A 72089-nucleotide genomic window follows, 5' to 3' on the forward strand; every position below is an offset into this window, starting at 1 on the left:
TGTTAGAATAGAAATGGGTTAGGCCCATTAAGGTTTAAGAGATAAGCCCAATTGAGTAGAGCTAGTATATAAACTCTAGTTGTTGGTAATACTAGGTTTTACAAACATTATTCATTTCATTTCATTTGGGAAGAGAAGAGATAGAGACTAGAGGCAACAACAACAACAAGGGTTAGAAGGCAAAGAGGGGATTCAACATCTAGGAGCAAAATTGAGGCTTTGGGTTAGAGAATCTTGGTGTTAGAGGTAAGAGGGTTAGATTTCAACCATAATTCACATCTTTTTCTCTTTACCCATTTTTGTGAAATTGATGAATTGAACCTAATTGTTGTTAAATTCGTGCATACTTGTTGCTGTTATGTTTAAGAGCATGTTTTATATGATAATTGCATGTTAGTATGTGAATTAACATGTTTAAATGCATAGTTGTTGGTGCTTTGTGTTCTTGAGCAAAATTGATGAAAAATGAAGTTGTGATGTTGAATTGTGCATGAATTTGTGTTCATTAGTTGTGGTTGATGGTTGTTGAACTGTTAGAATCAAATTGGTGTGACTGGAATCATTATTTATGGATTCATGAGGAGATTTGTGGTTATGTTGGTGTTTTTGAGGAAATTCATGATTTTGATGAAATAAGCCCAATTATTGTTTCTAATGCATGATTCATGTTTGTTTAAGTGTATTGGACCTATTTTGACCCATAAACACTTTTTGGAAGTTGATTTGGGAGTTGGGGGTTTGAAAATTGGGATTTTGGGCAAAAATGGTGTGAAAAACCGAAACTTCTGCAGAATTTCGCAAGAACGGCGCTAATAGCGAAATTGTCTGGACAAGTTTCGCTAATAGCGCAGATTTCGCTAATAGCGAAATTGTCTGGCAATTTCGCTAATAGCGCAGATTTCGCTAATAGCGAAATTGCCCAGAAACAGTTTTCTGTTTTGATTGTTTTGAGCTTTGGGGGACCAATCCAATACTTCTAAAATGTTTCTTTGGACATAATTAACATCTGTTTACACCTTTAATCCTACTGGAACATGATTTGAGTTGGTTTGGACTTGAATTTGTGAAAATCGTCTAACTTTTGTAAAAACGGTCCAAACGTCAATTTTTCCAAAAACTCGTTTTCTCCGAAAATTGAAGTGGGATTAGAGTTGTATACTGTTTATATGATTTTTAAAAATGGATGTGATTGGTTCTATCAAGTTTGAACTTGTTTTGCTTTGAAAATGGGAAATTTTGTGAAAAGTGAAAAAATGAGACGAACTTTGTGATTTTTATGAATTCGTCGGATTTGGCCGATGAAATGCTTACGTATCCTCTACTGCACACACATGTGGACTGTGAGCATACAAGGCATAGGCTATTGAGCTTGTTTACTTGGTTTTGAATTAATTGTTCAATTAATTTTAAGTTATGACTTGGAGAGACGAACTTGACTAAAGATGACTTTTGAGAACCAATTGATTGTTAATCCTTTATGGAGAATTGTAATATGATATGTGAAGATGATTGGTGGTGTAATTATGTGACAACTTTATGTTGTGTGAATTTTGAATGTTGTTGGTGATTGTATATATGATATATTGGTGGTGAATTATTGATGATTGCATATATACATGTATTGGTGATGGTGAGGTGATTATTGTTTGTGTGAACATATGCATTTGTAGTTGAGTCATATGTTCATGCATTCATGACCGATGGTGGTGGATTTTATATCCAAGACTGATGGTGGCGGATTTTATATCCAATTGAGGTGAGTACGATGTTTTTGTTGCATCGAAGGTGACAACCTTGAGGTGATTTGGTACCACATGCATCTAGATGAGTCTAGAATCATTGCATCAATTGTTGGTGGATTGAATTGCATTTGCAAGGTGTTTGATGATAGTTTTGATAACTGTACTTGTGAATTGGATTATTGATTGTTAATTGTTGATTGACAAGGTGAAATGGTATATGTGTATGATACACTTGTGGAGATGAACTTGGAATGATAATATGCATGAGTTGAGATTACTTGTGAATAATATGTATGAATTGCTATTCTTGAATATATCCTTTCATTTCCAATGTTCATAATAAATGTTTTTCGTGGATTATGATGATGTAATGCTAACCCTCAGTGGTTTACCACCTACCTTTATGTATGGACGTGTAGATGGAGTGCAGGATGCTTAGTTGTTGCTTGTTGATGCCGAGGAGTGGAGTTCCTTTTTTTCATGCAACTGTCTAGATTAGGGCTCTGATCTAGGATAGTCTTTGCATGTTGTTTATTTGACTTTGTATTTTGGAGTTGTGGAGATATTCTGTTATTTGAGATTTGGAGAATACATTTGTATTATGTTTGGAGATCCAGAGATTTTTATGAATTTATCTGTTTGTTCCGCTGCTATGTTGTGTAACATGATCTTTATGCATGTATGATTTGTTGTTTATTCGGAGACGTAACATCTATTTCTAGGATATTTCTGATATATTTGCGCGTTTTACCGCTTAATAGAAATAGGGTGTTACAAGTTGGTATCAGAGCCGTGGTCAGTCTTGTCGAGACTAGTAGATTAGTGTTTGTTGATTTACCCTGTTAGTATGCGAATGGTAATGAGTTACCTTCGGTACTTGTTCTTGTGTTGTTGTGCTGTTGTTCTTATCTGTTGGTTGGTTTTGTGTAGAAGTGAGATGGCCGGTGGTAGAGATGATGGAGCGATTGCTCAGGCTTTGACTTCGGTGGCTCAGGTGTTGGCTCTGGTTAATGAGCAGGCGGCAGCTGGTCATCGTGATCCTGGTGAGGCGGAGGAGCGGAGTTTGGATCGTTTCTTGCAAAACAGTCCGCCGACGTTCAATGGTAGGTATGACCCGGATGGAGCTCAGAAGTGGGTGCAAGACATGGAGAGGATCTTTCGTGCTATGGTGACTAGTGAGGACCAGAAGGTCAGGTTGGCTACTCACATGCTTGCTGAGGAGGCTGAGTATTAGTGGACCAATGCTAAGGGAAGACTTGAGGCTGGTGGAGCTATGACTTGGGCTAGGTTCAAGACTAAGTTTTTGAGGAAGTACTTTCCTGAGGATTTGAGGACCAAGAAGGAAGTGGAATTCTTGAACTTGAAGCAAGAGAACCGTTCGGTAGCTGAATATGCGGCGAAGTTTGAGGAGCTTTCGAGGTTTTGTTCGTACATCAATGCGGAGGATGCTATGGTTTCCAAGTGTGTGAAGTTCGAGAGCGGTTTGAGGCCCGACATCTACCAGTATATGTGTGTTCAGGAGATCCGAGAATTTGATACTTTGGTGCATAAGTGTCGCATGTTTGATGATGCTGGAAGAGCTAAGGTTAATCACTACAAGGCTCAGAATGAGAAGAAAGGAAAGTGTCATGGATTCGGGAAGCCGTACAACAAAGACAAAGGCAAGAAGAAGGAATCTGGTGGAGGCTCTAAGGTGAATGTTGCTGAGGTGAGGTGCTACAAGTGTGGAACATTGGGTCATTTTGCTAATGATTCCAAGGGTAGTGAGAAATGCTACAAGTGTGGAGAAGCAAGTCACATGGCTGTTGAGTGCAAGAAGGAGATCACTTGCTACAATTGTGGTTAGGAGGGGCATATCAGTACTAGGTGTACCAAACCGAAGAAGGCTGCGGGCAAGGTGTTTGCATTGAATGCGGAAGAGGTGGAGCATCCGGATAATCTCATCCGAGGTATGTGTTTTATCAATAGTACTCCTTTGATTGCAATTATTGATACTGGTGCTACTCATTCTTTTATCGCGGTTAGTTGTGTTGAGCATTTGGGTTTGGTTGTGACTCCGTTGTCTTGTGGGATGGTTATCGATACCCCAGCTAGTGGTTCAGTGACTACTTCTTTAGTGTGTGCTAAGTGTCCTGTTAGTTTTGGCAATGTTGATTTTGAGTTGGATCTTGTGTGTCTTCCGTTGAAGCATATGGACGTTATTTTTGGTATGGATTGGATGTTGACTTTTGGTGTTAACATTAATTGTTTGACCAAGAGTGTAACATTTTCTAAGCTGGTAGTTGAGGAAGGTGGGAGCTTCTTGACCGCGGAGCAAGTGAAGAAGTCTTTGGACGGTGAAGCTAGTGTGTTCATGATGTTTGCTTCCTTGAAGGAGAGTAGTGAGAAAGGAGTTGGTGATTTGCCGGTAGTGCAAGAGTTTCTAGAAGTTTTTCCGGACGACATTACCGAATTACCGCCGGACAGGGAAGTTGAGTTTGCAATTGATTTGGTGCCTGGAACGAGTCCTATTTCGATTGCACCGCATCAGATGTCTGCATTAGAGTTACGTGAGTTGAAGAAGCAGTTGGAAGAGTTGCTTGAGAAACAGTTTATCAGGCCAAGTGTTTCGCCGTGGGGAGCTCCTGTGTTGTTGGTTAAGAAGAAAGATGGAACCATGAGGTTGTGTGTGGATTATCAGCAGTTGAACAAGGTGACAATCAAGAATCGGTATCCGCTTCCGAGGATTGATGATTTGATGGATCAGTTGGTTGGTGTAGAAGTGTTTAGCAAGATTGATTTGAGGTCAGGATATCATCAGATTAGAGTAAAGGCGGTAGATATATCCAAAACTGCGTTCAGAACGAGGTATGGACACTATGAGTATTCTGTGATGCCATTTGGAGTATCTAATGCGCCAGGTGTCTTCATGGAGTACATGAATAGAATATTTCATCCTTTTCTGGATCGTTTTGTGGTGGTGTTTATAGATGATATTTTGGTGTATTCTAAGTCTGAAGAAGAGCATGCTGAGCATTTGAGGATTGTGTTGGGAGTTTTGAAAGAGAAGAAGCTATTTGCTAAGTTGTCGAAATGTGAGTTTTGGTTGCGGGAAGTGAGTTTCCTTGGTCATGTGATTTCTAAAGGTGGCATTGTCGTGGATCCGTCGAAGGTTGATGCAGTGTTGCAGTGGGAATCACCTAAGTCTGTTTTTGAAGTTAGAAGCTTTCTTGGATTGGCAGGTTATTATCGGAGGTTCATTGAGGGATTCTCTAAGTTGGCGTTGCCATTGACGCAGTTGACTCGGAAAGGACAAGCTTACGTTTGGGATGCTAAGTGCAAGAAGAGTTTCCAAGAGTTGAAGAAGAGGTTGACGTCAGCTCCAGTGTTGATTTTGCCGAATCTGAAGGAATCGTTTGTCGTGTATTGTGATGCTTCTAAGATGGGTCTTGGTGGTGTGCTTATGCCGAATCGTCAGGTTGTGGCTTATGCTTCAAGGCAGTTGAAAGTGCATGGGAAGAACTATCCGACTCATGATTTGGAATTAGCGGCCTTTGTGTTTGTGTTGAAGATTTGGACGCATTATCTGTATGGTTCTAAGTTTGAAGTGTTCAGTGATCATAAGAGTTTGAAGTATCTGTTTGACCAGAAGGAGTTGAATATGAGACAGAGGAGATGGTTGGAATATCTTAAGGATTTTTACTTTCAATTGAGTTATCACCCTGGGAAGGCGAATGTTGTTGCTGATGCTTTGAGCAGGAAGTCGTTGCATATGTCTGCTTTGATCGTGAAAGAGTTGGAGTTGATTGAGCAGTTTCAGGATTTGAGTTTGGTTAGTGAGTTGACACCGGATGGTGTGAGGTTGGGAATGTTGAAGCTGACAAGTAATATTCTGGAGGAGATCAAGAATGGTCAGAAGGAAGATTTGGAACTTGTTGATCGAGTAGTATTGGTTAACCAAGGTAAGGGTGGAGATTTCAGGTTGGATGAGCACGGTGTTTTGATGTTTCGTGATCGTGTTTGTGTGCCAAATGTTCTTGAGCTTAAGAGACAGATTTTGGAAGAGGGTCACAGGAGTAGTTTGAGTATTCATCCAGGAGCGACTAAGATGTATCAGGGTTTGAAGAGGTTGTTTTGATGGCCTGGAATGAAGAAGGATGTTGCAGAGTTTGCGTATGCTTGTTTGGTTTGTCAGAAGTCTAAGATTGAACATCAGAGACCGTCAGGTTTGATGCAACCATTGTTTGTGCCAGAGTGGAAGTGGGATAGTATATCAATGGACTTTGTTGGAGCGTTGCCGAAGACTGCTAACGGTTTTGATTCTATTTGGGTGATCGTTGATCGGTTGACGAAGTCGGCACATTTTGTTCCTTTTAAGACCGGTTTGTCTGTGGCGAAGTTGGCTGAGATCTACATTGAGCAGATTGTTAGATTGCATGGTGTTCCTTCTAGTATTGTGTCGGATCGGGATCCGAGGTTTACTTCTAAGTTTTGGGAGAGTTTGCAATTGAGGTTGAGTTCTGCGTATCATCCCCAGACTGATGGACAGACGGAGAGGACTATTCAGAGTTTGGAAGATTTGTTGAGAGCTTGTGTGTTGGAGCAAGGTGTCAGTTGGATTGAATGTTTACCGTTGATTGAGTTTACTTACAACAACAGTTTTCATTCTAGTATCGGGATGGCACCGTTTGAGGCTTTGCATGGTCGGAGGTGTAGAACTGCTTTGTGTTGGTATGAGTTAGGAGAAAGTGCTTTGTTAGAACCGGAAGTTGTGCAAGAGACGACCAAGAAGGTTAAGATGAATGAGAGCGTCTCAGAGTAGGCAGAAGAGTTATCATGATAAGAGGGGGAAAGACCTTGAGTTTCAGGTTGGCGATCATGTATTTTTTGAGAGTGAATCCTGTAACTGGTGTTGGACGTGCTTTGAAGTGTCGGAAGTTGACTCCTCGTTTTGTTGGACCTTTTGAGATTGTTGAGAAGGTAGGGGTTGTAGTGTATAGGATTGCGTTACCGCCATCCTTGTCTAATCTTTATGATGTGTTTCATGTGTCTCAGTTGAGGAAGTATGTGTATGATGCGTCTCATGTGATTCAAGTGGATGATTTGGAAGTAAGGGATAATTTGACCGTTGAGACTTGGCCAGTTAGGATTGAGGATCGTGAAGTGAAGCGTTTGCTTGGCAAGGAGGTCGTTTTGGTTAAAGTGATTTGGGTTGGACCAACTGGTGAGAGTGCCACTTGGGAATCGGAGAGTAGGATGAGGGTTGCGTATCCAGAGTTGTTTCCTTCAGGTAATTTTCAAGGGCGAAAATTCTTTTTAGTGGGGGAGAGTTGTAACAGCCCGATTTTCGCTAGTTTTTATTTTATTATTTATTTATGTGTGATATATGTGCTCTTATATGATTATTTGCCTCTGTGTGTATTTTTGGTTGGGAATTGTAGAATTCGGTGTAGAAGGGTATTTTAGTCATTTTGGACTTAGGGGCATTTTGGCCAGTTTGAGAGTAGGGGTAATTTTGTAATTTTGGATGAGGATTATTTTTAATGTTTAGTAGGAGTATTATTTTACCAAGTTACTAGAGAGGGTGTAGTAATTATTTTAATTATCATTAAGTGACCGTTAGTGTTATAATTTACCATTAAGTGAGTAGTGACATTTTGGGTGTTAGAATAGAAATGGGTTAGGCCCATTAAGGTTTAAGAGATAAGCCCAATTGAGTAGAGCTAGTATATAAACTCTAGTTGTTGGTAACACTAGGTTTTACAAACATTATTCATTTCATTTCATTTGGGAAGAGAAGAGATAGAGACTTGAGGCAACAACAACAACAAGGGTTAGAAGGCAAAGAGGGGATTCAACATCTAAGAGCAAAATTGAGGCTTGGGTTAGAGAATCTTGGTGTTAGAGGTAAGAGGGTTAGATTTCAACCATAATTCACATCTTTTTCTTTTTACCCATTTTTGTGAAATTGATGAATTGAACCTAATTGTTGTTAAATTCGTGCATACTTGTTGCTGTTATGTTTAAGAGCATGTTTTATATGATAATTGCATGTTAGTATGTGAATTAACATGTTTAAATGCATAGTTGTTGGTGCTTTGTGTTCTTGAGCAAAATTGATGAAAAATGAAGTTGTGATGTTGAATTGTGCATGAATTTGTGTTCATTAGTTGTGGTTGATGGTTGTTGAACTGTTAGAATCAAATTGGTGTGACTGGAATCGTTATTTATGGATTCATGAGGAGATTTGTGGTTATGTTGGTGTTTTTGAGAAAATTCATGATTTTGATGAAATAAGCCCAATTGTTGTTTCTAATGCATGATTCATGTTTGATTAAGTGTATTCGACCTATTTTGACCCATAAACACTTTCTGGAAGTTGATTTGGGAGTTGGGGGTTTGAAAATTGGGATTTTGGGCAAAAATGGTGTGAAAAACCGAAACTTCTGCAGAATTTCGCAAGAACGGCGCTAACAGCGAAACTGTCTGGACAAGTTTCGCTAATAGCGAAATTGCCCAGAAATAGTTTTCTGTTTTGATTGTTTTGAGCTTTGGGGGACCAATCCAATACTTCTAAAATATTTCTTTGGACATAATTAACATCTGTTTACACCTTTAATCCTACTGGAACATGATTTGAGTTGGTTTGGACTTGAATTTGTGAAAATCGTCTAACTTTTGTAAAAACGGTCCAAACGTCAATTTTTCCAAAAACTCGTTTTCTTCGGAAATTGAAGTGGGATTAGAGTTGTATACTGTTTATATGATTTTTAAAAATGGATGTGATTGGTTCTATCAAGTTTGAACTTGTTTTGCTTTGAAAATGGAAAATTTTATGAAAAGTGAAAAAGTGAGACGAACTTTGTGATTTTTATGAATTCGTCGGATTTGGCCGATGAAATGCTTACGTATCCTCTACTGCACACACATGTGGACTGTGAGCATACAAGGCATAGGCTATTGAGCTTGTTTACTTGGTTTTGAATTAATTGTTCAATTAATTTTAAGTTATGACTTGGAGAGACGAACTTGACTAAAGATGACTTTTGAGAACCAATTGATTGTGAATCCTTTATGGAGAATTTTTATATGGTATGTGAAGATGATTGGTGGTGTAATTATGTGACAACTTTATGTTGTGTGATTTTTGAATGTTGTTTGTGATTGTATATATGATATATTGGTGGTGAATTATTGATGATTGCATATATACATGTATTGGTGATGGTGAGGTGATTATTGTTTGTGTGAACATATACATTTGTAGTTGAGTCATATGTTCATGCATTCATGACTGATGGTGGTGGATTTTATATCCAAAACTGATGGTGGCGGATTTTATATCCAATTGAGGTGAGTACGATGTTTTTGTTGCATCGAAGGTGACGACCTTGAGGTGATTTGGTACCACATGCATCTAGATGAGTCTAGAATCATTGCATCAATTGTTGGTGGATTGAATTTCATTTGCAAGGTGTTTGATGATAGTTTTGATAACTGTACTTGTGAATTGGATTATTGATTGTTAATTGATTGACAAGGTGAAATGGTATATGTGTATGATACACTTGTGGAGATGAACTTGGAATGATAATATGCATGAGTTGAGATTACTTGTGAATAATATGTATGAATTGCTATTCTTGAATATATCCTTTCATTTCCAATGTTCATAATAAATGTTTTTCGTGGATTATGATGATGTAATGCTAACCCTCAGTGGTTTACCACCTACCTTTCTGTATGGACGGGTAGATGGAGTGCAGGATGCTTAGTTGTTGCTTGTTGATGTCGAGGAGTGGAGTTCCTCTTTTTCATGCAAGTGTCTAGATTAGGGTTCTGATCTAGGATAGTCTTTGCATGTTGTTTATTTGACTTTGTATTTTGGAGTTGTGGAGATATTCTGTTATTTGAGATTTGGAGAATACATTTGTATTATGTTTGGAGATCCAGAGATTTTTATGAATTTATCTGTTTGTTCCGCTGCTATGATGTGTAACATGATCTTTATGCATGTATGATTTGTGGTTTATTCGGAGACGTAACATCTATTTCTAGAATATTTCTGATATATTCGCGCGTTTTACCGCTTAATAGAAATAGGGTGTTACACACAACATATACACAACATCATTCATACATGGTTGCATCAGTCGCCGAATGTCTTGTTTGGTTGTATCCCTTCGTTTCAGTCCTCAATTGTTTCAAGCTGCCAGTCCTAAACAACGGACCGTTTGAGTTTACCGTTTTTATCTTGTATCAAGCTGCCAGTCCTAAACAACGGACTGCTTGAATTTACCTTTTTATCTTGTTTCAAGCTGCCAGTCCTAAACAACAGACCGCTTTAGTTTACCTTTCATCATGTTTTAAACGGTCAGTTCCAACCAATGAACAGTTTGAGGTCACATTTTATTTTCGCAAAAGTGTCATCCCCTGCTTTGTCAGAAAACGAGATGTCACTCAATCTTTATCTTCTCAAGTATCTCATTCCCCTCCTGGTCGGATTACGGAAGATCAAAATCACTCCTCGGTTTTGTCGGATTACGGAAAATCAAAATATTCCCCGGTTTAACGGATTACGGAATATCAAATCATCATTCCCCGCTTTGTCGGATTACGGAATCTCAAGCGTCTTTCCCCATTAAGTTGGATTGCGGAAGGTCAAATGTGACTTTCCCTGGTTTGTCGGATTACGGAAGATCAAAATCATTCCCCGGTTTAACGGATTACGGAATATCAAGTCATCATTCCCCGTTTTGTCGGATTACGGAATGTCAAGTGTTTCATTCCCTGGTTTAACGGATTACGGAATATCAAATGTGCATTCCCCGGTTCACCGGATTACGGAAGATCAAATTCATCATTCCCCGGTTCATCGGATTACGGAATATCAAATGTATCATTCCCCGCTTTATCGGATTACGGAATATCAGAATTTCATTCCTCGTTTAGTCGGATTACAGAATATCAAGAGTGTCTTCCCCATTTTATCGGATGACGGAATGTCAACAGTGTCATCTCCTGGTATGTCGGATGACGAGACGCCACTCAATTTTTGTTTTCTCAAAGTGTCGTTCCCCGTTTTGTCGGATGACGGAATGCCAAAAGTGTCATCCCCCAGCGTTAACTGTTCTAGTGATGTCATTAATCAATTTCAATTTCAAATGTGTCGTCCCCGGTATATCTGTTCAAGAGGTGTCACCAGTCAAATTTAACTTCAAATGTCAATTTCTACAAACCATCAGTTTACAAATACATTTCAAAATTCCAAGTGTCTATTCAAGATTTTGTTTCCTTTCATTTGACTTCATATCAGTTATCAACACAATACTGGACAATCATTTTCCCTAGTGAAACTACATTCCCCCTAGCGGAGTCGGATCCCTTTTTCTTCAACAAATTTAGGTATCCCGTTGTTGTTTCTCATCTCAGTCAAGTCATATTTTTCGTCCTACATTCATAAGCATTTCACGAGCATTCATAGCATCTTAGGTCCAAAATTGGTGTACTTTGTATTTAAGTCTCTTCGGTCCGATCGAATCAAAGATTCCATCTTCAAATCTCCGAACGAAGAAACTTAAATAGGGGCATCTATCATACCCCAATTTTTGACCTAAGATACCACTGACACGTGTCGGTGGACCTTACCTTCATATGTCATTTAACCCGGACCAGTCTCCGATTTTCAGCGAAAATTCGGTAGAGGTATTTTAAAATACCTCATTTTTAGTTCTGAATCAGTTCACCTTTCTTTTTTTAGTCGTTATTTTCATCTTTTATCTTGTTTAAATTAATTTGATTTTTATTGTTTTATTTCAATTAGTCATTCTTTTATTTTAATTAAGTCATTCACTTTCTTTTTAATCAATTATTTCCTTTTTAGATAGGTCCAGGTCCGTATAACATTTTATTTTATTATTTCGTTTATTATTATTTGATAAAAATCCCAAAAGAGTCCAAAGCCAAACCCAGCCTGTCATGCGCTTGTAAATTTCAGTCCATGTTCAAACCACATCTGCAGCAATTTCATAGGAACAGAAACGCATTCTTCACCAATTCATTCCAATCCAAAGCCAGATTTTCTGCGCCTCTTTAAACAAACCCTAAGCCTAAAATCAACATTATAAATTAAACCTGTACATACACATTGAAAGGGGGCCAAAATTCATCGCAAAATTCATCATAACAGACCCAATTTCAAACACCAGAATTCATCAACATAAACCTGCATCCTTTCGAACAACAGTAACGATTTCACCAAAAAAACAACGCATCAAAGCCAATCACGAATACATTCCACAACACATAGTCACAAACATAAAAACCTGTTTCATACCCAAACATCAACAAGCCAATCGCAACACACATCTTTTTCACGACACAAGTCTCAACCTATTCATCCTCGCAACACAGTTCCACGAGCCAAAAGATTACAAACACAAAATCAACAACCGATTCCAATAATCAAATCCAGCCGTCAAACCTTTAAACCCGTACTCAAACAATCGACCCAATCCTCATAAATCACTCAAACCTGTCAACAATTAAACCGACCGCCGCAAACGCAGACGTCGACAGAAACTACATATACAAAATCGTAGCCGAGACATCAAATTGTACCAGACCAAACACAGCGAGGCCAGCAGGAAATTGTCTCAACCGGAGTCGTACACGAAGCCGCAAACAATCTCACGGATGTCAACACGAAGTCGCAGCAGTACAAAGACCTCGCAATCCAAATCGGCATCAATAGTGGACCGGATCGACAGGGTAGGAGAGGTTTTTCTTTGATTTATTTATTTTTGATCTAGTGCTGTTTTGGGATTTCTGATGGAAGAATCGGGAACAGGGTAGGAATCAAGCAGGAATAATAGAAAATAAAAACAAAACTTTGTTGAGCGGCGGCGCCGCCGTCGATGACGGCTAACCGCCGCGTAGGAACCCCCTACCTTCTCGTCGGAATGAAGAACACAGAGGGAAGAGACCAAAGAAGTGTGTGTGTGAGAGAGAGAGAGAGAGAGAGAAACGAGAAGAAGAAGTAGGAAGAGAGAGAAAGGATGGTTCAAAATGAATGAATGTCTGAAGGGAGATGCTATTTATATAGCCTCCCGTTCCAGTGCTTGCGCGTGCACCCTACTAGTGTGTACCCACGTGCTAATCTCCCTTGATATTAATCCCATGGTCATTGGAGCCTTTCCGCTGGTCAAATCCAGGCCGTCTGATCAATCAGACGGCCCACTTCAAATCTCTCAATCCTATTTCCCATCCTTTAAACCCATGATCCAAACCCGCTCCAGGTACCAAACCGATCCACCCAGGATCCGAAATCAACCCGCCCAGCACCTGTTTCAAGCCCAACTTTTCTATTTTCTGTATACTAATTACGCCCCTTGCTTACTGTTTACACCCCCATTCTGCATTCTTTCATTTTTATTTCTATTCTTTATCATGTTTATTTTTTCTCCATGCATTTTTTTTATTCTAATTGCATTTTATCTTGTTGCATCTTATATTTGTTTTAGGTCGCACTTTTGCATTACTAAGCATTTTTTTCAATTATTAGAATGTAAACTAGGATTTAATGTAAATAATTTATTTATTCTTTTTTTGCCATTTATTTTCCACAGACCTTAGAATGTACAGTAGGTTTAAATGTAATTTATTTATTTATTCTCGTCATTTACTTTCTCGCAGACCATAGCATGTATAATAGGTTTTTTGTAATAGTTTATGTGCATGTGTGCGTGCGTGTGTGTATGCCTTTCTTTTGATGTTGCTAGATTAGGTTAAAGGTCCTCGTGGTGGCCCAACGCCACTATAAAGTACCTACGCTTTATCTTCTCGCTCCGTTAGTGTCAATTTTAGTATAGTCATCATTCAAAAACAACAAAAACATGCAAATATCAAAACACAAAAAATATTTTTCTTAAAATAAACCTTGATCTTAAATCAAGTGACGTCTTTTTTTATTTTCTTTCCTTAATCAAACTTCAATCAATTTAATCATATTTCAAGTCATTTTTTCTTTAATATAAAAAAATACAAACAAATTGATTTTGCCATTTGGCTTTTTCATTTTAAAATCTTTTCAAAAACATTAAAAAACATTCAACCAATCAAACGTCAATTTTTACCACGAACTACGTGATTTTGATCCCTCACGGGTACGTAGGCAGAGGACACTCGTCCTTTCAAATCAATAAAAATGTAGATAAATAGGTCTCCTTTTTCTTTTAATCATCTTTCCTAAGTTCCTTCTTTTTAATAAAAAGCAAGTTTATAGCACATTAATTAAATGAAACCAAGAGGTTCCCGTAGAGTACTACGGACATAAAGGGTGCTAACACCTTCCCTTTATGTAACTAACCCCCGAACCCTAAATCTTTTCAAAATGTGGGGTAGTTTGAACTTTCTTCCCCTTTTCTTAAAAAATAAAAATGTTCGGTCGTGAAATAAATTAGTGAGTCAAAAGCTAATCAAATAGCCTTGATCTCCGAGAAATGACGCGACACTTCACAATGGGAATGGATTTGAAATTGGTTCTTCATAGGACATCAACCATATCAGGAAAAAGATCATTGGTGATTGATCAAAGCTTCAACAACGACTCTTTTTTATGTGCTGGCAATTTCACAACGTCTCTTTCACACCTCTATATAAAGGAGTGAAGACTTAGAGTTTGGTAGTGCAAAACACAAGACTCAACTACAATTTACAAGTGCCAAAACTCTGCTGAAATTGTTCTACTTTCAAAAGTTCACTTAGAATTTCTGCTTTCAAGTTCATATCTTAGAAATTCTAAAGTCTTAAGAGTCTGTATCTGTTTTGTATTGTGAGCACCTCTGATTGTATATCAAGGGTTCAATCTCAAACATTTTTCTGTGTAATTTTGTTTGATTAGAAGTCTCTTGCAGTTGTGCTTGAGCATTGGAAGTTTCTTGCTTGTGTGCTTGAGCATAGGAAGTTTCTTGCTTGTGTGCTTGAGCAATTTGAAGTCTCTTGCTAGTTGTAGCAGTGAGCAGTTGTAATTTGACATTACATTTTAGTGAACTCTCCTTGTAAGTGCAAGGGGGACTGGACTACTTCCGGTTTGTGGAACGAACCAGTATAATTGCTCTGTGTCTTTCTTCTTCTCTCTCTCTGTTTTTATCTGCTGCATCTTAGTTTTGAATCCCACTTCAGAAGCAGTCTCACTTTGCTTCTGATCAGTGTGTTTCAACTTACAAGAAGCATCATATCATTAGAGGAGCACTTGTCACTGCTATTCCTAAAGCAGAGTACATGAAGATGAGTGACAAGTCAACTGCTAAAGCAATGTTTGCTTCTCTTTGTGCTAACTATGAAGGCAGCAAGAAAGTTAGAGAAGCAAAGGTTCTTATGTTGGTTCATCAGTATGAGTTGTTCAAGATGAAGGATGATGAAGCTATTGAGGAGATGTACTCAAGGTTTCAAACCCTAGTCTCTGGACTAGAAAAACTTAAGAAGAGTTATGTTGCTTCTGATCATGTCAGCAAGATACTAAGAAGCTTGCCTGCTAGATGGAGACCTAAGGTTACTGCTATTGAGGAAGCTAAAGATTTAAACACTTTAAGTGTTGAAGATCTTGTCAGCTCTCTCAAAGTTCATGAGATTAGTCTTAATGAACGTGAACCTTCCAAAAAGAGTAAATCTATTGCTCTACCATCTAAAGGGAAGTCATCAAAAGCTCTGAAGGTTGTTGATTCTGAAGAAGAGTCATCTGATGGAGACTCTAGTGAAGATCCTTCAGAGAAAATGGCTATGTTGTCCAACAAGCTTGAGTATCTGGCAAGAAAAAACAGGAAGTTTCTAAGTAAGAGAAGTGGTAGCAGAAGTTCCAAGAAAGAAGATCAAAAGGGATGCTTCAACTTTAAGAAGCCTGGACAGTTCATTGTTGATTGCCCTGATCTTCAGAAGGAGAAATCAAAGGACAAGTCAAAGAAATCAAGCTTCAACACAAGGAAATTCAGAAAGCAGATTAAGAAGAGTTTAACGGCAACCTGGGAAGATTTGGATAGTGAATCTGGTTCTGAAACGGAAGAAGCTGATGAAGATGCTAAGGTAGCTGTTGGGTTAGTGGCTACTGAGACTTCAGAAGTAGATCCTGATTCAGATTCTGAAGATGAAAATGAGGTATGTCTAAGATCAAAGGAAAAGCCAAAATCATGGTACCTAGACAGGGGTTGCTCAAGGCATATGACAGGAGAGAAGTCTATGTTCCTCACCCTCACTATGAACGAAGGAGAAAGTGTGAAGTTTGGAGGCAACCAGTCTGGCAAGATCATTGGTACGGGAACTATTGGTAACTCCTCTATCTCAATTAAGAATGTGTGGTTGGTAGAAGGTCTTGAACATAACCTATTGAGCATTAGTCAATTTTGTGACAATGGTTATGATGTGTTGTTTGAAAAGACCAATTGCACTGTAATCAACAAAGAAAACAAATCCATAGTATTCAAGGGAAAGAGGATGGAGAATGTCTATAAAATTAACTTCTCTGAACTGGTTGATCAGAAGGTAATTTGCCTTCTGTCAGTGAATGATAAGAAATGGTTGTGGCACAGAAGGTTGGGACATGCTAACTGGAGATTAATCTCTAAGCTTAGTAAGTTACAACTTGTCAAAGGCCTACCAGACATTGACTATCATTCAGATGCACTTTGTGGTGCATGCCAGATGATGAGTCATAGATAGTATTATTTATTGCCTTATTTAGTTTAGTTTTATTTTAGATTTGATTTAGTTTTATTGCATTTTATTTTATATTAGAATATTTTACTTCAAATTGTGTTTTATTTTATTTTAGGAATAAATATATGGTGGAAGGTGCCTTGGAGCAAAAGAAAGAGGAATGGAACAAATACAGCGCAAGAATACGAAGATACGGGGCAAAAATATATTCCCCCAAACTCAGAAGCTTGGCACGGCCCGTGCCAACATGTGGCACGGCCGTGCCCGTCCCCAGGATACTCTTTTGCTGCTTTTCTTCAAGCCCAAGTTACCCTGTTGCAGCTTTACCGTTTTATCCTTCTAGTTGCTTAGTTTCTAAGTCAGATGTAAAGCTATAAATAGAGTAGCTCTCCACCATAAACAATCATGCTTTACTTTGTTTATTTCAATAGCTATTTTAATAAAAGTCTTTATTTTCTCTTTTACTTTCTTTGCAATTTATTTTACCGTATTTCTCTCTTCTTCCTCCATGTCTACGATGAACATGAGTGAGTAGACTTCTTAGTCTTAGGATTATTGGGGAGTCTAATGACTAAATCCTAAACAAAACATGTCTAAACCCTAATTTCTATGTAACCCTAATTTCTAATCTAGATTCACCGTCTTAACGTGGATTAACAATTATCAAACTGTGGAAGCGAAAGCGGAGGGTTTGATAATCGTTAATCCATCATCCCAAACATCAATTCATAAAGCGAGAGCGGAGTCTTGATGTTGGAACAAGTGAATCTAGACAATAATTGCAAAACAGTGAAATAGTCTTTGCAATTATTGAGACAAAGAGTAGTTTCAATCCTCTATGCATCTTCTAGTAATCATGTCAGTGAAATAGGCTTGGTTGCTAGAAGTAAACTCTCACCGGACTTTCATCGGAAAGGTGAGGGGCTAAGGGAAACCGGTCTTTAGAAATTAGTGTGTAAATCATGAAATTAGATGTTTAGGTTTTGTCTAGTGAAGGATTAGTTATTAAGATGAACCAATGATCCTAAGGCCCTTTATTATTATTGTTTTTACCTTCAGCAATCAAACTCTTTCTTATCAACTTTCTCTCCTCTAATCATTCATTAAAAGTTAATTAAGTTGAACAACTCCCTAGCGGAACGATACTCTACTTACTACTATTACTTCGATAGGCCGTGCACTTGCGGTTTGGCCCTATCAAGTTTTTGGCGCCGTTGCCGGGGAGTTAACTAATTTAATTAGCTTTTTCTTAGTGATTAGAATTCTCTCTTCTTCTTTCTCTTTTCTTTTTATTTTTAACTTTTTATTTTTCTGTCGTTGTTAACTTCTTGGGTTCTCAATTTTTTTATGCGAAAAACCAGAAATCGAGTTGTAATAGTCAACGAGATCGAAAGGTATTTGCATAGACGAAAGAGAGACGCACGAAATAACACCGCCATGGCCAATCGCACTCTCAAAGAGTATGCAACGCCGTCTACGGCTGAGCCACAAGCTGTTATTGTGTACCCAACGGTTGAGGATGACAACTTTGAAATCAAGCCTGCCCTACTTAACTTGGTGCAGCAAAACCAATTCTCGGGATCCCCCACTGAGGATCCCAATCTTCACATCTCTGTTTTCCTACGAATTAGTGGAACCATGAAGGAGAACCAAGAAGCCGTAAGACTTCATCTCTTTCCCTTTTCCTTAAGGGATAGAGCTAGCGCTTGGTTCCATTCCCTCGAAGTCGGTTCCATTACTTCATGGGATCAGATGAGGCAAGCATTCCTTGCCCGTTTCTTTCCACCATCTAAAACCGCTAAACTTAGAGACCAAATCACGCGGTTCAACCAAAAAGATGGGGAATCTCTCTATGAGGCGTGGGAGCGTTTCAAAGAAATGCTAAGACTTTGTCCCCACCATGGCCTAGAGAAGTGGCTTATAGTCCACACTTTTTATAATGGCTTGTCTTATACCACTAAGATGTCTGTTGATGCAGCTGCAGGTGGAGCACTTATGAACAAGAATTACACGGAGGCGTATGCCTTGATCGAAGACATGGCTCAAAATCACTACAAGTGGACCGACGAAAGAGCCATCACTAGTTCTTCACCCTCCAAAAAGGAGGCAGGTATACACGAAGTCTCTAACTATGACCACCTTGCTTCTAAAATTGATACACTAACTGAAAAACTTGAAAAACTCAATGTTAGTGCTATCAACTCTGCTTCTACTCCTTCTTGTGAAATTTGTGGTATAACTGGTCATGCTGGTGTTGATTGCCAACTAGGTAGTGCTATTAATGGTGTTGAGCAAATGAATTATGCTCAATACAACCAAGGGATGAGACAAAATCAAAATTTTTATAAAAACCAAAATCCCTATGGACAAGTAGCACCACCCGGTTATGCAAACAACCAAAGATTCACTCAGAAATCCAATTTGGAAATTTTGTTGGAAAATTCTATTGCCAACCAAAACAAACAACTTCAAGAACTTAAGAACCAAACTGGATTTCTGAATGATTCTCTTTCCAAGCTCAATACCAAGGTTGATTCTATTGCTACTCACTCTAAAATGCTTGAAACACAAATCGCCCAAATAGCCCAACAAGTGGCTACATCTTCCCAAACACCGGGAGTCTTTCCTGGTCAAACCGAAGCCAATCCCAAAGCCCAAGTTAATGTCATATCTTTTAGGGGTAGTAAGTTAGGTGAAACTTTTGCTAAGGTTAAAAACATTGGGAAAGAGAATGTCAAGCCGTTAGGTGATAAAGTTGTGATAGAAGAAGCAAAACCACTTGAAGAAAACAAAACTCCATCCCCCTTAAATCCTGAAAAGCTTAAACTAGAGGGTAAGTTTGAAAAATTTGTTAACATACTTAGGAAAATTTGCATTAAACTTCCCTTTGCTGAAGCTTTGTCTAGGATGCCTCTATATGCCAAGTTTTTAAAGGAAATTTTTTCAAAGAAAAGGGCTATAGAGCATAATGAGACAATAGCCTTGGCTAAGGAAACTAGTACAATCATCCAAGAAGCACCCCCTAAGCTTAGAGATCCAGGTAGCTTTGCCATACCATGTGAAATTGGGAATGAAACCATAAACAAAGCCTTATGTGACTTAGGAGCTAGTGTTAGTTTGCTGCCTTTGTCTCTTCTTAAAAGGATAGGGATAGGAGAATTGAAACCTACCGAGATGGAATTGAAAATTGCTGATCGTTCTACCATGAAACTTGTAGGATTTGTTGAGGACATACCCGTTAAGATAGAAGGGATATACATCCCAACTGATTTTGTAGTCGTTGACATTGAAGAGGACGATGACGTCCCTATAATCCTAGGTAGACCTTTCCTCGCAACTGCAGGAGCTCTCATCGATGTTAAACTTGGTAGGATAGTCTTTCAAGTGAGTGATAAGATGGTAGGATTTGAGTTGGAAAACGTTATGAAAGGTCCCGCTCTTTACTCTTGTCGCATGCTTAACGATCATGTTGTGAAGGAACGTTTTATGGCGTCATCTACACAATATGATATCTTTGATCCATTCTAAGGACTCTTTCTAACCGTCAAGCTAATGACATTAAAAGAGAGCTTCGTGGGAGGCAACCCACGCATTTAATTGCTTTTGTTTCGTTTTTCTTTTGTTTTAAGTTGTTTTGTAGGTAATTGTCCAAGTGTGATTCGAGAAAAATTAAGAAATTGAAAAATTCTGAAGCCCTCAGGATCAGAGAGGTGGCACGGCCCGTGCTAGAATTGGCACGGCCGTGCCAAGTTTTTAAAAGATAAATTGAAGATTGAAGTCAGAAAGATGGCACGGCCCGTGCCAAGGGTGGCACGGCCGTGCCCGTGTTCTAGCCACTATAAACCTAATTTTTCTTCTTCTTCCCCATTCATTCTCAAACCACAAACCTCTCTCTACCTTCAAACTTCTCTCTAAACCTCCATAACCTTCAAAACTTCAAACCCTCATATCTCCCTCAATTCTTAACCAAATCACTCCATTCTTTCACCAATCAACCACAAACTTCACCCAAAACAAAGACCACCAATCAAAAACATCTTTCATCCATTCAAAACCATAATTCACCAAAACCCTAATCTTTCAAAACCTAACCTAAACACCACAAAACCTTAACCAATCTCCACATCCAAACCAACAAACCTTCCTTAAACATCAACCCTAACCCTAAACCAATCCTTTCCACCAAAAATTCTCCCAAACCCTAAACCTTCAAAACCAATTCCAACAAGGGTCAATGGCTTCAAGAAGAAGTGGTAAAGAACCAGCAAGCTCTCAAGGAGGACCTCCCCCAAAGAAGTAAGCACAAGTGAAGAATCATGGAATAAACTTCAAGAACAACAAGCAACGGGACAGGTATAAAATTCTAATCTCTAAACACTTGCATCCTTCTCGTTATCCTGATCCCAATACTTTAGATGTGCTAGAGCTGTTTGATGATGTTTCTAGGATGATAGGAAAGTTAGGTTGGACTGATTTGCTGAAACCTATGCGGGGTTATGAAAACTTCACTTATGAATTTTTAAGCTCAATTGTTTTCACTAAAGATAAGTTGAATTTTGATAACCCTAACCATAGAGTTGTTTTTCGGTTGATGAATATTGATTATGACATGTCACTTCAGCACTTTTGTGAGGCCTTAGGTTTTGCAAATGAAGGATATAATCATGATCATTGGGATCCTAGCCTAAAACCGGATAACTATGACCCAGCTGCCTTTTGGACACGTATCACCGGCGTTTCCAACTATGTTCCTAGAGCCAACAAAGCTAGCAACATCCACAACCCCGTACTTAGGTACCTCCAAAGGGTAATGACTTGCACTATTTGGGGTAGAACCGAGCTAGGAAACACTAGAACCGATGAATTGTTCATGCTATGGGCAATGCTCCACAACCACCCCGTCAATACTTGTTTTTATTTGATTGATTACCTAGACTTTGTCGGTACTAGACCGGCCGGTAGAGGAGACATAGTGGTGGGTGGCATCATTACATATATAGCTAGGTGTTTTGGAGTGGGTGAAGATGAGGGGATCAAACCAATTGAGGGAAACAATAGGCTTAACATAGAGACCCTTATTGCTATGAATTTCATCAAACATCGTCCACCGCTCCATTACCAACTTAAGCTAAATGTGCCAATCATGTTTTTATTGCCTAACCCATCTCGGACTACCACCGAGGTGGAAGAAAATTGGTTGTATGTTAATGATGTGCAGGTTCTTGGTGAACAAGATGATGATGAGGGAGAAGATGCTAACTTACACCATGATGAAGGAGAAGGTGCTAACTTGCACCAAGAGGGGCACCATGGCCATGCAGCCGGTGAGCTTAATGAAAATCAAAGATGGACATGGATTCATAATGAGATCGAGAGGATGAGCACCGAGCAACAAAGGCAAGGTGTTGAAATCTCCGGCCTTCACAATGAAGTTCAAAGGGGCAACCGTGTCAATAATGAAAATAATGAGATGCTCCGTCGGATGATGCAACACCTCCAACTTCAAGGTCCTCCTTACGGACCTCAATAAACAAATGTGAGCTTTCCTCTTCCTCTCTTCCCTTCTTCTTCTTCCTATCTCTCTCATTCTTCTTCTACTCATCTCTTCCTACTACTCTTCTTCTACTCCATCTTCTTCTTCTTCTCTTTTAATTTCTTTTCTTTTGAATCATTGAGGACAATGCTTCCCCTAAGTGTGGGGGGGGGGGCCTAATAAAGTGTCTAGAGTCGTAGTGTTCCCAAACTCCCTTGAACTTTATTCTTTTGTTTTGTTTTTATAGCAAGAGGCATGACTAGTAGCTTGTTTTTATTGTAAATATGGCATGAAAATTTTTGTTTTGTCTCTTCTTTAGGTCGCCTCTTGTACATGAAAGTAGTTTCTTGTGTTTCTTATGTTCTTGCTATACCCATATCATGTTTTATTGTGAAAATTCTCCAATGAGAAAAGCACCCGGTTGCAATCCTTGAGTAAATGTATGAATAGGTATTTTAAGGAACACGTTCTATCTTTAGTGTTAACTTAGACCCTTTAAAGTCTTAAGAGTAAAAGTAGTATAAGTTTGTGTGGGAAAATTAATCAAATTGTTCTTAATTGTTATATTCTTATTAATTTGTTAATGTTAAATGGGGCGGGAGAATGGCACCAACATGTGGGGGAAAGGACAATCCCTAACTTCCTAATTGTGGTGGTGACTCCCTAATTTGAACCTAAAGTGAAACAAATTCATCAATGCTAGGGGGAAAGGACAATTACATCCAAAAAGACTTCCTACGCGGAGATGAAACAAACAATAATTTTGCAGCACTGCTTAGGGTGATTTTGAATCTAGGGGGAAAGGACAGTTACATCCGAGAAGACTTCCTACGAGGATAGATAGCCCCTAAGCATCTGCAGCCCCTTGTGCTTAATTGTTAAATCTAATTTATTTTTAACTCAAATTCCCATCACTCTTATATGAAATGAAGAAAGGACTTTTCTCGGTTACTTTAGCACTAAGGATAGAACCTATTCCTCATAATATCTGTCTTATACAGGAGCAAGAAAAGGGTTGGACTGCACACACACACTCACTTGAGACTTGATGTTGGGTAGAATAGGTTCATGAGAAGTATTTGAAATTGTAATTAGTATACTTGAGGCAAAGCCTTTCTTTTGAGATATTTGTTCTTAGTATTGCCATAATCAAATCTTTTGTTGCTGCTATGTTTGCTGCCTTTTGCTTGAGGACAAGCAAAGATTCAAGTGTGGGGGAGTTTGATGAGTCATAGATAGTATTATTTATTGCCTTATTTAGTTTAGTTTTATTTTAGATTTGATTTAGTTTTATTGCATTTTATTTTATATTAGAATATTTTACTTCAAATTGTGTTTTATTTTATTTTAGGAATAAATATATGGTGGAAGGTGCCTTGGAACAAAAGAAAGAGGACTGGAACAAATACAGCGCAAGAATACGAAGATACGGGGCAAAAATATATTCCCCCAAACTCAGAAGCTTGGCACGGCCCGTGCCAACATGTGGCACGGCCGTGCCCGTCCCCAGGATACTCTTTTGCTGCTTTTCTTCAAGCCCAAGTTACCCTGTTGCAGCTTTACCGTTTTATCCTTCTAGTTGCTTAGTTTCTAAGTCAGATGTAAAGCTATAAATAGAGTAGCTCTCCACCATAAACAATCATGCTTTACTTTGTTTATTTCAATAGCTATTTTAATAAAAGTCTTTATTTTCTCTTTTACTTTCTTTGCAATTTATTTTACCGTATTTCTCTCTTCTTCCTCCATGTCTACGATGAACATGAGTGAGTAGACTTCTTAGTCTTAGGATTATTGGGGAGTCTAATGACTCAATCCTAAACAAAACATGTCTAAACCCTAATTTCTATGTAACCCTAATTTCTAATCTAGATTCACCGTCTTAACGTGGATTAACAATTATCAAACTGTGGAAGCGAAAGCGGAGGGTTTGATAATCGTTAATCCATCATCCCAAACATCAATTCATAAAGCGAGAGCGGAGTCTTGATGTTGGAACAAGTGAATCTAGACAATAATTGCAAAACAGTGAAATAGTCTTTGCAATTATTGAGACAAAGAGTAGTTTCAATCCTCTATGCATCTTCTAGTAATCATGTCAGTGAAATAGGCTTGGTTGCTAGAAGTAAACTCTCACCGGACTTTCATCGGAAAGGTGAGGGGCTAAGGGAAACCGGTCTTTAGAAATTAGTGTGTAAATCAAGAAATTAGATGTTTAGGTTTTGTCTAGTGAAGGATTAGTTATTAAGATGAACCAATGATCCTAAGGCCCTTTATTATTATTGTTTTTACCTTCAGCAATCAAACTCTTTCTTATCAACTTTCTCTCCTCTAATCATTCATTAAAAGTTAATTAAGTTGAACAACTCCCTAGCGGAACGATACTCTACTTACTACTATTACTTCGATAGGCCGTGCACTTGCGGTTTGGCCCTATCACCAGAAAGGAAAGATTGTGAAATCATATTTTAAAACAAAAGACATTGTCTCAACCTCCAGACCCTTAGAATTACTCCATATTGATTTATTTGGACCAGTTAGCACTGCATCCTTATATGGAAGTAAATATGGATTGGTTATTGTTGATGATTACAGCAGATGGACTTGGGTAAAATTCCTGAAAAGTAAGGATAATGCTTATGATGTATTCAGTAACTTCTCCACTCAAATACAATCTGAAAAAGAAATGAAAATTTTAAAAGTCAGAAGTGATCATGGTGGAGAATTTGAAAATGAGCCATTTGAAAATTTTTGTGAAAAACTGGGAATTGTCCATGAATTCTCTTCTCCTAGAACTCCACAGCAAAATGGGGTTGTAGGGAGAAAGAATAGAACTTTACAAGAAATGGCTAGAACCATGATTCATGAAAACAATTTGGCTAAACATTTCTGGGTAGAAGCAGTGAATACAGCATGTTATGGCCAAAATAGAATCTATATTCGACCTATCTTGGAGAAAACAGCATATGAACTCTTTAAGGGAAGAAGACCCAATATCTCTTACTTTCATCAATTTGGATGTACTTGTTACATTCTAAATAATAAGCTCTACCTAAAGAAATTTGATGCCAAGGCCTAAAGAGGAAACTTTTTTGGTTACTCTGAAAGGTCAAAGGCATACATAGTGGATAATTCAGAAACACTATGTGTTGAAGAATCAATGCACGTTAAATTTGATGACAAAGAGCCTGACATTAAAACTCCAGAGCAAGATGAAATTTTTGCAGAGATACAGGTTCTTGAAGATACTCCAGAACCTGATCAGATAACTGAATATGAAGACAGTGCAGAAGCTGAACCCACCTCAGAAGCACATGATGAAGTTGCTTCTGATGAAGCTCATGATGGCTCTCAGCAAGTTGTTCAATCCAGGAACACATTCAAGCACAAGTCTTCACATCCTGAGGATCTAATCATTGGAAACAAAGATAGTCCTAGAAGAACAAGATCATAATTCAGACAAGAAGATTCAATGATTGGACTGATATCAATGATTGAACCTACAACAGTTGATGAAGCACTTTTAGATGATGGATGGATACTTGCTATGCAAGAAGAGCTTAATCAGTTTCAAAGAAATGATGTGTGGGATCTAGTACCCAAACCTCAGCATAAGAACATTATTGGAACAAACTAGGTATTTAGAAACAAGTTGAATGAACAAGGTGATGTAACCAGAAACAAAGCAAGACTTGTTGCACAAGGTTACAGTCAACAAGAAGGCATTGGTTATACTGAAATATTTGCTCCAGTTGCAAGATTGGATGCAATCAGGTTACTTCTTTCCTATGCAGTTAATCATGACATAATATTATATCAAATGGATGTCAAGAGTGCATTTCTAAATGGAGTCATTGAAGAAGAAGTGTTTGTCAAGCAACCTCCTGGTTTTGAGGATCTTAAGTATCCTGACCATGTTTACAAACTTAAGAAATCGCTATATGGCTTGAAACAAGCTCCTAGAGCTTGGTATGATAGACTAAGTAATTTCCTGATTAAAAATGATTTTAATAGAGGCAAAGTTGACACAACACTCTTCAGAAGGACTCTTGAGAAAGATATTCTTGTTGTGCAGATATATGTTGATGATATAATATTTGGTTCTACTAATGCGTCTCTTTGCAAGGAATTTTCTAAGTTAATGCAGGATGAATTTGAAATGAGCATGATGGGAGAGCTGAAGTTCTTCCTTGGAATTCAAATTAATCAAAGCAAAGATGGAGTCTATGTTCATCAAACAAAGTATACTAAGGAGCTTCTAAAGAAGTTCAGGCTTGAGGATTGTAAAGTGATGAACACTCCAATGCATCCAACCTGCACTTTAAGCAAAGAAGATATTGGAACAAAAGTAGACCAGAAGCTGTACAGAGGTATGATTGTATCTCTGTTATACCTCACTGCATCTAGGCCAGATATTTTATTCAGTGTATGCTTGTGTGCAAGATTCCAATCAGATCCAAGAAAATCTCATTTAACAGCTGTTAAGAGAATCTTCAAGTATCTGAAAGGAACAACTAATCTTGGACTCCTCTATAGGAAATCCTTAGATCATCAGTTGGTTGGATTTTGTGATGCTGATTATGCTGGTGATAGGATTGAAAAAAAGTCAACCAGTGGCAATTGTCAATTTCTGGGTGATAATCTTATATCCTGGGCTAGCAAGAGATAAGCAACTATTGCTATGTCTACAGCAGAAGCAGAATACATTTCAGCTGCAAGTTGTTGTACACAACTACTTTGGATGAAACATCAGTTGGAAGATTATCAGATTATTGCTAACAGTATTCCCATTTATTGTGATAATACTGCTGCTATTTGTTTGTCTAAAAATCCAATTTTGCATTCAAGAGCTAAGCATATTGAAATCAAACACCATTTTATCAAAGATTATGTTCAAAAAGGAATTTTAGATATACAATTCATTGATACTGAGAATCAATGAGCTGATATATTTACTAAGCCTTTAACTGTTGAAAGATTTGATTTTATAAAGAAAAATTTGAACATGCACTTTGTGTTTGATTAAAAGCTTGCTTGCTCCTGAATAGGATTTTAGGTTCTGAAGTCTGTTCAGAAGCTGTGGTCCATCAGAAGCTCTTTATTGAGGTTCTGAGAAAAATGTGCTTCTGATGATGACGCCAGCATCTGAAGTCCAGAAGCTGGATTTTATGTTTCTAAATTTCAGAGTTAGTGGAAACGTTGGAAGTTACCTTTTGGTAGCATCTGGCCCACTAACTTGGCAGTTACTCTGAGAACTTCAGACGTGGCTTATTTGTATTGGTGTATAACTTAAAAGGGCAATGATGATTATAAGCTTTGAATGTACTTACACGCACCCCCTTTGTCATTAATCCTGTGTTTGTTTGTCGCTTTCTGAATTGCAAACGTTTTTACTCAAAACACTTAGTCAATTCACACACTACTCACTTCACAACAAACACTTTCTTCTTTCAACCATTCTTGCGACGTAAGCGCAATCTCTCTGCATCTTCAAACCTAGAACCCTAAAATCATCAACTTCATCAATGGCATCATCAAGCTCGCAACAAGACATTCCAGAATCAACTTCCAACATGTAACAAGGGGCTCCAGAATCTACTTCACAAGAAGCTTCTGCCTACGAAATTAAGGGAAGAACCATGGAATTAGAAGAATGGGATTTAAGAATTCAAACAGAGAATCCTGTGGATTTTGAGTCTTTAAAACTCCATGGGTGTGATATTAAAGGTTACTACGAAGCACAAGGACTCATGCCGTACTTCAATATGTTGAATGGACCAACATACGAAGCTTTGGTAAGGCACTTCTGGGTAAGAGCATCAATTTATGATAAAGCTGCTTCTGAAGCTAAAGAGAAGCATAAGATCCTTCTTGACCCTACTCTGGCTGGGAAATCAAGAGAAGAAATGCGACTTGAACCATACACTAGCATGGAAATTAGGTCAAGCATCTGTGGAATTTCAGTTTTTATTGCTGAATGGCAGATAGCATCTGTACTCAGATTAGATGCTTCTGGTAAATACTCAGGAGTGGATATTCCAGATGCTAGGAACAGCCCCTGGAACGAAAAAGTAAACATAACTATGTACAAATCCAAGTTGCCAGGAAAGTATGATGACCTGAGCATAGAAAAGAAGCTGCTTCTGAAGATTCAGAATGAGAATCTGCTTCCAAAAGGTGGAGGTAGTGATCAACCTTCACTGGGCAGAAAGTCATCCTTCATCACTTTATTAAGAAGGAAAAGGTGAATGTGCCTAAGTACCTTTTCAAGTATATGATTGATAAGCTGAGGAAGAGTCAAACGGAGAAAAGATGTTGGGTGCCTTATGGAAGGCTCATATCAGAAATCCTTCATCAAGGAGGGAGTTTGGACTTACTCAGTAGTGTTGAAGCCTTCTCAGACGAGCTGCTTGACACTAAGACTGGGAAGTTCATACATGCTCATACACTCAAGCATATGAAGCTGATCAGCATTGTCACCAAGCTCAATTCTGACTTGAGCGAATCTAGAGCTAAGTCTGATCTGATGAGAGACTTTCCACCCATCTGCAAAAAGGATCCTATTGATGTGCAGATACATTTCATCAAGGATTACTATGAGACATATAATAAGGTCATCAGGTTGGAGGATGTACCTCAAGAAATGTATGGTGGTGCTCTGCCACTTGCACAAGGCAGAAAGTCCAAGAGGAAGGCAACCACTAAGGAAGAGTACCTAGAAGCTGAACAACCTGCAAAGAAGGCAAAGAAAGGGAAAGTTGCTTCTGACAAATTAAAGATTGGTGGCTCTGCAATGCCATCAATTGAGGAAGAAGTTGAGGACCTGGACACTGATGTGGTCCTGAACACAAAAACTAGAAGTGGGAAGGCTGCTGCTTCTTCAAATGTGATTGCTCCTGATCAACCTTCAGTACCTAAGAAGAAAAGGAAGCCTGCTTTAAGGAAGATTAAAGAGTCTCCTTATGTTGTTGAGGAAGTGGAAGGTGTTGAAGCCTCAACAGACTTGGTTATAAGGGAGATGAACAAGAAGAAGGCTGAAGATGCTGTTGCTGAAGCTCTTCAGAAGGCCTTGGAGCTTTCAAAGAAGATTGAGATTCCTGCATCTAGCATTGTTAGAGAAGATGCAGCTGTTGTTGCTGAAGAAGCTATTCAAACTACTGAGGATCTTCAATAGCAAGTGACCTCAGAAGCTGGGAACTTAATGATGATTGTGAGTGCTGCTGAGATTGAATCTACTGAACCAGAAGCTACTTCAGGTAATCTTGTCTCACCTACTAATTCTGTTATAGATGTAGGATCAAGTTCACCTTTATCCTCCCAATCCTCATCATCATCATCCACTAATTCTGATGATGATAAACCCTTAGGACAACGTTACCCAAAACTCATAAAAAGCCAGCCAACAACAACCAAAACTTACGAAAAGCCCTCTCAGACAATTCCCTTTGAGCCTATGTACCCTACTATTAATGAAAGGATAGGTGAAATTTCTGAGATGAGAAACCAAATCTGTGAAAGACTACCCCTCCATCACCCTTTCCAACCTCAAGTCATTCAACCCCTGAACATGGTTGTTCCTGATGAAGTACATGTTGAATCTTCATCATCTCAACCACCCTCAACCAACCAAACAAAGGACACAGCTGTCCTAGACAATCTGGTAAATCATTATTCTGGTGAATTACTAGAGGTTAGCCAAACTACAGAGAAAGCCTCTGAAGTTGCTTCTGAGGAAGTTGCTTCAGAAAGCCCCGAACAACAAGCACCTAACCTACAAATGGCCTCTTCAACTAATTCTGATCAAATCTTACCTGAGCAAACCACTCATTTACATAAAACCTTCATCAAACCAACCTTCGTTAAACCAACATGCATTGATAAAACAGTTTCTATAGCCACATCTATGGATTCTGACTCTGAAGATGATCACATCAATCCACAACCTAACCCTGATCAACCATCTTCATCAAACTTACCTGAAAACATAACCACATCAGAGGCAACTGATATGGAGATTGATCACTCCTCATCCACTGAAGTTACTGAGACTTTCTCTGATCAACCCTCAAACAGCAACTTTCAAACTACAAATGGCCAATCATCATCAATTTTAGCCACTGTACCAGTAGCTAAACCAAAACCTACAAAGCTACCCTCACCTCCAACCATATTTCTTGTTTCTACATTATTACAGAATGTTTGTGAGAATATTAGACATGAATTGGTTCAGGTTATCCAGTCAAGAGAGGATTTGGTGCATACAGAGAGCTATGAGAAGAGATGGAGCAGAATTAAGGAAAGAGTTGACAATGTTTTGTCTGCACTCCAATCAACATGCATAGATTCTCAAGCTCAAGCTTAGCAGAAGCTTCAAGATTGGTTGAAGGGTATTGATAGTAGTCTGCAGGAAGTCAAGGTTCTCAGGTCTTGGGTGCAGAGTCATCCAAGTATCAAGGGTAGAGAAGTTACAGACTTCATCCCTTCTAGTGTGGATCCAAGAGAACTTGATCTGACATTCCTTAACAAGCTAAATCTGAAGACTGCATCTCCTGATCTAGCTTTGGTTCAAAGAAACATTATCTTGGAAAAGCATGTAAAGAAGCTAGAGAAGGATTTGATAGAGCAGAAGCTACTCATGCTGGAATACAAGACTTCTACAGAAGCCAAGCTAGAATAAGCTAAAGAAACATTGAGGGAAGCTAAAATCAGAGAGGACAATCTGATTAAGAGTAATGAAGAGTTCAAGCTTGAGATGAAGAGTCAGCAGGAAGCTATGCACAAGAAACAAGAGGATATGCAGAAGCAGCAAGAGCAGACCAACTTGATGTTGCAGAAGATGATGGATATGATGAACAAACAAGCCCAACCATAGTTGCACACATTTAGCTTGTTTAGTTTATATATCTTGTTCTAATTTTTGCTCTGAATATTTTTATGCGTCTGACTTCATTGTGCTTCTGAACATCTGTGTGCTTCTGACTATATATATATATATATATATATATATATATATATGTGTGCTTTTGAATTCATATTGCACTGCTCTGTATATTTGCTTGCTCTGATATACATATATATTCATGCTCTGATTGTGTTATGCTCTGATATAGTCATTGTGTTTATGCTCTTTATTTGTTTGTTTTTCTCACTATTCTTTTTACTTCTTTCTTTTTGTCTTTGGTTTTTCTTTAAAAACTTTTTGTTGATGACAAAAGGGGGAGTAGTATGTATAGTATTTATAGGCTCTGAACCCCATAAATTTAAAATTAAAAAATTTTAAATTAATAGGACCATCTTCTTATCTCTTAGTCTATTTCAATGTGAGAATATTTCTGAGAGTTATTACGTTTTTAATGATGAATTTAATTAACTTCGATAGAACTCAGGGGGAGCTTACAATACTCACCTTAAGGACTATTAGGGGGGTGTATTGGATTGGGATTTTAAAGGACAATTTTTGCTTAAAAAAGTCTCAAAGATTTTAAAAGATTTTGTAGGATTTTAATGACTTTCATGATTTTAAAAGACAATTAGGATTTTCAATTTGGATTTCGATGGATTTAAATCATAGGATTTTAAAGGATTTTATGGATTTACAAGATTTCAAAAGATTTTATGAATTTTAAGGACTCATTGAAAAGAAATGATTAAAACACACTCTCTATTATAATATTTTCAATACATACTCTTATTTTTTATTTTATTTTTATGAGAGATAGAGAGAGGGGGGAAGATAGGAGGGAGAGAAGGCAGAAAAGAAAGGAGAATGATTAAAACACACTCTCTATCATAATATTTTCAATACATACTCTTATTTTTTATTTTATTTATATGAGAGATAGAGAGAGGGGGGAAGAGAGGAGGGAGAGAAGGGAGAAAAGAAAAAGGAGAGAGAGAGAGGGAGAGAGAGAGAGACGAAGAGAGAAGGGAGGGAGAGAGAGAGAGAAGGGAGAAAAGAGAGGAGAGAGAAGGGAGAAGAGAGAGAGAGAGACGAAGAGAGAAGGGAGAGAGAGAGGAGGGAGAAAAGAGAGGAGAGAGACAAGGAAGAAGGGATAAGAGAGATAGTAAACATTTAAAGAAAAACAATCCCAAGAAATCTTATGTCTTCATGAAAGACTTTTTCTTGTTAAAATTTCACTAGAAAATCCCACAAAATCCATCAAAATCTAATTTATTAAACAATCCTTTGAAATTTGAATGATTTTGAATACCATGAGACTTTTTTTAAGTGATGAAAAGTCTTGATTGAATACCTCAAGACTTTTTTAAAATGACAAAGAATCTTGATTGAATACCGCAAGACTTTTTTTAAATTGCAAAGAGTCTTGATTGAATACCACAAGACTTTTTCATAATTAAAAAGTCTTTTAAAATCCCTTAGAATCCTAATCCAATACACCCCCCTTAGACTCAGGGGGAGCTTGCAAACCTCAAACCCTTAAAGTCAACTTGTTAATTAGATTAACAACAATTGCACATTTTTAAATACTATTGTTTGAATCAATAAATCTTTGTTGGAACAAAATGTGTTTAACAATAAACATTAAGAGTTTTGATGATAACAAGGTATTAAAAATTGTCAATTGGACTAGCTAATAATTGTTCAAGTGTACAGGGCCATAGTTAAAAAATTTACATCATATATGGGTTTTGAAGAACAAAAGAGAGCATAGAAATCAACAAAAAGGAAGCTTAAAGCATCTGAAGAGAAGTGCTCCTGAAGTGCAAAAGTGCTCCTGAAGACAAAGCGCTCCTGAAGTGATGACGTCATCAGAAGCTGAAGTTCATCAGAAGCAAGTTCAGAAGTGACTTCATCATAAGCTGAAAATCACCAGAAGCTGAAGATTCGAGATTTAATACTTCAAAAGTTGTTCAATGGATTCAAAAGCAATGCAATAGACTGGGAATATCAAGCAACAATCATTTTGTGAAGATTTGAAGGCTTTGGATGCTTATCTTCAAAAAGCGTTGGCATAGTACAATTGTATGAAGTGCACAACCACTATCCTCACTACTCTGCAGTGTCCACGCTACAAGACAAGAAAACAGCTACAGAATACAGCTCTGCCTGCAACAATGTTCCTTCGCAATGAGAATGGATTTGAAATTGGTTCTTCATATGACATCAACCATATCAGGCAAAAGATCATTGGTGATTGATCAAAGCTTCAACAACGACTCTTTTTGATGTGCTGGCAATTTCACAACGTCTCTTTCACACCTCTATATAAAGGAGTGAAGACTTAGAGTTTGGTAATGCAAAACACAAGACTCAACTACAATTTACAAGTGCCAAAACTCTGCTGAAATTGTTCTGCTTTCAAAAGTTCACTTAGAATTTCTGCTTTCAAGTTCATATCTTAGAAATTCTAAAGTCTTAAGTGTATGTATCTGTTTTGTATTGTGAGCACCTCTGATTGTATATCAAGTGTTCAATCTCAAACATTTTTCTGTGTAATTTTGTTTGATTAGAAGTCTCTTGCAGTTGTGCTTGAGCATTGGAAGTCTCTTGCTTGTGTGCTTGAGCATAGGAAGTCTCTTGTTTGTGTGCTTGAGTAATTTGAAGTCTCTTGCTAGTTGTAGCAGTGAGCAGTTGTAATTTGACATTACATTTTAGTGAACTCTCCTTGGAAGTGCAAGGGGGACTGGACTACTTCCGGTTTGTGGAAGGAACCAGTATAATTGCTTTGTGTCTTTCTTCTTCTCTCTCTCTGTTTTTATCCGCTGCATCTTAGTTTTGAATCCCACTTCAGAAGCAGTCTCACTTTGCTTCTGATTAGTGTGTTTCAATTTAGGAGAAACGAAGAATTTTTAAAACACAATTCAACGCCCCCCCCCCCCCCCCCCCCCTCCTTGTGTTTTTCTTACCTTCAATCTTCACTTGTCAAATAAGATCTTACAATGTACTCAAAGTGCAAATTTGAAGTAGGATAAGAAGATCCGGGTTTCAAGTTTTTAATATTGTAAAATGGCTTCAAAATCTCACAGTTTAATTCAACCCTTCTCCACTCATAACTTGTAGGACAACACTTAAAATTTTAATCGCGCAAACTTAAGCTATAAAAGACATATTGATAATTAATCTCACTATGAAGCATTTTAAAAGTAGAGTTCCATCTAGGAACACATTCTCATCTCAATCTCATTGGTGTATCAATATCGCCAACATTCATAACACAATAAAAAAATGTAATGTTCTACTTTTTGTAACCCTAACATAAGCCAAACTTTATCTAATCTTATGCAATGCATCACAAACGACCATCAATCCATCCTGAATAATGAGGTTCAAGATATGCACAGAGCATCTTATATGAAAAAATTATCCATCATGCAACAAACTATTTGACAACCCCAAGTGTTCTTTCAAAAAGTTTTGCATATTGTTATTTGAAGATGCATTATCCAAAAGTGATGGAGACGACTTTCTTTTCAATGCCCCATTAATTTAACATTTCAAGTACCTCTAGTGCAAATTCTGGCCCACTATGTGGGAGATCCCATGCGATAAAATCCTAGAATCTTACTTTTCAACTTCCAATTTACATCAACATAATGAGCAGTTAAAGAAATATTACTTTCATTGGTGCATGTTGTCCAACAATCTGAATTTAAGCAAACTTTCCCATAAATTTGAGTTAATTTTGATTTCATCTTTTGGTTCTTATCACCATAAGCTTCCAAAACATCTTTGAAAGAAGTATTTCTAGTGACAAAAGTACAATAATCATTAAAAAAATCTAGTATTCTCTTAATACCCTGCACTCAACCATAATAAATTGTGCATCAAGTGTCATCATTATTCTAGCTAAAACATCAATCATCATATCCCCCACATTATGATATTTAGCGATCTTGTTACAACTATCTATATGACACGTCAAATCACTAATTACCTTGGTTGAAACACAACTCAATAATTTTTTACATCCCTTGCATCTACATGTATATTTTCCATCTATATTACCAACTTTCAAAAAATGTATCAATATTCAAATGTTACGGCCTTACGCTTAAGCTTATTGCCTTTTAGTTCAAAGGACACTTCTTGTGCCTTTTGATCAATTTCTAGTACCAGTGGAATGTTTGCAGCTTTACTATCAATTTTATCATCAACATAAATTTTATGACTACTATTAATTTACATAATGCAATCATACATTGATAGTAGTTCCTACAAAATTATTATTTTAAACAAAATAATCAATCATAACGGACCAAACTTAGCACAAAATGAACATGGCTTAAACAAAAACTTCAACAAAAGTCCCAATAAAACAAACATGTTACATAGTTTCAATAGAAATTACAAGGTTGTGTAGGTTTAAATGGAAATGACACAAACATAACACAAATGATTGTGTTAGTTTTCAAGGTTGTGTTGGTGATAAGTGCTAGAAAGTGTTAAATTCATGATGTATATTAAGCACTTTTGGTTACTTGTTTTGCAAGTTATCCAAGGAAAATCTATGAAAAGATGACAAAATGCATTTTTATACTTCCTATATCTTACTTTACCCAATTGTGCAAGAATAGACTGAACAAGACAAGAATCAAGGAAAGAAAACCAAAAAGAGGAGCAAAGGACATTTCGCCCGAGCCACATCTGCCGCCATAGCGGGAATGGAGTTCCAGAGACCATGTATTTTGAAACCAGAGTTCGCCACAGTGAAGTTATGCCTAGATAGCGGGAATGGAGTTCCAGAGACTATGATATTTTGAGATCAGAGCTCGCCATGGCGAAAAAGTCCTGCCTGATGAGATAAGACAGTTTGGAGCAAGTGGATGATGACTTAAACACCCCTATTTTTAATCCACTAGATAGGGAGTGTCAAAATAATATTATTTTCATCTATGTCTCAATTACATTTTTTTTAACATTATTTTTATCATTTTATTTTCTTAATGAAATTGCTACTAAATAAAATACGAATATAAATAGCACACATAGTCATAATATATATATCATTCGGTCTATGCCTGAGGCTCATAAGGCTAAAGTCATCATAGCGAATATTTTACAGTGATCCATAAGTCTTCATGAGACCTAATATAAACAAAACATAGTTACCATCTAGCTAGAGTCATAATGCATCAGTCATACTACATCAGTCCTACTATGTCACAAAGGCTGACTACCATCCAAAAAAAAATAGAGTTTTAAGAGACACCAAGTACACAACAAACTAATTAGCACTCTTAAACTCTTTCCCGCACACTAGAAGTCATATCTAAACATGGCCATTAAGATTTCCCCCAATGAACTCTCCATCCTCCAGGTACTCATCTGGATCCTCCTCTGGATCCTCCTCCTCAGCTACAATGCCTCCTCCTGCTCCATTCTCAGCAACTCCAGCGGGATCATCAACATGGTGAACAAAGGCGTCATGTGGCTCTGGTCCAGGCGGGACAACACCCATGTAAAGAAGAGCCAAGTACAACCTCTGCAATGGTAGTATTATTTCTATAAACTTATGAGTAACAATAGCTCTAGTCGGCTGGCCTCCAAGTCATGTAGTAATCCGGCCGAACAAGTCCGGTAATGTACAACAGTTGGGTTGCCAGATTTATTTCCCAAACGTCGTTCAAAGGATTCTCAATGAACTCGATCCTGCAGGTCCCCGAATGAGATAAGTTTCCTCCGGGCATCATCTACAAAAACGTCCGAACATACCCAAAAAAAAAACAACAAGATACAAAAACAAACAAAGAAGGATGAATTACTCATACACAAGTTTTCCACATGATTTATTACATACAGAAAAAGAAAATAATATATATACATCAAGATAATATGATAATTATATAGATATAATGTTCTCCTTTTCATTCACTGTCCAACAAAAATTCCAAAGCATATTACCAAATTTTTTTCTTATAAGGTTAAATTATAATTAATAGTTTGACATTCAAGATGATACATGCATGATTCCTTTTGACTTTTCTCTCGACTCTACTTTATTTTCTTTTCAAAATTTACTACTCCATGGAGATTCCACTCTAATGAGCATAAGGCCGTTTCGGCAACTATAACATGATTATTAGTACTTTGAGCAAGCTATGCTTAACTCCAATCATTCTAGTCCTATTGCACTACCTTATCATAGATAGTCTAGTTTTGTCAGGCTCACCGTGTATGGTGGTACGGGTACCTTCATCCGGGAAGCAATCCCCAACTATTGATAGGCGTTCGAAACACAAGTGCCCTTGATAGGTCCTCAAAGTAACCAAACCATAACTATCCTCATTCCCATGTACACCTGAGTGTATAAGGACCTGTTATAGCTCCTTAATTGTCCCTATTTCTAGACAAGACAAAACGCTCATATTCAACTCAACAATGTCAAACAATTAACCATTATGTTTATCATAAATTCGTAAGATTGATTAGCTCCATCAGAATTTTAATTCACTTAGCTCAGTGATTTAAATTCACCATTTTTTTTTTATCAGGGATGTTCAAACCAATATATAATAACTCCACAAGTAACAACCAGTACATGTTCTTTTTCATTTATAAATACACATGAAAATTCCAGCAAGTAAGAATTCAGGTAATGCAGTTAAACCAACACATGTTCTTTTTCATTTACGCATGATATTTCAAAAAGAAAGAATTCATGTAACTTAGTTAAACAGCACACATGCATTTGTTTTGAGAAGCGCATACACGTACAGTATAATCATATATACTATATCTATATACTTAAGTTAGTGATCATGGTTTGACATTCTTAAGTTTCTTTTCCTTTACAACATACATATGAGTAAAGTCTTATTAGGTTAATACCATAAAATTTATAAAGTGAGATACAGCTATCTCTCTTAGATTATTTCTTTTTAAGAGAAATTTTTAATCACGATTAATATTATAGATTATCGTTTCGAATCATAATCGACACTTTTAATCATATGTTTCCAACCAATTTCGCACATCGAAATCACTTAACGATAATTGAAAATTAATATACTCATTTACTTACACAAAAGTAATACCAAACAAACATAATAGAACTATCTAATCAATTCATCATTTACAAAACTTTTTCTTCTACTTATATATTATATTTTCGAAAACTCCTAATTATATTAACTAAAACACATATAAGTCGATGTCTTTTGACATGTACTTGATCGCTAAAAATTAACGCATCATCGAGAAATAAACTCTCACAAATAGAGTTATTTACTCACATATAATCAATTAATCACATAAGTTATGCAAAAAATTTAAAACTTATTAGTAGTAATTCCCCTTACCTTCGGGTTCTTCGAAAGTTGTTGGAATATTGTTTTCGTCGAAAGCAGCTCCGATATCACCTAAATTACTCACCCAAAAAAAACTATCTATTAGACTATAGTTATTATTAAGGTAATAATAATATAAATAACTAGTTAAAGTTTTCCAATTCCCTTGTTTTCTTTTGTTTCTCTGTATCACGTTTTTCAGATTATACTAGGTATATTTTCATAATAATTTGATTTTATTTTATTTCAAATTAAAACTTATGTTATTACCTTATATAGTCACAATGTTTAAATGCCATTATAATAGCTGTTACATCATTATTAAAACAATATTCATTTCGTTTTCTTTTTCTTTAAACTATATTGAAGAAATATGACTAAACAAGATCTCAGCTTTCCTTTTAAACTTTGTTTCAACCTTTATAATTTACAAAGTATCAGTATAAAAATATAACAATTAAATCTTGTATTTTTCTACTGAAAGTTTGAAACAGATCTGAGATTTTTTTCATTTTTATTTTATTGAATGATTTTTTTTTTTGAAAAAAGAATGGTTGAAAAGAAATAAACTATTTTCATCATTTTGTTTGATCAGATTGAAAAGAATTAAACCTACTGTCACTTTCTTATCTGATAAAAGAACATTCTATTACTATGTTGTTTTAGAGAGAGAGAGAACTTACCTGATTTTAGAGAGAAGATAGATTGTGGTGTGGCTATGTGTTCTGCTAAAGATCTTATTTATAGGCAGATGAAAGAGTGTAGGTGTACACTAATTGGAAAATATCTTACGGTTTCTCTATCTGCAATGTCTATTCCTATTTATTTTAATATTTTTTATTATAAACCTGATTTTCAAAACGTGGGGAGAAAGAAAGTATATAGTTTTTTTTTAGCAAAATAAACTGCTATTTGCAATCCATTTTGTTTTTTTCCTTCTTTCTTTCTATTCTTTTTAATCCATAAAATTTAACTATTGATTAGAAATTGTATCACATTTATTTTTCTTAATCACATTTAATTTTGAGAAGTTTTTACGTTATTTTTATTTTTTTTATCGTCGCGTATTAAAAAAATAATCATACTATTGTGATTTATATTTTTAACTACATTCGAATATAGGCTTAAAATTTTAGGATGTTTCAATGATGTGGCAGAAACCCACTGGCAAAGAAAGCTCATCTCACCCGAGCGAGAATTTCCTGCTTGGCGATAAAGCAAATTTTTGCAGAAGTATAAAAGCTCATTTCTTTCATTTCAGACATCATCTTATCATACTTTTAGAGAGAATAGGGCGAATTATCTGTTCTTCATAGGGTAAGAGTGATTGAGTGTGGATTCATCAAGATTTGTTGAGAAATCAATCTCTTAGCATGGATCTTCATCTTTCCTTCCACTTTTGTATGGTTCTCATGACAATGATGAACTAAATCTCATTAGTTAGGATTAGAGGTACTTGATTAAGCTTAGAATGTAATCTTTTGATCATGTAATATATGATTCTAGCAATTTACATGATATTGAAGTTATTCTTGCAATTCATTTCTTATTTTTGATTTAAATGCTACTGAAAAATACTTTTGAATCTAGGTTTAGAATATTCATCTATCAAAACAATGATTCTAGACATAGGATTGATGTTTTGATAATCACAAATAGTATCAGATCTTAAAGCTCTCATATCGTTAATAGATTGAGAAATCGTCGATTAAACGATACGATCGATCTCCCAATATCATTTAGACATGAATGATGTTGTCGAGCGATAGATAATATCGGTAAAACGCTAGAATCCATATATGTGATTATTAGGTTACGTTTGATGCTTAATCATCGAACTCTAATCCCAACGCTTTTACTCCTTATTACTCTCCGTTTTTATCTTCGCAATTTAGTTTCCATAGTTTTAACCAAACAACCAATTTAAACCCTAACTTAAAATGATAATCGATGTTGAACGGTTTATGATATCGCACTAGTCCCTGAGGAGACGATTATAAATACTTACTTTTGATTGATAGAAAAAAAGACTACACCAGTTGGTTTAACTGTACAAGGTTGTGTTAGTTTAAATAAACATAACCCAAAGGTTGTGTTGGTTTATAATAGTAACCTAAAAGTTCAAATGAAATAATAAGATGGATGATCGAGCACTTACTATCAAGTCAGGGCTGACAAGCAATGACGAAATTAGAAGGAACGAGAATGGCGAATGGATGGGCGAGGAGCGTGGAACGACGCGAGTAGGACATGAATCTAAATGGGACGATCATGACAATAACATGTCATGAACATGATTTGCTTGTTACTATGTTAAGGTTTAGAAGAGACTCTCACAATTTTAGCCTTTAGTATATTTGTCGTTGTATCAGTTTAAATGTCATCATCAAACTTATCTAGTACTGACTATTTAAGTCCCATACTTAGTTTATTAAGGCGTATGAATCAGATGAAATTAGGCCATATGGTTAGTTTATTTAGGAACGACTCAATAATATGTTTTTTACGGGTTACGGGCTACCCATATGAACTTCAGAATGTTTTATGGGTTCATTTCCTTGCTGGTTGTCTGGGAACTAATGCGAGAGAATGGAAAGTGGAGTTGTCACTTCATGCCCACACTTTAGGGGATTTTGCTAACAATGAGAAATATCTTCCCACTCATGTGTCGATATCTCATTGGTTCTGATTGATTTTACGTTTTTGCTTTTGCTTTATGTACTTTCTTGTACTTTACCTTTTGCACATGGATGTACGAACTTGTTGATGTTCATTAGAATTTTCCTTATTTCACTAAGGATGATTTATAAGACTTTCATTTGATGTAATCAATTCCTAAAAGTGAAATTGAATGAAGTGCAACATGTATAACATCTATGATGATTTTCTTCAAAGAATATGTCTAATGTTTGTGTTTCTCATCTTTATTCAAAAAATGTCTTTATTGCTTGTTTGATCCAAGGTCATATTCCTTTTCTGTATGTACTTTTGTCTATGTCACATGTACCTTGAATGTTCTAAGTATGATCATTAATTTCTGGTTTTTTCTTGATAACTCATATGAACAAACCTTTTGAACTACCCTCTAACCAACCTTCTGAACACATATTCTTTGATTACTTGATTATTGGTTTGATTTATATTTTGTTCCTGTCTTAGTTAATCACTCTAGAACACATTCAATACCAAAAAAATTATCAAATCCATTAATACCTTAATCATCAAGGAATTTTTTTATCTTTAAAACACTTTAGGGATTTTGCCTTATTGCCTCCATATTTCAAAATATACATTTTGTATTATAAATTATAATTTTAAAAAATTTATTATATTTTCTAGCACATCAATTATATTTTGATTTCCTAACTTTCTGCTTGGCTTAGTTAACAATTTTTTTTCTAAACAAACTAGCGTTCAGACGGGCACCCTGTGTCCGTCTTTCTGTTTTTTTTATTAAGTTAATGCATGTAAATTATGAACAATATTTTTTTATGAAATTAGTTGGATCTTGATTAAAACTATATGTATAGATGTTTGTAATTTCAAATTATAACAACATGTCTATCTTTTTAAATTACACCCACAACATAACAAATATAGTATAAAATTTTATCTTTTTCAATCACATCAACAATATAACATTATTATAGAAAAAATTGTTTAAGGGTGTAATTGGAATAATAAATATTCTAACCCAAATCTCCTATTTTATTTATACATTGTTATAAATAATATTGTTCCAATTGTAGTGAGGTTGCTCCTATTTTAATGGGATTTAACTATTTTTTAACTAGCAATTTAAGTAATAATATAAAAAGGAAAAATAGTAAATTAAATACTTTTACTGAAGGGTAAAACTGGAATGGAAAAAGACAGTCCAAATCAATGTATTTTCTTTATATATAGAATAGATACAAAACTTTGTCCTTCAAAAAAAAAAAAAAAGATACAAAACTTTATCGGCTACATCATTTCTCGGCTTTATTCAAATATTATATATTTCATTATGTCAATATCAAGTGTGTACCAAACATAGGATATGATAAGTTGTTTTTTTTAGTGAGGATATGATAAGTTGTTGTATCATTTTCCATTTTTCTACAATATCATTATCCAGATCGTTATGATATCTTATTTTCATTCTATCATGCGCATAAAACAGACTCTAATAGTTTTCTTTAAAAAAATAATCACAACTTCAAGTTAATCATATAATGTATCGTGGCGTTAAGTAACCACACTTAAAGAACATGCTGCATTTAATGTGTCATGTTGCACCTATACACACACCACATATCTCACTTTTGTGAAATTGTGGCGAAAATGTCACATAACATTGCTCAATCATAATGTGACACATTGGTTATTTTTGTTTTCTTCTCACTCTCTTTCACAAGGCTTTTTTGTTTTTATTTTAAAATGAGAAATCCATGTGCCACATTGTAGTTGAAAAATGTCATGTGACATTTCTGCCACAATGTCACACAAGTGGGCCTCTACACACCATTGGTTGCAACCACCATTTATGAAAATCATACATAACAAAAACCTTTAATTTTACATTTACACCAATACCATATTAAATGCTTAATATTTTAGTGAAATTCTAACATGTGGCTTTATGGCACATGTGCCCTTATGAAGTAAGTTTATAATAGAAATTATGTATTCTAACATAACAATGGTCGAAGGTTACAAATCCATCGTCTGAAACCATTAAACAACGGATTATTCACCATTATTAGATGATTCCAACATCATATGTAACACCCCGATTTTTAATATTAGTTTATTAATATTATTATTAGATAACATTAGTATTATTGTTATCATTAGTATTGGTTGTTAGATAATATTAATTTAATTATTTGAATTCATTGGGAGAATGGGTAAGGAGGAAATGGATGGATTGGTTAGGCCGTTAAAGAGCGGGAGAAAATAATGTTTAGGAAGAAAATATAGTTTTCAGAAAGAATAAGAAAGTAGATTTCGAACGGAGGTGGATTATTAAAATTGGATAGAAAAGAGGTAGTTAGTGAGATGAGTAGTGTTTTAATGACTTAAGCAGAAGGAGGTGTGAGTAGCAAGGCGGTGAAGTTACAACAAGAATATTAACCAAAATAGAGGTGCAGATAGTAACCCTGTTAGAAAGATTAAGTGAGAAACAAACTCTTGGTGGTTATAAATAGAGGAGGAGATTAGAGAATTAGGGGGGTTATAACAAAAAAGAGAAAAAAGATAGTGGAGGCAAAAGAAGAAAACTAGGGTTAAGAGGAGAGGAGACATAAAGAGACGGTCAAGGAGAGATTCAACCGTGAATTCATCAATTTGCAAAACATCGAGCTAAGGGGGAGAATCTTTACAGTTTAGGGTATCTTAATCCATGGTGGGAGGGTTGTCTTAAATTTTAATATGTTGTTGTTGTTATGATGAAAATTTTGATGAGAGAATAACGATGAACGAATTGAAAGATGAGAATTGAGGAAAACTAGTTTAAGTTTTTGAATTGAGTTTTAGTCTTTAAAAGAGTGGATAATCTGGTAGGTTAACGAATAATTAGTGTTTGAATGATAGGGTAATCACGGAGTGAAAATTAGAATCAGGTTTGGCGAGTTTAGGGTTGAAAACGGAGTTAGGAAAAGTCTCTCAAGGCTAAATCGCAGATGGGAAATCACAGATTTTGGTAACCGAAACAAAAATAAAATCTGGAACTTTTATGTTCAGAATTAGGCTTTTCTGTCTTCATGAAAGTTGTAGATATACATGTTAGCTTTAATTGGGCATTGGTTTGACCTCATTACAACATCTATAACTCTAGATATGATCAAAATACTACATAGGGGTCAACAAGATCATGCTCTTCTCGATTTCTGTAACCGAAAAACAAAAATAAAAACTGGGTCTTTTCTATTCCGAATTAGGTTTTGGTGTCATCATTAAAGTTGTAGCTATGAATTTTAGATTTAATTGTGCGTTGGTTTGACCTCATTCCAACTTCTAGAACTCTAGATATGATCAAAATACTACACATGGGTCAGCAGGGTCGTGCTCTTTTCTGAGGCTTAGATAAACCAACTATTCGTCTCTTTTCTGTTCTGAACTAGGTTTCCATGTAAACATGGAAGTTGTAGAGATGAATGTTCAATTTCATGTGTCTTTGGAGTGACTCCAATAGGACGTCAAAAACTTGAGTTATGATCAAAATACTACATAGAGGTCAGCACGGTCGTGCACTCTGCCTAGGTTTAGGAAAACTAACCTTAGCACCCCTCTCTGTATCGAATTGGATTTAGGTTCCTTCATCAAAGTTGTTTATATGAGTGTTATATTTCTTTTAGCTTGATTTTACCTCATTCAGACATTCCTAAATTGAGTTATGATTAAAATGTCGCACCTGGGTCATGCTGCGTTTTTCATGAAATTTTAGCACAATTCTTCTAGTGGACTCTTTAACATCTATAAAAGTAATTGTGAGTTTAAGATAACCATTAGTGTGTAATGTAAACGTAAGGATCTCTAAACTATATATCTAAATGAGAAAGTGTGTTTAGGCATAAATAGAAGTGATTACCTCAAAGTAAAGGCGAGTCTAAAACATGAACTGTTTATAGCGATGTAAGACAATAGAAGATAGTAATGATGAAACTATATACGAAGATAGAATCTTAATCTTAAAGAGCCTAAAAGAATAGGGGTGAAAAGGGTAAGGTGTAGAGCCAAAATTAACAAGTAGAATGGTGAAGTGGTGGTTTAAGGTAATGGAGATGCTAGTTGAAGGAATAAGACGAACGTAATTGGAAATATAAAGGCGTAAGTTAAAGTAAGGGATGGTGTTAGAAAGAATGATAATGGTGAAGCAACAAACTTAGGTTAAATTGAAATGAGTGTGGTCGATTTAAGAGTGTACATGATGTTGAGAGAATTGATGGGACGAAATATAATGGGAATAGAAAGTTGTGTGTTAATTAATGATTAATGTAGGGACATGGCGTGTTGCCGTTAGAATGAAGTGCATAGTAAATAAGGGGAGCCAGTGTTGAGTGTTAGTTTTAAAGACAATGTGGACTAATAGCAATGTTGAGCAATGAAGAAATCATAATGTTGAATAATATTGATTAATGATGACGTAATGATAAGTCTGACAAATGAAATTCTGCTGTAGTTATGAGTTATTGATGATGTGTTATATGTAGTATTTAGAGAGTCTCACATCATGCATCATATCATATTTAGGACTATGTTGAATGACGAATGTTGTATGTATGTTCAGTAACACAACTCTGACATACAAATGTTGATTTGAAACTGGTACCGGGATGCATATAGGTTTAGGAACGAAATGCATTTGCATATGTCTCATGTTAGGTTGTATATGAAGTATATGTGATATATGTGGTATACGTGATATGTGTCAATGTGATGTATTGTGAGTGATATGTGCATTTTTTTAATGTGTTAAAACTGAAAAATTATGATAATGATGATGTGTTAATGATGTTGTATAACATGATGAAGAATTGTGAATATGTTGTAAATGATGATCAAATGACGTTATGTCTATTTATATATTATTCATGTATCCCAATATATATTACAATGAATATTTTCACCCCTTTGTTGTTGTTGTTGTTGTTGTTGTTGTTTTGTATTATGGTGTCTGTACTCTTGGGGTACATACACTCAGAACAAGGAGCTCTAGTTTGCGGGACGTTTAGAAGGTGGCGACGGAGATATACTTCCGTAGCTATTATCTAATTATTTATGTAGTCGAATAATCACGCGCTCTGATCTGTAACACTAGGGTTGGGGTCAAACGTTGAATGTTTAATTCTAGAAATCTTAAGTATTTGAAATCATTATGATATTTCCACAATGACGATTGAGAATAAGACTCCTTCATTTTATGAAATATTTTTGAAGTATTTTCCGCATTATGAAATATAACTTATTATTTATTATTCGAATGAATGATTGATGAGTATATGTAACATCCTTTTTGTTGAAATTTATTCGCATTATTTATTAAATCAATGTTGGGAATTAGGGTGTTACATCATACACTATTAAACAGGACTAAACATGTCCTCCAAAGTACAATCTTTCATACCCAAACTCTTAACACTTTATATATAACATACTGACTTAAGTTTGGAAGTGCTTTCTACAGGCACACTTGTGTAGGGACAGATGTAGTATTGGTCTATGTGTGGCCATCAATGTATATCTAACGAGAAGTCACAATAATCCATCAATGTATCAAAATTTCGAAATAGTATCTGATTGTGCACTATGTTAGTCAAAATAGCCACACGTTAAAATTTCTCATTAACATTGTCATTTTAGTCCCTCAATATATTTACTTATTGTCATATAAGTCTAAATAAGTACTTAATATCATAACAGCCCCTATATGAAAATAATTAATGTCAACTTTGAAAGACTATTTTAACTTCAAGGACTATTTTGACTGACGAAGTGCACAATCAGATACTATTTTAAAATTTCAATACATTGAATGACTATTGTGACTGGTCGTTACACATTCAAGGACTAAGTTGGGTATTTGTGTTGGCTACATTGTTGCTAAAACAAATAACCTTGTTTTGTAAGTTGGAACCAATGTTCCAGCATGTGGTTAGGCAGCTCTCTGAGATGTTGGATACAATGTTCCAACATCCTGGCACGGTTCAGTGTGCCTGGGTTTCTGCCTTATCTGTACGCGCGTATTTTATCGTTTAAGGAAACCATATTTCCTTTACTTACTGACCAAGTAACGCTCATATCTTATAAGAATCAGCTGTGGAATATTACTAAAATAGATTTTTTATTTTAGGAAATATTTGTTACGATCTGGAATGTTTCTAAATAGGTTCCGACATATTAGGACTTTCCAGAATTGTTTCTGATTCTGTTTTGCAGGTTTGCTGAACCGATCTGCAAGTTTACTGAAGCCCAATGATTATTTAGCCCAAGCTGCTTCAGTATAAAAGGAAGACTTCAAGACCTAATTGCTCATTCAAGCCGTCATACTAAAAAGTTTAGATCTTTAGGGTTTGAGTCTTCATGTATTTTGTTCTTGTGTCGTTTGTGATGCAAGTCTAGAATCTATTGTGTGTTCTTTCTAGTGTCGTGTTAGATACTTGTTTAGGACTGGTTTTGTGAGTATTGATACTCTTGTGCATCAAACCAAAGTTGTGAAACAAGGTTTGGTTGTTTGTGTTGGAAGGTAACTTTTATCTTGTTGTGTTTGAGGTCTGATAGGTCACTGGGGCAGTGACTGACCATTAGGATAGTGAGATGGGATCTCAGATCTAGGAGTTCCTAGGTTGAAGTCTAGACGGGTAGGTCCTAGGTCATATAGTGTAAACGAGGAGTTTGCTGAGAGCTATTGAATAAGGACTACACTAGTGGATTTCCTTCCTGGCTTGGTAGCCCCCAGATGTAAGCGTGTTGTGCTGAACTGGGTCAACAAACTTCATGTGTTCTTCACTCTTCTGCACTTTATTTTCTTGTTTTATTTCTGTTTATCGCATGATGTTGAAACATTAATCGAAACATCGCAAATGTTAAAACATCTGACAGAACATATTAAAACAAGTGCGCTAGAATTTCAATTGGCATCAGAGCAGGCACCCTGCCTGTTTTAGGGTGATCTCCAGGGAGTTCTATTCTAGCACTATGGACAAGGAAGGTGGATTTGTAAACAAGCCCCCTCTGTGGGATGGCTCTAACTATGATTACTGGAAATCACGCACGAGTGCCTTCCTCAAATCTATTGACAGCAAAACATGGAAGGCAGTTCTGAGAGGTTGGAAACATCCTGTGCAACTTGATGCTGATGGCAACAGGACTGATGTGTTGAAACCTGAAGAAGAATGGAGTGCTGATGAAGATGAATTGGCTCTTGGAAACTCAAAAGCTTTGAATGCTCTGTTCAATGGTGTGGACAAAAATATGTTCAGACTGATCAAGCAATGCACTGTGGCTAAAAATGCTTGGGAGATTCTCAAAACTGCACATGAAGGCACAACGATGGTAAAAAGTGCTAAAATCCAACTTCTCACTACTAGATTTGAGAATTTGAAGATGTTAGAAGATGAGAGCATTCAGGACTACCACCTGAACATTCTAGATATTGCAAATTCCTTTGGGTCTCTTGGAGTAAAAATCTCTGATGAAAAACTTGTGAGAAAGATTCTTAGATCTCTACCCAGGAGATTTGATATGAAAGCCATTGCCATAGAAGAGGCTCAGGATGTCTCTAGCATGAGGACTCATGAATTAATTGGGTCCCTTCAGAACTTTGAAATCATGATAAATCACAAAGAAGGGAAGAAAGAGAAAAACATAGCATTCTCATCTAACTGTGACACTAATTATTCTCAGGAAGAGTATGTATCAGATGAAGGACTCGTTGAAGCAATTGTACTTTTTGGAAAACAATTCAACAAGGTTCTAGAACAAGCTAGTTTGAGACCTAGAATAAATGGTCAGAACATCAGATACAACGTCAGAGAACAACAAGATGATATGAACAAAGCAGGAACAACTGACAAGATAAATCTCTCCAGAGGGGATCAGTGTCATGAATGTAAAGGATATGGACACACTATGACAGAATGTGCTACTTTTCTCAAGAAACAAAAGAAAGGATTTAATGGCACCTGGTTGGATGAAGGTGTACCTGACAGAAATACTGATAACATTTTTACTAAGCAGGTGACAGCCATGACTGGTAGAATCTCCTCTGATACAGAAACACGTAAAGAAGACTCGTCTTATGATGAGCTTGTTGTCCTCTACAATAGTTTGTCTGTCAGAAGTACAGAGATATGTCAGAAGCTAGAAGAGCAGAAAAAGGCAAATGGTCAACTTCTAGCTGAAAGAAGTAATCATCTGGCAAATATTTCTGAACTCAATAATGAGGTAAGGCTCCTGAACTCACAACTTGAAAATGTCAAGAAACAGGTGAAAATGATGACAACTGGCACTAATATCCTAGATGATATCCTACAAGGGCAAGTTATAGAAAATCCAAAAGGCATAGGGTTCAATTATAGTTCTTTAAATCAAAGACAACAGAATCTCAAAGTTGCTTATGCACCAGAAGATCATGGGATGATAAGAAAAGAAAAGCAGGACTTCAGAGCTGCTGGTCTAAATTCTTCATCTACTAGAAAGAAAATGTTGCATCATTCCAGAGAACATGTCAATTCTAAGAACAAAAAGGCAAAGCATTCCTGGATTTGTCATCATTGCAAGAAGAAAGGTCATACAAGACCATTCTGTTTCAAGTTGTATGGTTATCCTGATACATCAAGTCACAAATGGATACCAAAATGCAACAATGCTGGATTAATGGCTCTCACATCTCTGGGAACATTTACTAGTGATACATGGTACTTTGACAGTGGATGTTCACAACATATGAGTGGGGAAGGACGTTTGGTTAAGGCTATAAGATCATATAAAACTTCACCAAAACTTTGTGACCAAGGACTAGAGGTAAACTTCACCAAAACTGAATGTCGTGTTACTAATCAAATAGGAAAGGTACTGATGAGAGGGATTAGATCTGAGAATAATTGCTATATATGGGTTCCTTGTGAAGAGCATCAGGTTTTAGAACAAGACACAATGTTGAGTAGAAAGTTGAAACATCATATGAGTAGCAAATGTTATGATCTCTCATATCTTGAAAATTTGAATAGCGTGAGAAGAACCTTTTTGGAGGAAAATCACCTTTATGAAAGAAATCATCTTGTTAGAAATCTCATTATACATAAATTTACCTCAACCAAAGGACCTCTATCTCTTGTTACATATACAAAAATATTAAAAAAAGGGACAAGATTGACTTTTTGTTAAACGAGAAGTTTTGGCAGTTGATTCATGAAGAGCGTGCAAGTTTCCTTATTATCTCTCTCTCCTTAGTGGTGCACGCCATTTCAGGCGGTTTTCTTTTTCAACTCCCAACTAAGTGCAATCATTCTCTCTATAACCCTAGTCTGTGCTCTTTTTACTCAAAACCAACTGAAACCGTCTGCATTCTCATAACAACACACCGAAATCCTTTCTCTTCCACCAAACCGTCTAGTTCGTCTTCGTACATCATGAAGTTCAAATCTGACTTGACCCCGTCCAAAAAGATTACTCCTGATCAACACAGTACTGATGCCTCTGTACCAAAGAATGTTGAACCACTCACTACTGTGGCCCCCATCTCTGCTAAGAAGAAAACCACTTCTAAATCTTCTGGTAAGAAAGCTTCTACCAAGAAAAGCGACTCAAAGGATGCTCGGTCTAAGATCTCTGGTCAAGAGGCCACGAAAACAAAGGGCAAGGATGAACTCAGAACATCTTCTACTGTCTCAGTTCATTCTGAGAAGAAATCATCATCTGACACAGAAAAAGGTAACCTTACTGAAACCCTTACTTCAAAGATTCCAGAGGCTGGTAGGAAATTAGGGTTAGATGATTTGAATAATGCTATAGAGAGAACTGAAAATATGGATACTGAGGGTGGAAGCAAGATGATTGTTGAAGAGTCTGTTGATAAAAACCCTGATAATCGAGAGGATGTGGGGCCGGATGTTGAAACATCCTTGGACCAACCAGGTAACCCTATTGATGACAGTATTACTGGTGGTGAAAACAAGGATCCAAGTTGTGAAACTGCGCTAGAAACTGATAGGATTTCTGATAATTCAGGAAAGAGTTCAGTTCCGTTAGAAGGAGAAGAGTCTGAAGTGGAGTCTAAAGGAACAAAGGAGGAAGAGGATGCTGAATACAAAGAAAAGGACAACGATGTGATTGATGTTGATGAAATGGACATAAATGACATTTCTCAAACTAATGCTCTGGCCAAGAGACTGAGAAGTAACAGAGGGGCTGTTGTGACCCCCTCAAGCACAGTGTCTAAGAAAATGATAGCTTCAGAAACTGAGACTCTCAAAAGCCGAACAAAAAGTACTGGAGTGGGTCCTAAGAAGGGATGGAGTAAGGTTCAGGTAAAAACTACTGGTGGAAGTTCAAGGAAGAGGAAAGTGGTTTCCTCAATTGAGTCAGACCATGATGTTGAGGAAGATGTTCCAAACATCACCACTGCTGGTAGAATGAAGTCTACTGCAAAAAAAGTGACACAGACTATTGAAAAAGTGCCCATTGACAATGTCTCATTCCATTTTCCTGAATTTGCACTCAGATGGAAGTTTATCCATCACAGGAGGGTGGCTGTTGAAAGAGAACTGAGTGAAGAGACTGTTAAAATCAAAGAAGTAATGGAGCTAATCAAAGAAGCAGGGCTTATAAAAACTGTGTGCAATCTTGGAGAGTGTTGTGAGAAACTAGTTAAAGAGTTTGTGGTAAACATTCCGGAAGACTGTGACAACCCTCTGAGCAGGGAATATCAGAAAGTATATGTTAGAGGCGAATGTGTCAACTTTTCACCCAACATCATCAACAAGTTTCTAGGGATTGCTGAAGAAGGGGTAGCTGAGCTGGAAGCAACTGACAATCAAGTTTGCAGGGAGGTGACTGCTAACAAGGTAAGAACTTGGCCAAAGAAAGGAAAAATCTCGTCCGGGAAGCTGAGTATAAAATATGCTATTCTCAACAGAATTGGAGCAGCAAATTGGGTACCTACAACTCACACATCAGATATTGCAACAGGTTTGGCTAAATTTATATATGTTGTAGGCACTAAAGTTAGGATGGACTTTGGTAGGTACATATTTGATCAAACCTTGAGACATGCAAAAACTGATGCAGTCAGATTTCCTATAGCCTTTCCTTCAATGTTGTGTAGTATTATTCTCGACCAACATCCTGGTCTTGTCACTGCCTCTGATCTACCAAAGAAGAGCGACTCCCCTCTCACCATTCATCAAAAACTTTTTGGAGAAAATCATGTCCCAGATTTAATTGGAACATCTGCTCCTACTTCTACTCCTGCTGCAGGGATCATGACTAAGGAAGCAATCATTGCTGCTTTGAAAGATACCTGTGTTATCCTAGATGAAAGGAAGGCCCAGTTTGAGCTAATGATTCATGCTTTGGAAAAGGACAATGCTGAGAATGATGATACTGCTGAAGGTAATAATGATGAGGATGCTGAGGATGCTGAGTTTGCTGATGAGGATGATGAAGAGGCTGGTACTGATGATGAGGACCTGGATGATAAGGAAGCTTCTGGAAGCAGCTCTGAGGCAGCTGAATGATTGTTTTATTTTGTTGTAATTTCAAAACATGTGATGTGGGCATAGCCCTGTTTCTGTTATTTTGTGCACCTGTGTGTGCCTATGTGGTCTGTAACCGTATTTTCTTCAGCACTCCAGTTTGTTTTTTTATTATGTGATACATTTTGGTTTTTTTGGTTAATGCATGCAGACTTTGGTTATTACTATGTGTTAGTTCTCTTCTGTTTGGCATATTTTGTGGCTAAAAAGGGAGAGAAAAATTGATGTGTTAATTCCCTGTCTGTATGCCTGAATAGAATGACTCAGTAATTTTGGTCTGTACATGTTCCTTGCTGACATTCTCTGATATGTTGGAACATGTCTATGAAGATGTTGGAACTGGTGTAGATGTTAGCACTTGTGCTAGAACATCTCTGTGCTTCTGAGATTCTGGTTCTCTCAGATGTTGTACATGTTCCCTGCAAATGCTTTATCCAAGGTTGGAACATGTCTGTGAGACTCTATGCAGATGTTGGCACTTTCGCTGCAACATCTTGGTGTAATTCTGAGAATTTATTTTTCTTAGGATTCTTAGTGTACAGGTTCCCTACTACTATCTTATATTATGGAATCTGTCTGAATAACTTCTTAAAATCAAAGTTGTTGTGTGTGACCTTTGATAGGTCTGCTAGCATGTATCTGCTGATAGTTTGCTAGCTTGTGAATATTCCTTGAATGTCTATGTCCAGATCCTGAATCTTTTATTTTTATGCATTAGGAGTTTATCTGTTCAGATTTTCTGTATGCATGTATTCAGGGGGAGTGATGGAATATTCCTGTAAGTAGTCACTCATGAGATCTTATATTCAGGGGGAGTGATACTTCTATGTGTGCTTGTGCTTAAACCAAGATGGGTGAAGGATGTTGAGTCAGAAGTTTAAACACTTGTATCTGTCACATGTAAGTTTGGGAATTTGTGTTTCCTGACTTCTTCATGCTGCTGGTGATAGTTCTCAGAAGACATCCTAGTCTGTCATATGTAAGTGTAGGAATTCATTTTTCTGTGCTTCTATGGTTGGTGAGTGACAGTACTCTGTAGGTATGGGAAATTTATTTTTTCCCTTGCCTCTATGTGTGGCAGGTTCTCCTGTCTGATGTGCTAAAGGGTGTTGAAACATCCTATGTCTGTAGCATTGGAACTTGATTTTCCTCTGCTCTTGAGAGATCTTGCTTCTCTCCACTTTTGTGTTGGAAGTTATCTTTGTTGGAACAAAATGTGTTTAACAATGAACCTTAAAGAGTTTTGATGATAACAAGGTATTAAAAATTGTAAATTGGACTAGCTAATATTTGTTCAAGTGTACAGGACCATAATTAAAAAGTTACATCATTTATTGGTTCTAAATGAGCAAATAAAGAGCAAAAGGAATCAACAAATTTGAAGCTTAGACGCTCCTGAAGGCAACTCGCTCCTGAAGAAAAAAAAGAGCTCCTGAAGTAAAGCCGCTCCTGAAGTTAGAATAGTGCTCCTGAAGGCAAGAGGTCCAGAAGCCATATCATCAGAAGCTGCATCATCAGAAGCTGCGTTATCAGAAGCTGCATCATCAGAAGCTGCGTTATCAGAAGCTGCCTCATCAGAAGCCATTTCATCAGAAGTTGAAGATCAACTAGAATTTGAGAAATTCAAGGATTCAAGAGCTGTGTCATGGATTAAAATTCATCAAAGGACAACAAAAGATCAGTGGAATTTTGCAACGGTCATTTCAAAGGTGTTTGAAGGCATGTGCTTGCAATTTGGACGAAAGCGTTGACATTGTATTATTGTACGAACTGTACAACCACCTTCTCCACTACTGTGTTTTGTGTCCACGCTACAAGACAAGAAAACAGCTCCAGAATACGGCTTCGCCTGCATAGATGTTCCTTTGGATAAGGAATGGATTTTAAATTGGTTCTTCATAGGACACCAACCAAATCAGGCAAAAGATCATTGGTGAAAGATCAAGCTTCAACAACGACTCTTTGATGTGCTGGCAATTTCACAACGTCTCTTTCACACCTCTATATAAAGGAGTGAAGACTTAGAGATTTGGCAATGCTGAACGAAAGACTCACAACATTATTACAAGTGCCAAACCTCTGCTGAAATTGTTCTGCATTCACTTAGAATTTCTGTGTCTCATATTCATATCTTAGAAATTCTTAAGTCATTGAGTCTGTATCTGATTTCTATTGTGAGCACCTCTGATTGTATATCAAGTGTTCAACCTTAAACGATTTTCTGTGTAATTTTGTTTAGTTAGAAGTCTCTTGCAGTTGTGCTTGAGCAGGGAAGTCTCTTGATTGTGTTCTTGAGCAAAGGAAGTCTCTTGCTTGTGTGCTTGAGCAAAGGAAGTCTCTTGCTTCTGTGCTTGAGCAATTGTAATCAGATATTACTCTTAGTGAAATCTCCTTGGAAGTGCAAGGGGGACTGGACTACTTCCGGATTGTGGAAGGAACCAGTATAATTGCTTTGTGTCGTTCTTCTTCTCTCTCTCTGTTTTATTCCGCTGCGTGTAGATTCTGATTATCACTTCAGAAGCTGTTTCACTTAGCTTCTGATCAGTGTGTTCAGTTTTAGGAGAAACAAAGAATTTTCCAAAACACAATTCAACCCCCCTTCTTGTGTTTTTCTCACCTTCAATTGGTATCTAGAGCCTTGGTCTGTTGTGTATCACTTAACCGTGTAACAGTCAAAGATCTGAGAAAAACATGTCTGGTCCTATTCCAACTCCTATTCCTGATGGAACTAGCTATAATAATGTCTCACATGATTATAGTGATGGTAAGAAATCCAGTGTTGGAAAGATTCCAAAATTCAATGGAGATGCTGAAGAATTTTCTTGGTGGAAAACCAACTTCTATAGTTATATCATGAGCTTAGATGAAGAACTATGGGATATTCTAGAAGATGGTGTTGGTGACCTAGTCCTTGATGAAGAAGGAGCTGCTGTGGATAGAAAGAAACATACTCCTGAGCTGAAGAAACTCTACAAGAAGCATCATATTATCAGAGGAGCCCTTGTCACTGCCATACCCAAAGCAGAGTACATGAAGATGAGTGACAAATCCACTGCTAAAGCTATGTTTGCTTTTCTCTGTTCAAACTACGAAGGCAGCAAGAAGGTCAAAGAAGCTAAAGCTCTCATGCTTGTACATCAGTACGAGTTATTCAAGATGAAGGATGATGAAACTATTGAGGAGATGTACTCAAGGTTTCAAACCTTAGTCTCTGGGCTACAAATTCTAAAGAAGAGCTATGTTGCTTCTGACCATGTGAGCAAGATACTCAGAAGCTTGCCTGCAAGATGGAGACCAAAGGTGACTGCCATTGAGGAAGCTAAAGATTTAAACACTTTAAGTGTCGAAGATCTTGTTAGTTCTCTCAAAGTTCATGAGTTAAGTCTTAATGAACATGAGTCTACTAAGAAGAGTAAATCAATAGCTCTTCCATCCAAAGGCAAGTCATCAAAAGCTCTCAAAGTGGTTGAATCTGAAGAGGAAGAACAATCAAGTTCAGATTCTGAACCAGATGCTGCTGAAATGGCCATGCTCTCAAACAGACTTCAATATCTGGCCAAGAAAAACAGAAAGTTTCTAACCAAGAGGAGTAACTCCAGAAGTTCAAGGAAAGAAGATCAGAAGGGATGCTTCAACTGTAAGAAGCCTGGACATTTCATTGCTGAATGCCCTGATCTTCAAAGAGAAAAGTCAAAGGACAAGTCAAAGAAGTCAACGTTCAAACCAAGCAAATTCAAGAAGCAGATCAAGCAGAGTTTAATGGCAACCTGGGATGATTTGGGAAGTGAATCAGGATCTGATAAAGAGGAAGCTGATGAAGATGCAAAGGTAGCAGTTGGGTTAGTTGCCACAGCAACTTCAGAAGCTGGATCAGAATCAGATTCTGAAGATGAAAATGAGGTATGTCTAAGAGCAGCACCAAAGCAAAAATCATGGTACCTAGACAGCGGTTGCTCAAGACACATGATAGGAGAGAAGTCCAGCTTCCTCGGCCTAACAATGAAGGAAGGAGGAAGTGTGAAATTTGGAGGCAACCAAACTGGCAAGATCATAGGTACAGGAACTATTAGTAATTCCTCTACCTCAATTAATAATGTATGGTTGGTGGATGGTCTTGAACATAACCTTTTGAGCATTAGTCAATTTTGTGATAATGGTTATGATGTGCTTTTTGAGAAAACCAACTGTACTGTAATCAACAAGGAAGACAAATCCATTGTGTTCAAGGGAAAGAGAGTTGATAATGTCTACAAAATCAATTTTTCTGAACTGGCTGATCAGAAGGTGATTTGCCTTCTATCAGTGAATGATAAGAAATGGATGTGGCACAGAAGGTTGGGACATGCTAACTGGAGATTAATCTCTAAACTTAGTAAGTTACAACTTGTCAAAGGGCTACCAGACATTGACTATCATTCAGATGCACTCTGTGGTGCATGTCAGAGAGGGAAATTGTGAAATCATCTTTTAAAATCAAAGACATTGTTTCAACCTCCAGACCCTTGGAACTACTTCATATTGATCTATTTGGACCAGTTAGTACTGCATCCTTATATGGAAGTAGATATGGATTAGTCATTGTTGATGATTATAGCAGATGGACTTGGGTGAAATTCATAAAGAGTAAAGATGTTGCTTGTGATGTATTCAGTAGTTTCTGCACTCAAATTCAATCTGAAAAAGAATCAAAGATTTTGAAAGTCAGAAGTGATCATGGTGGAGAATTTGAAAATGAGCCATTTGAAGCTTTTTGTGAAAAACATGGAATTGTCCATGAATTCTCTTCTCCTAGAACTCCACAACAAAATGGGGTTGTAGAGAGAAAGAATAGAACTTTACAAGAAATGGCCAGAACCATGATCCATGAAAACAATTTACCAAAACATTTTTGGGCAGAAGCAGTGAATACAACATGTTGTGTCCAGAACAGGATCTATATTAGACCCATTTTGGAGAAAACAGCATATGAACTCTTTAAAGGAAGGAAACCCAATATCTCTTACTTTCATCAATTTGGATGTACATGTTACAATCTGAATAAAAAGCTCTACCAAAAGAAATTTGATGCCAAGGCCCAAAGAGGAATCTTCTTAGGTTACTCTGAAAGGTCAAAGGCATGCAGAGTGTATAATTCAGAAACACTTTGTGTTGAAGAATCTATGCACGTTAAATTTGATGACAAAGAGCTTGAAGATAAAACTTCAAAGCAAGGTGAAAGTTTTGCAGAGATACAGGTTCCTGAAGCTACTCCAGAACCTGATCAGATAACTGAATCTGAAGAAAGTCCAGAAGCTGAACCCACATCAGAAGCGCGAGATGAAATTGCTTCTGATGAAGCACAAGATGGCTCACATCAAGCAGATCCTCCCAGAAACACATTCATGCACAAGTCTTCACATCCTGAGGAATTAATCATTGGAAACAAAGATAGTCCAAGAAGAACAAGATCATACTTCACACAAGAAGAATCAATGATTGGACTGATCTCAATGATTGAACCTACAACAGTTGATGAAGCACTTCCAGTTGATTGATGGATCTTAGCTATGCAAGAAGAGCTGAATCAATTTCAAAGAAATGATGTGTGGGATCTGGTACCCAAACCTCAGCACAAGAACATTATTGGAACAAAATGGGTATTCAGAAACAAGCTGAATGAGCAAGGAGAAGTAACAAGAAACAAAGCCATACTTGTTGCATAAGGGTATAGTCAACAAGAAGGCATTGATTACACTGAAACATTTGCTCCAGTTGCAATATTGGAAGCAATCAAGTTACTTCTTTCCCATGCAGTTAATCATGGCATAATATTATATCAGATGGATGTCAAGAGTGCTTTTCTTAATGGTGTCATTGAAGAAGAAATTTATGTTAAGCAACCTCCTGGATTTGAGGATATCAAATATCCTGACCATGTTTTTAAACTGAAGAAATCACTATATGGCTTGAAACAAGCTCCCAGAGCTTGGTATGATAGGCTAAGTAATTTCTTAATCAAAAATGATTTTAAAAGAGGAAAGGTTGATACAACACTCTTCAGAAGGACCCTTGGGAAAGATATTCTTGTTGTGCAAATATATGTTGATGATATAATATTTGGTTCTACTGATGCATCTCTTTGCAAGGAAATTTCTAAGTTAATGCAGGATGAATTTGAAATGAGCATGATGGGAGAGCTGAAGTTCTTCCTAGGCATTCAAATTAATCAATGCAAAGATGGAGTTTATGTTCATCAATCAAAGTATACAAAGGAGCTTCTAAAGAAGTTCAAGCTTGAAAATTGTAAAGTGATGAACACTCCAATGCACCCTACGTGCACCTTAAGCAAAGAAGATGAAGGAGCTAAAGTAGATCAGAAGCTGTACAGAGGTATGATTGGTTCTTTGTTATACCTCACTGCATCTAGGCCAGATATTTTATTCAGTGTATGCTTGTGTGCAAGATTCTAATCAGATCCTAGAGAATCTCATATGACTGCTGTCAAGAGAATCTTTAGGTATTTGAATGGAACAACTAATCTTGGACTCCTCTATAGGAAATCCTTAGATTATAAGCTAATTGGATTCTGTGATGCAGATTATGCTGGTGATAGGATTGAATGAAAGTCAACCAGTGGCAATTGTCAATTTCTGGGTTATAATCTTATATCCTGGGCTAGCAAAAGACAAACAACTATTGCTATGTCTACAGCAGAAGCAGAATACATTTCAGCTGCAAGTTGTTGTACACAACTACTTTGGATAAAACATCAGTTGGAAGACTATCAGATAATTGCCAACAGTATTCCCATTTATTGTGATAATACTGCTGCTATTTGTTTGTCTAAAAATCCAATTTTGCATTCAAGAGCTAAGCACATTGAAATCAAACACCATTTTATCAGAGACTATGTTCAAAAAGGAATTTTAGATATACAATTCATTGATACTGAAAATCAATGGGCTGATATATTTACTAAGCCTTTAACTGTTGAAAGATTTGATTTTATAAAGAAAAATTTGAACATGCACTTGGTGTCTGATTAAATGTTTGCTTGCTCCTGAATAGGATTTTAGGTTCTGAAGTTAGTTCAGAAGCAGTAGTTCATCAGAAGCTCTTTATTGAGGTTCTGAGGAAAACTCGCTTCTGATGATGACGTCAGCATCTGAAGTCCAGAAGCTGGATTTTATGCTTCTGAATATTGGAGTTAGTGGAAACGTTGGGAGTTACTTTTTATGGTAACTTCTGGCCCACTAACTTGGTAGTTACTCTGAGAACTTCTGACGTGGCCTATATGTATTGGTGTATAACTTAAAAGGGAAATGATGACTTAATAGCTTTAAAAGTACTTTTCACGTGCCCCCAATTTTGTCATTAATGTTATTTTTGTTTGTCTCTTTTGAATTGCAATCGTTTTTACTCTTAACACTTTGTCAACTCACACACTACTCACTCACAACAAACACATTTTCTCTTAAACCTATTGCGAAGTAAGCGCATTCTCTCAACTCTAGAACCCTAAAATCATCATCTTCTTCAATCATCATCAAATGGCATCATCAAGCTTGCAACGAGAAGTTTTAGAATCTACTGCACGAATGGTCCCTGAATATGACTACAGAGGAAGAAGCATGAAATTTGAAGAATGGGATTTAAAGGTTCAGATAGAGAATCCAGTGGATTTTGAATCACTAGCTTTTCATAAGTGTTGGATCAGAAGCTACTATGAAGAGCAAGGACTTCTGAAATACTTCAAGATGTTGAATGGACCAACATACGAAGCATTGGTTAGGCACTTCTGGGTAAGAGCAAAAGTTTATAACAAAGCTGCATCCCTAGCCGAATAAAGTCAAATGGTTTTGATTTATCCAGAACTGGAGGGGAAGACAAGAGAAGAAATGGGACTTGAGCCTTTTACCGGTGATGAAATCAGGTCCAGTATATATGGAATTCCAGTAAGGATTACTGAATGGCAGATAGAAGTTGTACTTGGTATTGAAGCTTCTGAAAAATATTCTGGAATTGATCTTTCAAATGCTGCTGAAGAACGCATTTGGAAAGAAAGAGCTAATTTGGTTATATACAATTCTAGGAAGGAAGGGAAATATGCTAAATTGGGCATGGAAACTAAGATGCTTCTGAAGATTCAGAATGAGAACTTACTACCATGTGGTGGATGTGAAAAACCCCAATTTGGCACAGAAAGTCTTTCTCCAGCACTTCATCAAGAAGGAAAAGGTGAACGTGCCAAAATACATGTTCAAGTACTCTTATCAGAGATATTCTACCAAGGAGATGTCTTGGACAGTCTAAGCAGTGCTCAAGCCTTCACTGATAAGATGATTGACACTAAGACTGGGAAGTTCATCAATGCTCATACACTCTTGAATATGAAGCTAATCAGTGAGGTCACCAAACTTCAAACTGATTTGAGTGAATCCCATGTCAGGTCTGATCTTATGAGGGATTTTCCACCCATCTGCAAAAAGGATCCTATTGATGTGCAGATGTACTACATCAAGGATCACTATGAGGCAACCAACAAGGTCATCAGGTTGGATGAGGTACCTGAGGAGATGTATGGTGGTGCAGTGCCTCTGGCAAAAGGCAGAAGATCAAAAAGAAAAATGACTGCAGAAGAGTATATGGAAGTTGAAATATCTGCTAAGAAGGCAAAACCTGCTTCTGACAAGCTTAAAATTGGTGGTTCTGCAATACCATCAATTCGAGCGTAGTTCTGAGTATTGGTATTGCTCCTGAACAGCCTGCTATACCAAAAAGGAAGAGGAAGCCAGCCTTGAGGAGGACCAAGGATTTTCCTCATGTTACCAAGATAGCTGAAGCTGCTTCTGATTTGGGCTTGAAGGACTTACAAGGGAAGAAGGCAGAAGCTGAAAAAGTTTTGGAAATTGCATCTGAGCTACAAGAGTCTGTAGCTTCAGAAGCTAAGCAACTGATGCTGATGGCGAGTGAGTCTGCTAAGAAGGATTCTGATCCTGAACCAGAAGAGGTAGTCAATATATCATCAGATTCCACATCCTCATCATCATCAGATTCTGATGATGATATACCCATAGCTCAACTTCTTCGAAAACCAGTAAAAAGCCATTCAACATCAACCAAAACCAACAAAAAGCCCTCTCAGTGAAGCACTTATGAACCAGTTGGTCATATAATCAATTAGAAGTTGGCTGAAATGGCTGAGCAGAGAGACAGAGTCATTGATACTATTCTTCGCCATAACCTTCAACCTCTTAACATTCAACCACTCAACATGATTCCTCCAGAAAACGTTGAACCCAACTCAGAAAAACCTCTGAGACAACTCCAGAAGCAGCTGCTTCTGAAAAAGTTGTTTCAGAAAGCCCCCATCAACAACCACCTGAACCACACAAACCCACATCACCCCCAGAACAACAATCACCATTAGCTGACATTGACCCCCAACTCCACATTCAAACACCAACTTCATCACAACAACCACCAACCGAAACTGAAACTGACTCTCACATTAACCAACAACCAGAGCAAACTTTACCCAAACCAACTCCCATGGATATTGACAATCCTCAAGTCAATGTCCAAGCCTCAACCTCAACTTCACAAATTGCTTATGACCAGCCATCATTCTCAACTCCATCTCAACAAATCACCATTCCAGAATCCAGCCCTGTTCAAGACCTTAGTCTTAGTGATTCTGAACTTGAAACCCTTGAACAACCACCCCTGGACATCCTAGAATCTGAACATATTGATGTAGAACTACTCAAAATCCTCTCTGAAATGCATGATCTGGTGGATCAAAGAAGGACAATTGATCTCACCAATGCATATGAAGAAGCATGGGCATCACTTCAGAAGAGAGCTACTGAGTTGATAGAAGCTGTAAAGGACAAGTGCATCAGAATCAAGGGAACTTCTGTCAGAAGATTAATGGAGAATCTAAAGCAAAGACTCAGAGTTAGAAGTCCTAGACTGCTTCTGGCAAACAAGTCATTCTTCTCAGAAATGGACTACTTGACCAGAGACGCAAGGATGTTCAAGCTTCTGAGGAAGAAGATGGCAAAGCAACAGCAAGAAGCTAAGGCAAGGGAATTGGCTCTTCTTCAGAAGCAACAACTTCTTGAAGATCAGTTGAAGAAGCAAGCTGAAGAAATGGAGAAGATGAGGAAACAACTACAAACCAAACCTTAGTTGCACACCTTAGTGTTTATTTTTTGTTTGTTGTTTGTTTTAATCCTTTTCTATTTCCTGCTTCTGAATACTTCTTGTCTTTGCGTTTCTTACTGCTTCTGAATACTTAATGGTTTTGACTAACGATGCCTGAATTTTTTTTATTTTTATTATTCATTGCTCTGATTTACTAATTTATTTTTGCTTTGATTATATTTTTGATAAGACTATAGGCTCTGAGTTTACTTAATATATTATACTCTCTTCTTGTTTGAGTTTTTCTCAAATCTTTTGTCCTTTATGTTTATTTGTTATTTTTAATAATGACAAAAGGGGGAGTATATGTGATAGTATTTAAAGGCTCTGAGCCCTATTAATGATATTTGAAAATTATTTTGAAAAACTTCTATCACTTTTACCTTAAAGGTACAAGCTATGAACGAAAGAAGGAGTATCAAATTTCAAATAAAATTAATTGAACCATTCTTCTTATCTATAAGTTAATTCTTTCAATTTTTAAAGCTCTGATATTTTTATTACGCGCTAAAATGAATTTAATTAACCGGGATAGAACTTAGGGGGAGCTTATAAACCTCACCTTAAAGACTATCAGACTCAGGGGGAGTTTGAGCTTACAAACCTCAGATTCTGAGCTTACAAACCTCATAACCCCAAAGTCAACTTGTTAATTAGATTAACAACAATTGATCAATTTTAAATACTATTGTTTGTCATCATCAAAAAGGGGGAGATTGTTGGAACAAAATGTGTTTAACAATGAACCTTAAAGAGTTTTGATGATAACAAGGTGTTAAAAATTGTAAATTGGACTAGCTAATATTTGTTCAAGTGTACAGGACCATAATTAAAAAGTTACATCAATTATTGGTTCTGAATGAGCAAATAAAGAGCAAAAGGAATCAACAAATTTGAAGCTTAGACGCTCCTGAAGGCAACTTGCTCCTGAAGAAAAAAAGCGCTCCTGAAGTAAAGCCGCTCCTGAAGTTAGAATAGTGCTCCTGAAGACAAGAGGTCCTGATGACATGCTGTCATTACGTAATTTTTAGGACTTATTGTGACATTTTGATAGAGTTCTCATGCAATTTATACTGTTCTGGAGTGCAAAAAGCTTAAATATTGAAGTCTGTTCGAAGGAAATCGCGCCACGCCAATTTCAAGCCGTGCTGCGATTTTTGAAGCAAAATTACATCCTCCTTGTTTGAGGGAAATCGCGGCACGCCTATATACATGGCGCGGCGCGATTTTGACGGGTCAGGCCCATGACTTCTATAAATACTGCACTCAATTTGAAGAACAAGGGTTACGATTTTGGAGAGCAAAGTGCGATTTTGAGACATCGGAGACGGCTAGAAGGGCGATTTCTTAAACCTTTTACCAATTCATGTATGTTTTACTTCAATCATTGATTATGTTATTTGTAAACTAGATTATGAGTAGCTAAATCTCTTAGAGATTAGATCCGAGATGAATCTTTGTAACCCTAATTGACACATGTTGCTGTGAAACTCTATTTTGTCTATGAATTCAATTCTAGTTTATTCAATTCAATTGTTCTTAATGCTTTTTATATCTTGATCACATATAACTTGATTTTGTAAGAACGAATGACCACTGACCATGGCTTTTGACTTAGACCTAATTGAATTGTTCTAATAAACAGGGTTAGTCTAGGAATAGATAATCGTTTGTTAGTGATAATAGGTTAACGTTCGGTAAAACCTTCAAGAATTATTAGACCACCCAAGGGATTGGGGGTTGTAGTTTGAGAAGAGGGTTCTAATTCAAGGGATTGATTAGAACTATTTTGTTAATCATCGTAAATTAGAAGAGGGTTCATAACAAAGAGGTGCAGTAGACCAATTAGGGGAACTTAGAGGATTCGACGGATCTGATCTCATCTTTCTCTCATATTTTCTTAATCAAATCTAATTTCTTTTATTTGATTTCATAAAATCAAACCAAATCTTCTGCCTAGTGGCAAACTAAAAATAAACTTTACACATCCTAATTATATAACGAAATTGAATTATTGAAGTTAAAAACAGTCCTCGTGGGATCGATATTTTTACTACTTCGATAGTATTTGGTGCACTTGCCAAACGTCTATCAAGTTTTTGGCGCCTGATGACATCCTGTCATTACGTAATATTAGGGACTTATTGTAACATTTTGATAGAGTTCTCATGCAATTTATACTGTTCTGGAGTGCAAAAAGCTTAAAATTTGAAGTCTGTTCGAAGGAAATCGCGCCACGCCAATTTCAAGCCGTGCTGCGATTTTTAAAGCAAAATTACACACTTCCTGTAAAGAGGAAATCGCGGCACGCCATTATACAAGGCGCAGCGCGATTTTGATGGGTCAGGCCCATGACTTCTATAAATACTGCACTCAATCTGAAGAACAAGGGTTACGATTTTGGAGAGCAAAGTGCGATTTTGAGACATCAGAGACGGCTAGAAGGGCGATTTCTTCATCCTTTTACCAATTCATGTATGTTTTAATTATTTCATTGATTATGCTATTTGTAAACTCGATTATGAGTAGCTAAATCTCTCAGAGATTAGGTCAGAGATGAATCTATGTAACCCTAATTGATACATGTTGCTGTGAAACTCTATTACTTATTAATGATATTCTAGTTTTCATTCAATTCAATTGTTCTTAATGCTTTTTATATCCTGATCAAATATAAACATGATTTTGTGAGAACGAATGACTACTGACCATAGCTTTCGACTTATACCTAATTGAATTGTTCTAATAAACATGGTTAGTCTAGGAATGGATAATCGTTTGTTAGTGATATTAGGTTAACGTGCTTAAACCTTTGATGATTATTAGACCACCTAAGGAATTAGGGGCTGTAGTTTAAAAAGAGGGTCCTAACTCAAGGGATTGATTAGGGCTAATTTGTTAACTATCGTGAAACTAGAGAATCATTAGTAATAATAGGTGCAGTAACCAATTAGGGGAAACATAGAGGATTCGACAGACCTGATCTCATCTCTCTCTCCATATTTTCTTAATCAACTTTATTTCTGTTTCTTGATTTAATTAAAATCAAACCAAATCTACTGCCTAGTGGCAAAACAAAATAAATTTTATACATCCTAATTATATAACGAAATTGAATTATTGAAGTTAAAAACAGTCCTCGTGGGATCGATATTTTTACTACTTCGATAGTATTTGGTGCACTTGCCAAACGTCTATCAAGTTTTTGGCGCCGCTGCCGGGGACTGTTGATTTATTTCAACAAGGCAATTACGTTATTATTTAGGATTTCTGTCATTTATATTTTTGTATATATATTTATAAAAAAAAAATATTATGCTCTTTGTTTTCTTCTCATTGTACTGTGCTACTGAAAAGTTTATCCAAGTTTTGCAGCTATGATAGACAGGGTACTCCTCTATGACACAGAAGAGATTGCTAAGTTGCGGTATGAAAAATATATGCTATCTTTTAAGATCAAAATTTTGGACAACAAAATCTCGAGTTGTGGTCATTATGAGGCGAATCAACCAGGTAGTGATGGTGAAGGGAAGAAAGAGGTGATCAACATCGACTACAATACTCAACTTCAGAATATTTTAGATGATTTCTTGGTGTCAAATCAAGTTTTATTTGAAAAGTTTGATGTTCAGTGTGGTGATCTTGTTGAGAAAGCACATGAGTCTCAGAGGAAGCTGGTTCAGATGGAGATTGAGTGTCACAAGGTTGTGGTGGAAGAAAATCCAAAAGTGAGGAGTGCTGACATTTTCCCGAAGTCTGAACAAACAGGGGTTGAGGAAATCACTCGCGTGCAGATGGTTGCTTGTCCTTCTCTAAGATGGGAGAGCTTAAATTCCAAAGGTTTAACTGTGAGTGCATGGGAGCATCTACTTCTTTGCTACAAATTCATGGAATTCCTGCCAAACAAGAGGAAGAAGAAGGATGATGTGTTCTTTCTGACATATTTGCCACCCTAACAGTGGTTGAAGCGTCAAGCTCAATGACGTAAAAGAAAGCGCTTGGTGGGAGGCAACCCACTATTTATTTTTCAGGTATGATTTTATTGCTTTCAAATACAAAAACACAAAAATATTTTTCTTTTCTTTTTAATATGAGGCAGGAAAGTTTTAAAAAAAAATTGTTCAAGTATACCTCCTACCAAGAAAATCATGCAAGGTACTGATGTCTTGCATGATTCTCTCCTCAAAAGTTTTTCAGAAATTAAAGGAACTCAGGCATTTTTCAAGAAAACAAAAATTTTGGCCTGAGGAAGCAAAACATGCTCCCTGTTTGACCGAAATCGCGCCGCGCCTGTATATGGCCGCAGCGCGATTTTCACAAGCAAAGAACCAAACTCCCTGTTTTGAGGAAATCGCGGCACGCCTGATATTAGCCGCGGTGCGATTTTTCTCCTCAGCCTATAAAAACCTCACTATTCATCATCATTTTCATTCCATTTTTCCTACTTTTCTCTACCAAAAATTTCCCTAGACTTCCCATTCATGAATTTTTCCCATCTTAATCTACCTTATCACTTCCTAAACATCATCAAACCACAATCCAATCACAAATTCATCAATCCAAACCATTATCATTCACAATCCATCACAATCCATCATAATTTTCCCAAACTTCACAAAACTTCCTTTTCACCATCTTCCTTAACCACAAATGGCCTCCAATCCACGAAACACCCGCTCAAAGAAAGTCACCAACCCCAAGCCATCCACAAGCAAAGCTAAACACCCTCGTACCGCATCCGAACCACCCGAAAACGCCATTCATTTTATCAATGACCAAGCCCAAGAGTTCCACAAAGCCATGAAAAGTTTTGAAGTTGTGGGGGAGAGGAAGTTTGAATTCACAAAGTTTGTGAATTATCCGTTCTTTGAGGCTGAGTTACGAAGGAGAGGGTGGACGAAGTTGAATGAGATGTTCGATGAAGCGAACAACAAAACCGTGATTGTCGAATTCTTTGCAAATGCACGGGTTTCCGATACACCCTTTCAATCTTTTGTTTGGGGCAAGATCATTGATTTCAGCCCTGAAGCCCTTAATGCATTGCTGAATGTTCAACCGCCGGAGGAGTGTTGGGTTGAGAAACTGAGGAGGGAAATCACTGACGATTTCAATGCCACCAAGCAAGATCAAGGGGATGGCATCTTTGAAGGATTGAGGACACCGGGGGCTGGACACTCGGATGATGATGTGAACATGAGCTGATCTACTGATGGATTAGCATTTTCTGCTTTGTATTTTATTTTCAGTCATTTTTCTTTTGATGTACTTTCTTTATTTTCTTTTCTTTTTATGTCGAAGTCCATTGAACTTATTTCCCTATTGTAATTGCTCCTGCACTTGTTTATTATTAATGAATTTGTTTTGTTTCATGTGACCTATTCCAGTTTAGTAACAGTTGTTTGATGAAACGATATTCCAAAAGTTCTAAAGGAGGGGTGACTTGATTTAAAGGCGAAGAGTACGGTGTTGCTAGGTAGTCACATACTCCCATAAATCTCAGCCATAAGGTTCATTGCCAAATTTATTTTTCAATTTACTTATATTTAGATTAGTTTCCATGCAACTACATTTCTAGAACTTGCATTGTTTCTCTATTATTGATTGGTCTTTGTCAATTACACACTGAGGCAAAAGTGCTTGGTCCTGTGAGCCTTTTTGAAGCCTACCCTGTTTTAATTTGTTGAATTTATCCTTTCTTAACCAATTGTGAGCCGGTAGGATTAGAACTTTTTGTTCGGTGACAAACTACATTACAAGCCTAGAGACTTTAGGACTTGTCCCTTAATGAATTTCTGAGTTAAGGCATTGTAGAATGTTGCTAAAGATTAAGTTTGGGGTTGCCATTGGAATTTGCAACCAACTAAGTTTGGGGTGGGGGTACTAGAGAATTAGAGAACAAAAATGAAAGAAATATGAAATTGTCATGCAAAATACACACAAAAATGGTGTATCAAAAAAAAAAAAGAAACAGAGAAATTGAATGATGAAAAAGGGACAAAACATTGAAAATCCGAGTAACTTCAAACTCGATTGTCCCTAAATGTTAAAAATGTTCTCTAGTACCTTTGCATTGATTGTTATTCCACAAGGTGAATGATTGAAGGATTGAATTTTGTGCTTTAATTTCCGTAAGAATGCCTAACTCAAATTTTGTGTAGCCTACTTATCCAAATATATCCCACCTTTCACCTAAGCCCCGTTATAACCCTAAAGACCTCAAAAGTGTGTAATGATATTGACTTTGATTGATGTTTAGAAACTTTTCAAGCGTATGGTAATATGTAGACCTGCATGTCGACTGGTAGAACCCTATTTCATATTGATGCGTGGAGTTGTGAATTGGTGGATGCGAACAAGTCAAACTAGCTCATCTTTAGCTAGAAGGAGAATGAACTTTTGGGTACTATCGTTTTGTCAGGTAACTGTTATTTTACTGTCGTTTGTCACTGTTGCAAGCAAATTCCTTGAGGACAAGGAATGGTTTAAGTTTGGGGTTGTGATGACATCCTGTCATTACGTAATATTAGGGACTTATTGTGACATTTTGATAGAGTTCTCATGCAATTTATACTGTTCTGGAGTGCAAAAAGCTTAAAATTTGAAGTCTGTTCGAAGGAAATCGCGCCACACCAATTTCAAGCCGTGCTGCGATTTTTGAAGCAAAATTACACACTTCCTGTAAAGAGGAAATCGCGGCACGCCATTATACAAGGCGCGGCGCGATTTTGATGGGTCAGGCCCATGACTTCTATAAATACTGCACTCAATCTGAAGAACAAGGGTTACGATTTTGGAGAGCAAAGTGCGATTTTGAGACATCGGAGACGGCTAGAAGGGCGATTTCTTAAACCTTTTACCAATTCATGTATGTTTTACTTCAATCATTGATTATGTTATTTGTAAACTAGATTATGAGTAGCTAAATCTCTTAGAGATTAGATCCGAGATGAATCTTTGTAACCCTAATTGACACATGTTGCTGTGAAACTCTATTTTGTCTATGAATTCAATTCTAGTTTATTCAATTCAATTGTTCTTAATGCTTTTTATATCTTGATCACATATAACTTGATTTTGTAAGAACGAATGACCACTGACCATGGCTTTTGACTTAGACCTAATTGAATTGTTCTAATAAACAGGGTTAGTCTAGGAATAGATAATCGTTTGTTAGTGATAATAGGTTAACGTTCGGTAAAACCTTCAAGAATTATTAGACCACCCAAGGGATTGGGGGTTGTAGTTTGAGAAGAGGGTTCTAATTCAAGGGATTGATTAGAACTATTTTGTTAATCATCGTAAATTAGAAGAGGGTTCATAACAAAGAGGTGCAGTAGACCAATTAGGGGAACTTAGAGGATTCGACGGATCTGATCTCATCTTTCTCTCATATTTTCTTAATCAAATCTAATTTCTTTTATTTGATTTCATAAAATCAAACCAAATCTTCTGCCTAGTGGCAAACTAAAAATAAACTTTACACATCCTAATTATATAACGAAATTGAATTATTGAAGTTAAAAACAGTCCTCGTGGGATCGATATTTTTACTACTTCGATAGTATTTGGTGCACTTGCCAAACGTCTATCAAGTTTTTGGCGCCTGATGACATCCTGTCATTACGTAATATTAGGGACTTATTGTGACATTTTGATAGAGTTCTCATGCAATTTATACTGTTCTGGAGTGCAAAAAGCTTAAAATTTGAAGTCTGTTCGAAGGAAATCGCGCCACGCCAATTTCAAGCCGTGCTGCGATTTTTAAAGCAAAATTACACACTTCCTGTAAAGAGGAAATCGCGGCACGCCATTATACAAGGCGCGGCGCGATTTTGATGGGTCAGGCCCATGACTTCTATAAATACTGCACTCAATCTGAAGAACAAGGGTTACGATTTTGGAGAGCAAAGTGCGATTTTGAGACATCAGAGACGGCTAGAAGGGCGATTTCTTCATCCTTTTACCAATTCATGTATGTTTTAATTATTTCATTGATTATGCTATTTGTAAACTCGATTATGAGTAGCTAAATCTCTCAGAGATTAGGTCAGAGATGAATCTAAGACAACTGTCCTCAACGGTTTGAGGGACAAGTAATTCGATGGGACTGAAGCTATGAGTCCTCATGAACACTTGAGCCGCTTTGCTGAAACCTGCGAGTTTTGTGTGCAACCAGCCACCGTGACGGAAGCACAAAAGAAACTAAGGCTATTTCCTTTCACCTTGACGGGAAGAGCAAAAGATTGGTTGCTAACAATACCAAACGGGACTGTCCAAACATGGGAAGAGTTAGAGCTGAAGTTCTTGGAGAAATATTTCCCTATATCTAAGTATTGGGACAAGAAGATGGAGATCTCTAATTTCAAGCAAGGAGAAGGTGAATCATTGTATGATGCTTGAGAGCGATTCAATTTGCTTCTTAAGAGGTGCCCTAATCATGAGTTCACCGACAAACAATACCTCCAAATCTTCACTGAGGGGGTAACACCAAACACTAGAATGTTCTTAGATGCTTTCGCGGGAGGTAGTCTCAAGAGCAAAACTGATCATGAAGTCCAAGCTTTAATTGAGAACATGGCTGGAAATGAGTATCGTGCTGAAGCTAAAAAGAAAGAAAGAGGAGTGTTTGGGGTGAGTGAACAAACTGCTATCCTTGCTAACCAAGCAGCTATGAACAAACAAATCGAAGCTCTAACTAAGGAGTTTCAAGGCTTCACTTTGGCTCATAAGCAACAACAAGTGGCTGCAATCAAGTGTGACTTATGTGGTGAAGAACATCCCAACGGTGAATGTGTTCCAGAAGGATCAAGTGAAGAAGCTAACTTCATGGGAGGTTATCAAAGGCAGAATCAATACTACAATTCAGGCATCAATAAGCATCCAAATCTAAGCTACTCAAATAACAATGCTTTGAATTCTCAGATGCTCACTCCTCCTCAACAACAACAAAGGAAGCCATCAGCTCTTGAGGAAACTATGATGAACTTCATGAAGATGACTCAAGGCAACTTTGAAGAGATGAAGAAGAGTCAAGAAGCTGAAAGAAAGAACAATGAAGCTTCTAGGAAGATGCTTGAAACTCAACTGGGGCAATTAGCTAAGCAATTGGCTGAACAAAACAAAGGCGGATTTTCAGGTAACACTAAAGACAACCCTAAGAATGAGTCTTGTAATGCTATTGAATTGAGGAGCAAAAAGGTTTTGACACCTTTAGTTCCAAAAGCTCCAAAGAAGGTTGATGATGTAGTTGAGGTGGAGGAGAATGGTGTAGTTGAAAAAAATGATGAGGGTGAAGTTGAAAAAGAAGATGATCATGGAGTAGTTGAAAAAGAAAGGAAGAAAAAAATAGAGGGAGAGAAAAATGAGAAGTTAATTGGTGAAGATTCAATCTTGAGGAAGACGAAGAGTCAAATATTGAAGGATGGAGACAAACCACAGGTTATTCCATCATATGTG

At 36.9% G+C, this 72089-nt stretch overlaps 1 protein-coding gene and 2 non-coding genes across 3 annotated transcripts; 1 reads left to right on the top strand and 2 right to left on the bottom strand.

Annotated features, from left to right (window-relative positions):
* Positions 1-18230: 18230 nt before the first annotated feature.
* On the bottom strand, positions 18231-18337 carry LOC146937085 (small nucleolar RNA R71). The gene has a single exon (XR_015033641.1). It is a non-coding gene; the product is annotated as a small nucleolar RNA R71 (small nucleolar RNA).
* Positions 18338-47886: 29549 nt separating this feature from the next.
* Positions 47887-49958, top strand: LOC146937086 (uncharacterized). Its single transcript, XM_085749333.1, has 2 exons — positions 47887-49827; positions 49920-49958. Exons 1-2 carry the CDS (start codon positions 47887-47889, stop codon positions 49956-49958), a joined length of 1980 nt encoding a protein of 659 aa, XP_085605459.1.
* A 21012-nt stretch (positions 49959-70970) lies between these two features.
* On the bottom strand, positions 70971-71077 carry LOC146937087 (small nucleolar RNA R71). The gene has a single exon (XR_015033801.1). It is a non-coding gene; the product is annotated as a small nucleolar RNA R71 (small nucleolar RNA).
* Positions 71078-72089: the final 1012 nt, after the last annotated feature.

Source organism: Medicago sativa, chromosome 3 (genome assembly GCF_051527215.1).
Source record: "Medicago sativa cultivar Bolivia chromosome 3, Bolivia_mono, whole genome shotgun sequence".
Classification (NCBI taxonomy): domain Eukaryota; kingdom Viridiplantae; phylum Streptophyta; class Magnoliopsida; order Fabales; family Fabaceae; genus Medicago; species Medicago sativa.

Bases quoted from the DNA above. Each gene is read 5' to 3' on its own strand.
- LOC146937086 (XM_085749333.1), top strand. From the start codon at position 47,887: ATGGACAAGGAAGGTGGATTTGTAAACAAGCCCCCTCTGTGGGATGGC. The intron at 49,828-49,919 runs GTTTTAGAACAA...AAATTTGAATAG, and splicing joins TTCCTTGTGAAGAGCATCAG to CGTGAGAAGAACCTTTTTGG.